At 28.7% G+C, this 72,089-nt stretch overlaps 1 protein-coding gene across 2 annotated transcripts; it reads right to left on the bottom strand.

Annotated features, from left to right (window-relative positions):
• Positions 1-41,832: 41,832 nt before the first annotated feature.
• LOC143256192 (stearoyl-CoA desaturase 5-like) lies at positions 41,833-70,024 on the bottom strand. 2 transcript variants are annotated; one of them, XM_076513061.1, is made up of 5 exons: positions 69,859-70,024; positions 52,120-52,303; positions 48,480-48,610; positions 44,907-45,112; positions 41,833-43,103 (listed from the first exon to the last, which is right to left on the bottom strand). In XM_076513061.1, exons 2-5 carry the CDS (start codon positions 52,298-52,300, stop codon positions 42,641-42,643), a joined length of 981 nt encoding a protein of 326 aa, XP_076369176.1. In that variant the 5' UTR covers positions 52,301-52,303; positions 69,859-70,024; the 3' UTR covers positions 41,833-42,640. The 2 variants fall into 2 exon arrangements, with proteins under 2 accessions (XP_076369176.1, XP_076369175.1); XM_076513060.1 differs by lacking the exon at positions 69,859-70,024 and adding an exon at positions 59,565-59,723.
• Positions 70,025-72,089: the final 2,065 nt, after the last annotated feature.

Here is a 72,089-nt window from a genome sequence, read left to right as displayed (position 1 = left end):
ACAGTAAGACCCGATCCATTCACATCCAGAAAAAAACACAACTCAGTGTAGAAGAAACAAAACAACACGAAGATATAAGTTCCGATTTGTAACTTACATGAACATGCGAAGATATGACGGTATTGTAGCGTGAATGTACCAGTAGGTTCAAACAAGAGACTAATATGAAAACAAGGATAAGTCACATAGAGTGAGCCATGTCGCTGTGAATTATACGTATATGTATATGTTATATATAGATAACTATACTAAAAGTTAAGTAAACCAATAGGATATACTGCATTAAAGAGAGCGAATCCAAACCTCTGACTAGTGTTAATCTGTTATAAACAAAACAAGTATATACAAAAATAAGAAACGCTGCCCTCATTATAAAGACCATAGGGTACAAGTGTTTGTATATGCTGCTTTTAAATTTGACAGTTTTTATATCAAATCTCAGTTTTCTAGAGAATGTAGAATACTTTGTATAGTATCATATTAGATAAGTATATCATTAATTAGAAATGGGACAGAAGTTCGCCTGGAGAGGTCACCTGTTTTAAATGCTCGCGCCACAATACAGTGGTATGCCGTCTGTTTGTCAGTCAATAGACACTAAATTAACAAAACATATGGGTCACTTAACGTAGCAGTATGTACTGTCATGACATCAGCGAATCGTGCACATGTACGTCCTTAGGCTACAACACATTATGAAATATGAAATTGGAAAAGAAAAATATTTGTTACTTTTAGTTTTGGTTTTATTTACTTTTGAAACAGAAAGCTTTCGCTGACGTTGCAAAAGTGCATCTGGTATAGTGGAAACACGAAGTAAACTTATACCTACATTCATTTCGTAAAGTTTGGTAAATTGGATACGACATGTATTTATAAATATATTTATATATTTATACCAGAAACAACTTAATACAATCGAAATTTAAAATTATGCTTACAATTATGACAAGGAATGATAACAATGGCATAATTATGAATTTCAACTTTATTATACTGTATCTGTTTATGTTAATTTAATTATTGTTTATGAGTGCTGATTTTAATTGCCTACGAACATTAAATATACTGCATAACATCAGTTATATTCACTTATATATAAAACATATTACTACTGATAGTCCTAGTTGTCACATTATGCCATAAAGGATCACGTCTGTGGTAACATACCTAAATACGTTTAAAATATCCTATCTACAGGATAATATCCAAACGCCGATGTTAAACTAGCTAGTTGTCAGTTAAGGACAGTGACCTAAATGCAACCACTCACAACTTCTCAACTCCTACTGCCTATCATTGTCTGCAGTCAGTTGGGGAAAGAGAGTTACCTTAAACTTGTTGAAGCAATCACAAAGTCCTCCCACATAAGGAACTATTCAAGGTTTGATAGACATTACTGACACAGTAAAACAAAAGACTGGATCCCTGAGGGACGTGGGGAGTTGATCTGAAAGCTGACCTCACTCGGCCAGCCTCCCCAAGGGTGACACGTGAAGCTTTAAAATCAATCGGTAGTGTAGACGTGAAAAACAATCCAACAGACGAAACTGCTTCATTATATATCAATGTATCTTAATTGTTTACTTTAACTGTTAACAGGTGACCGAATAAGTACCATAAAACAATAATGAATTGAATATCCAATCACCGTTATTGGACCAGGTTTCAATTCATTGTTATAACGGATACTGCCAAGAGCAACAGCCGCTAAATACGTTGAGGATATCCTATCTATCAGAAAAAATCAGAATAACACCATTATAGTAGTAAATAATCATCTTATACTGAATACATAGTAACACAGTTACAATAGTAAATAATTATCGGATACTTAACACATACTAACACCATTACAGGAGTAAATAATTGTTACATATTGAACACAGAATAACACCATTACAGTTGTAAATAATTATTACATATTGAACACAGAATAACAGCATTAGAATAGTAAATAATTGTTACATATTGAACACAGAATAACACCATTATAGTAGTAAATAATCATCTTATACTGAATACATAGTAACACAGTTACAGTAGTAAATAATTTTCGGATACTTAACACATACTAACACCATTACAGGAGTAAATAATTATTACATATTGAACACAGAATAACACCATTACAGTTGTAAATAATTATTACATATTGAACACAGAATAACAGCATTAGAATAGTAAATAATTGTTACATATTGAACACAGAATAACACCATTATAGTAGTAAATAATCATCTTATACTGAATACATAGTAACACAGTTACAATAGTAAATAATTATCGGATACTTAACACATACTAACACCATTACAGGAGTAGAGTAAATAATTATTACATATTGAACACAGAATAACACCATTACAGTTGTAAATAATTATTACATATTGAACACAGAATAACAGCATTAGAATAGTAAATAATTATTACATATTGAGCACATACTAACACCATTACAGGAGTAAATAATTATTACATATTGAACACAGAATAACACCATTACAGTTGTAAATAATTATTACATATTGAACACAGAATAACAGCATTAGAATAGTAAATAATTGTTACATATTGAGCACAAAATAACAACATTGTAACAATGATTTGTTACGCGTGGACAACGTTGTAATACTGATATTGTTACAAAATACTAAATTACGTTCGTTTTGGTTTCGACGTCTTTTGTTTTAAACTTTAAAGCGAACTTGTCCTACAATATTTAGATTCGTTCAAAATAAAATAAACCTACATATTATTTTTTAGGTTTTTTTTTTATTAATTTTAAAATAAGGTCTTAAAACCAGCAAATAGATAAGCCAAATTGAAGTTTTTCTGTGAGATGGAATTCTATGATCATCTATTTTGGCAACATGGGAATAGATCTCACTTCTTCATCAGAGAAGAAGAAAGAATGATACATTTAATCAAAGAAATAGTAACATAACAAACATCCACTAGTTTATTTAAGGTGCATAATATAGCTCGTTTCTTTTATGAATGAAAACCATAAACTCGGGAGAAATACATTTCTTTGGTTATTTGGAAAAAAAACCAAAACAAACTGTAATAACTTACTCGAAATCTACGCATCTCAAATATGATTTTCTTTGTAAGATATATATATTTTGAAAATCAAAGTTTTTCTGTTTCTTGCACTGTAAGTTTTGGTACCGAAGGATCCGATCTGTGTGAACTGTAAACAACATAGTAGTAAAGATGGGAACAAATAAAACTGTGTGAACTGTAAACAACATAGTAGTAAAGATGGGAACAAATAAAACTGTGTGAGCTGTAAACAACATAGTAGTAAACATGGGAACACATAAAAACTCTGTGGACTGTAAACAACGTAGGAGTAAACATGGAAACAAATAGAAAACTTTGTGAACTGTAAACAGCGTAGAAGTAAACATGAAAAGAAATAAAAAACTGTGAACTGTAAAAATGTAGAAGTAAATATGGGAACAAGTAAAAACTCTTTGAGCTATAAACAACATTGCAGTAAACATGGGAATAAATAAAAGTTTTGTGAGCTGTAAACAACGTTAAAGTAAATATCGGAACAAACAAAGCAAAGAACGTAGGAGAAAACATTGGAACTCTGTCAACAATAAACAACATACCTTTATCTATGTAAACAAAAACTAACAAATCAGAATTCTTTCAACAATAAACAAGATACTTTTATCCAAGGAAACAAAAATCAACAAATCAAAAATTTTGTCAACAGTAAACAACATGCCTTTATCCAAAAGAACAAAAACAAATAAATCAAGAATTCTGTAAACAGTAAACAACATACCTTTATCCAAGGAAACAAAAACTAACAAATCAGAATTTTTTCAACAATAAACAAGATACCTTTATCCAAGGAAACAAAAGCCAAGAAATCAATAATTCTGTCAAGAATAAAAAATATATATTTACCCAAGGGAACAAAAACCAACAAATTAAGAATTCTGTCAACAATAAACAACATACATTTATCCAGGGGAACAAAAGCCAACAAGTGAAGAATTCGATCAACAGTAAATAACATACCTTTATCTAAGAGAACAAAAACCAAAAATCAAGAATCCTGTCGAAATGATCTGTGTGAGTGAAACATTTGAGATCTGCGAGAGAAATTAAATAAAACAACAACAACGAGTAATATTCATGTAACAAAAAATATAGTATTATTCATGTAACGACAAATACAGTAATATTCATGTAACGACACATAGAGTAATATTCATGTAACACAAAATAGAGTAATATTCATGTAACGACAAATACAGTAATATTCATGTAACGACACATAGAGTAATATTCATGTAACAAAAAATACAGTAATATTCATGTAACGACACATAGAGTAATATTCATGTAACAAAAAATATATTAATATTCATGTAAAAAAAATACAGTAATATTCATATAACGACACATAGAGTAATATTCATGTAACAAAAAATACAGTAATATTCATGTAACGACACATAGAGTAATATTCATGTAACAAAAAATATAGTAATATTCATGTAACAAAAAATACAGTAATATTCATATAACGACAAATAGAGTAATATTCATGTAACGACAAATAGAGTAATATTCATGTAACGACAAATACAGTAATATTCATGTAACAAAAAATAGAGTAATATTCATGTAACAACAAATAGAATAATATTCATGTAACGACAAATACAGTAATATTCATGTAACAAAAAATATAGTAATATTCATGTAACGACAAATAGAGTAATATTCATGTAACGACAAATACAGTAATATTCATGTAACAAAAATATAGTAATATTTATGTAACGACAAATACAGTAATATTCATGTAACGACACATAGAGTAATATTCATGTAACGACAAATACAGTAATATTCATGTTACAAAAAATAGAGTAATATTCATGTAACAAAAAAATAGAATAATATTCATGTCACAAAAAATAGAGTAATATTCATGTAACGACAAATACAGTAATATTCATGTAACAACAAATAGTGTAATATTCATCTAACAACAAATATAATAATACTCATGTAACGACAAATACAGTAATATTCATGTAACAACAAATAGAGTAATATTCATGTAACGACAAATAGAGTAATATTCATGTAACGACAAATAGAGTAATATTCATGTAACGACAAATAGAGTAATATTCATGTAACGACAAATACAGTAATATTCATGTAACAAAAATATAGTAATATTTATGTAACGACAAATACAGTAATATTCATGTAACGACACATAGGGTAATATTCATGTACCAAAAAATAGAGTAATATTCATGTAACAACAAATAGTGTAATATTCATGTAACAACAAATATAGTAATACTCATGTAACGACAAATACAGTAATATTCATGTAACAAAAAATAGAGTAATATTCATGTAACGACAAATACAGTAATATTCATGTAACGACACATAGAGTAATATTCATGTAACAAAAAATAGAGTAATATTCATGCAACGACAAATACAGTAATATTCATGTAACGACAAATACAATAATATTCATGTAACGATAAATAGAATAATATTCATGTAACAAAAAATAGAGTAATATTCATGTAACGACAAATACAGTAATATTCATGTAACGACAAATAGAATAATATTCATGTAACAAAAAATAGAGTAATATTCATGTAACAAAAACTAGAGTAATATTCATGCAACAACAAATAGAGTAATATTCATGTAACAACAAATATAGTAATATTCATGTAACGAAAAATACAGTAATATTCATGTAACAAAAAATATAGTAATATTCATGTAACAAAAAATACAGTAATATTCATGTGACGACAAATACAGTAATATTCATGTAACGACACACAAAGTAATATTCATGTGACAAAAAATAGAGTAATATTCATGTAACAAAAAATAGAGTAATATTCATGTAACAACAAATAGAATAATATTCATGTAACGACAAATAGAGTAATATTCATGTAACAAAAAATATAGTAATATTCATGTAACGACAAATACAGTAATATTCATGTAACGACACATAGAGTAATATTCATGTAACAAAAATAGAGTAATATTCATGTAACAACAAATAGAGTAATATTCATGTAACGACAAATTCAGTAATATTCATGTAACGACAAATACAGTAATATTCATGTAACGATAAATAGAATAATATTCATGTAACGACACATAGAATAATATTCATGTAACAAAAAATAGAGTAATATTCATGTAACGACAAATACAGTAATATTCATGTAACGACACATAGAGTAATATTCATGTAACAAAAATAGAGTAATATTCATGTAACAACAAATAGAGTAATATTCATGTAACGACAAATAGAGTAATATTCATGTAACGACAAATAGGGTAATATTCATGTAACGACAAATAGAGTAATATTCATGTAAAAACACATAGAGTAATTATCATGTAACGACAAATAGAGTAATATTCATGTAACAACACATAGAGTAATATTCAAGTAACAAAAAATATAGTAGTATTCATGTAACGACAAATACAGTAATATTCATGTAACGACACATAGAGTAATATTCATGTAACAAAAAATATATTAATATTCATGTAAAAAAAATACAGTAATATTCATATAACGACACATAGAGTAATATTCATGTAACAAAAAATACAGTAATATTCATGTAACGACACAGAGAGTAATATTCATGTAACAAAAAATATAGTAATATTCATGTAACAAAAAATACAGTAATATTCATATAACGACAAATACAGTAATATTCATGTAACGACAAATAGAGTAATATTCATGTAACGACAAATACAGTAATATTCATGTAACAAAAAATAGAGTAATATTCATGTAACAAAAATAGAGTAATATTCATGTAACGACAAATACAGTAATATTCATGTAACAAAAAATATAGTAATATTCATGTAACGACAAATAGAGTAATATTCATGTAACGACAAATACAGTAATATTCATGTAACAAAAATATAGTAATATTTATGTAACGACAAATACAGTAATATTCATGTAACGACACATAGAGTAATATTCATGTAACGACAAATACAGTAATATTCATGTTACAAAAAATAGAGTAATATTCATGTAACAAAAAAATAGAATAATATTCATGTCACAAAAAATAGAGTAATATTCATGTAACGACAAATACAGTAATATTCATGTAACAACAAATAGTGTAATATTCATCTAACAACAAATATAATAATACTCATGTAACGACAAATACAGTAATATTCATGTAACAACAAATAGAGTAATATTCATGTAACGACAAATAGAGTAATATTCATGTAACGACAAATAGAGTAATATTCATGTAACGACAAATAGAGTAATATTCATGTAACGACAAATACAGTAATATTCATGTAACAAAAATATAGTAATATTTATGTAACGACAAATACAGTAATATTCATGTAACGACACATAAAGTAATATTCATGTAACAAAAAATAGAGTAATATTCATGCAACGACAAATACAGTAATATTCATGTAACGACAAATACAATAATATTCATGTAACGATAAATAGAATAATATTCATGTAACAAAAAATAGAGTAATATTCATGTAACGACAAATACAGTAATATTCATGTAACGACAAATAGAATAATATTCATGTAACAAAAAATAGAGTAATATTCATGTAACAACAAATAGAGTAATATTCAAGTAACAACAAATATAGTAATATTCATGTAACGAAAAATACAGTAATATTCATGTAACAAAAAATATAGTAATATTCATGTAACAAAAAATACAGTAATATTCATGTGACGACAAATACAGTAATATTCATGTAACGACACACAAAGTAATATTCATGTGACAAAAAATAGAGTAATATTCATGTAACAAAAAATAGAGTAATATTCATGTAACAACAAATAGAATAATATTCATGTAACGACAAATAGAGTAATATTCATGTAACAAAAAATATAGTAATATTCATGTAACGACAAATACAGTAATATTCATGTAACGACACATAGAGTAATATTCATGTAACAAAAATAGAGTAATATTCATGTAACAACAAATAGAGTAATATTCATGTAACGACAAATTCAGTAATATTCATGTAACGACAAATACAGTAATATTCATGTAACGATAAATAGAATAATATTCATGTAACGACACATAGAATAATATTCATGTAACAAAAAATAGAGTAATATTCATGTAACGACAAATACAGTAATATTCATGTAACGACACATAGAGTAATATTCATGTAACAAAAATAGAGTAATATTCATGTAACAACAAATAGAGTAATATTCATGTAACGACAAATAGAGTAATATTCATGTAACGACAAATAGGGTAATATTCATGTAACGACAAATAGAGTAATATTCATGTAAAACACATAGAGTAATTATCATGTAACGACAAATAGAGTAATATTCATGTAACAACACATAGAGTAATATTCAAGTAACAAAAAAAAATATAGTAGTATTCATGTAACGACAAATACAGTAATATTCATGTAACGACACATAGAGTAATATTCATGTAACAAAAAATATATTAATATTCATGTAAAAAAAATACAGTAATATTCATATAACGACACATAGAGTAATATTCATGTAACAAAAAATACAGTAATATTCATGTAACGACACATAGAGTAATATTCATGTAACAAAAAATATAGTAATATTCATGTAACAAAAAATACAGTAATATTCATATAACGACAAATAGAGTAATATTCATGTAACGACAAATAGAGTAATATTCATGTAACGACAAATACAGTAATATTCATGTAACAAAAAATAGAGTAATATTCATGTAACAACAAATAGAATAATATTCATGTAACGACAAATACAGTAATATTCATGTAACAAAAAATATAGTAATATTCATGTAACGACAAATAGAGTAATATTCATGTAACGACAAATACAGTAATATTCATGTAACAAAAATATAGTAATATTTATGTAACGACAAATACAGTAATATTCATGTAACGACACATAGAGTAATATTCATGTAACGACAAATACAGTAATATTCATGTTACAAAAAATAGAGTAATATTCATGTAACAAAAAAATAGAATAATATTCATGTCACAAAAAATAGAGTAATATTCATGTAACGACAAATACAGTAATATTCATGTAACAACAAATAGTGTAATATTCATCTAACAACAAATATAATAATACTCATGTAACGACAAATACAGTAATATTCATGTAACAACAAATAGAGTAATATTCATGTAACGACAAATAGAGTAATATTCATGTAACGACAAATAGAGTAATATTCATGTAACGACAAATAGAGTAATATTCATGTAACGACAAATACAGTAATATTCATGTAACAAAAATATAGTAATATTTATGTAACGACAAATACAGTAATATTCATGTAACGACACATAGGGTAATATTCATGTACCAAAAAATAGAGTAATATTCATGTAACAACAAATAGTGTAATATTCATGTAACAACAAATATAGTAATACTCATGTAACGACAAATACAGTAATATTCATGTAACAAAAAATAGAGTAATATTCATGTAACGACAAATACAGTAATATTCATGTAACGACACATAGAGTAATATTCATGGAACAAAAAATAGAGTAATATTCATGCAACGACAAATACAGTAATATTCATGTAACGACAAATACAATAATATTCATGTAACGATAAATAGAATAATATTCATGTAACAAAAAATAGAGTAATATTCATGTAACGACAAATACAGTAATATTCATGTAACGACAAATAGAATAATATTCATGTAACAAAAAATAGAGTAATATTCATGTAACAAAAACTAGAGTAATATTCATGCAACAACAAATAGAGTAATATTCATGTAACAACAAATAGAGTAATATTCAAGTAACAACAAATATAGTAATATTCATGTAACGAAAAATACAGTAATATTCATGTAACAAAAAATATAGTAATATTCATGTAACAAAAAATACAGTAATATTCATGTGACGACAAATACAGTAATATTCATGTAACGACACACAAAGTAATATTCATGTGACAAAAAATAGAGTAATATTCATGTAACAAAAAATAGAGTAATATTCATGTAACAACAAATAGAATAATATTCATGTAACGACACATAGAATAATATTCATGTAACAAAAAATAGAGTAATATTCATGTAACGACAAATACAGTAATATTCATGTAACGACACATAGAGTAATATTCATGTAACAAAAATAGAGTAATATTCATGTAACAACAAATAGAGTAATATTCATGTAACGACAAATAGAGTAATATTCATGTAACGACAAATAGGGTAATATTCATGTAACGACAAATAGAGTAATATTCATGTAAAAACACATAGAGTAATTATCATGTAACGACAAATAGAGTAATATTCATGTAACAACACATAGAGTAATATTCAAGTAACAAAAAATATAGTAGTATTCATGTAACGACAAATACAGTAATATTCATGTAACGACACATAGAGTAATATTCATGTAACAAAAATAGAGTAATATTCATGTAACAACAAATAGAGTAATATTCATGTAACGACAAATACAGTAATATTCATGTAACGACAAATACAGTAATATTCATGTAACGATAAATAGAATAATATTCATGTAACGACAAATACAGTAATATTCATGTAACGACACATAGAGTAATATTCATGTAACAAAAAATAGAGTAATATTCATGTAACAACAAATAGAGTAATATTCATGTAACAAAAAATATATTAATATTCATGTAAAAAAAATACAGTAATATTCATATAACGACACATAGAGTAATATTCATGTAACAAAAAATACAGTAATATTCATGTAACGACACATAGAGTAATATTCATGTAACAAAAAATATAGTAATATTCATGTAACAAAAAATACAGTAATATTCATATAACGACACATAGAGTAATATTCATGTAACAAAAAATACAGTAATATTCATGTAACGACAAATACAGTAATATTCATGTAACGACACACAAAGTAATATTCATGTAACAAAAAATAGAGTAATATTCATGTAACAACAAATAGAATAATATTCATGTAACGACAAATACAGTAATATTCATGTAACAAAAAATATAGTAATATTCATGTAACGACAAATAGAGTAATATTCATGTAACGACAAATACAGTAATATTCATGTAACAAAAAATATAGTAATATTTATGTAACGACAAATACAGTAATATTCATGTAACGACACATAGAGTAATATTCATGTAACAAAAAATAGAGTAATATTCATGTAACGACAAATACAGTAATATTCATGTAACAACAAATAGTGTAATATTCATGTAACAAAAAATATAGTAATACTCATGTAACGACAAATACAGTAATATTCATGTAACAACAAATAGAGTAATATTCATGTAACGACAAATAGAGTAATATTCATGTAACGACAAATAGAGTAATATTCATGTAACGACAAATACAGTAATATTCATGTAACAAAAAATAGAGTAATATTCATGTAACAACAAATAGAATAATATTCATGTAACGACAAATACAGTAATATTCATGTAACAAAAAATATAGTAATATTCATGTAACGACAAATAGAGTAATATTCATGTAACGACAAATACAGTAATATTCATGTAACGAAAATATAGTAATATTTATGTAACGACAAATACAGTAATATTCATGTAACGACACATAGAGTAATATTCATGTAACAAAAAAATAGAGTAATATTCATGTAACAAAAAAAATAGAATAATATTCATGTCACAAAAAATAGAGTAATATTGATGTAACGACAAATACAGTAATATTCATGTAACAACAAATAGTGTAATATTCATCTAACAACAAATATAATAATACTCATGTAACGACAAATACAGTAATATTCATGTAACAACAAATAGAGTAATATTCATGTAACGACAAATAGAGTAATATTCATGTAACGTCAAATAGAGTAATATTCATGTAACGACAAATAGAGTAATATTCATGTAACGACAAATACAGTAATATTCATGTAACAAAAAATATAGTAATATTTATGTAACGACAAATACAGTAATATTCATGTAACGACACATAGGGTAATATTCATGTAACAAAAAAAATAGAGTAATATTCATGTAACAACAAATAGTGTAATATTCATGTAACAACAAATATAGTAATACTCATGTAACGACAAATACAGTAATATTCATGTAACAAAAAATAGAGTAATATTCATGTAACGACAAATACAGTAATATTCATGTAACGACACATAGAGTAATATTCATGTAACAAAAAATAGAGTAATATTCATGCAACGACAAATACAGTAATATTCATGTAACGACAAATACAATAATATTCATGTAACGATAAATAAAATAATATTCATGTAACAAAAAATAGAGTAATATTCATGTAACGACAAATACAGTAATATTCATGTAACAACAAATAGAATAATATTCATGTAACAAAAAATAGAGTAATATTCATGTAAAAAAAACTAGAGTAATATTCATGTAACAACAAATAGAGTAATATTCATGTAACAACAAATAGAGTAATATTCATGTAACAACAAATAGAGTAATATTCAAGTAACAACAAATATAGTAATATTCATGTAACGAAAAATACAGTAATATTCATGTAACAAAAAATATAGTAATATTCATGTAACAAAAAATACAGTAATATTCATGTGACGACAAATACAGTAATATTCATGTAACGACACACAAAGTAATATTCATGTGACAAAAAATAGAGTAATATTCATGTAACAAAAAATAGAGTAATATTCATGTAACAACAAATAGAATAATATTCATGTAACGACAAATAGAGTAATATTCATGTAACAAAAAATATAGTAATATTCATGTAACGACAAATACAGTAATATTCATGTAACGACACATAGAGTAATATTCATGTAACAAAAATAGAGTAATATTCATGTAACAACAAATAGAATAATATTCATGTAACAAAAAATAGAGTAATATTCAAGTAACGACAAATACAGTAATATTCATGTAACGACACATAGAGTAATATTCATGTAACAAAAATAGAGTAATATTCATGTAACAACAAATAGAGTAATATTCATGTAACGACAAATAGAGTAATATTCATGTAACGTCAAATAGAGTAATATTCATGTAACGACAAATAGAGTAATATTCATGTAACGACAAATACAGTAATATTCATGTAACAAAAATATAGTAATATTTATGTAACGACAAATACAGTAATATTCATGTAACGACACATAGGGTAATATTCATGTAACAAAAAATAGAATAATATTCATGTAACAACAAATAGTGTAATATTCATGTAACAACAAATATAGTAATACTCATGTAACGACAAATACAGTAATATTCATGTAACAAAAAATAGAGTAATATTCATGTAACGACAAATACAGTAATATTCATATAACGACACATAGAGTAATATTCATGTAACAAAAAATACAGTAATATTCATGTAACGACAAATACAGTAATATTCATGTAACGACACACAAAGTAATATTCATGTAACAAAAAATAGAGTAATATTCATGTAACAACAAATAGAATAATATTCATGTAACGACAAATACAGTAATATTCATGTAACAAAAAATATAGTAATATTCATGTAACGACAAATAGAGTAATATTCATGTAACGACAAATACAGTAATATTCATGTAACAAAAAATATAGTAATATTTATGTAACGACAAATACAGTAATATTCATGTAACGACACATAGAGTAATATTCATGTAACAAAAAATAGAGTAATATTCATGTAACGACAAATACAGTAATATTCATGTAACAACAAATAGTGTAATATTCATGTAACAAAAAATATAGTAATACTCATGTAACGACAAATACAGTAATATTCATGTAACAACAAATAGAGTAATATTCATGAAACGACAAATAGAGTAATATTCATGTAACGACAAATAGAGTAATATTCATGTAACGACAAATACAGTAATATTCATGTAACAAAAAAAATAGAGTAATATTCATGTAACAACAAATAGAATAATATTCATGTAACGACAAATACAGTAATATTCATGTAACAAAAAATATAGTAATATTCATGTAACGACAAATAGAGTAATATTCATGTAACGACAAATACAGTAATATTCATGTAACGAAAATATAGTAATATTTATGTAACGACAAATACAGTAATATTCATGTAACGACACATAGAGTAATATTCATGTAACAAAAAAATAGAGTAATATTCATGTAACAAAAAAATAGAATAATATTCATGTCACAAAAAATAGAGTAATATTGATGTAACGACAAATACAGTAATATTCATGTAACAACAAATAGTGTAATATTCATCTAACAACAAATATAATAATACTCATGTAACGACAAATACAGTAATATTCATGTAACAACAAATAGAGTAATATTCATGTAACGACAAATAGAGTAATATTCATGTAACGTCAAATAGAGTAATATTCATGTAACGACAAATAGAGTAATATTCATGTAACGACAAATACAGTAATATTCATGTAACAAAAATATAGTAATATTTATGTAACGACAAATACAGTAATATTCATGTAACGACACATAGGGTAATATTCATGTAACAAAAAATAGAGTAATATTCATGTAACAACAAATAGTGTAATATTCATGTAACAACAAATATAGTAATACTCATGTAACGACAAATACAGTAATATTCATGTAACAAAAAAATAGAGTAATATTCATGTAACGACAAATACAGTAATATTCATGTAACGACACATAGAGTAATATTCATGTAACAAAAAATAGAGTAATATTCATGCAACGACAAATACAGTAATATTCATGTAACGACAAATACAATAATATTCATGTAACGATAAATAAAATAATATTCATGTAACAAAAAATAGAGTAATATTCATGTAACGACAAATACAGTAATATTCATGTAACAACAAATAGAATAATATTCATGTAACAAAAAATAGAGTAATATTCATGTAAAAAAAACTAGAGTAATATTCATGTAACAACAAATAGAGTAATATTCATGTAACAACAAATAGAGTAATATTCATGTAACAACAAATAGAGTAATATTCAAGTAACAACAAATATAGTAATATTCATGTAACGAAAAATACAGTAATATTCATGTAACAAAAAATATAGTAATATTCATGTAACAAAAATACAGTAATATTCATGTGACGACAAATACAGTAATATTCATGTAACGACACACAAAGTAATATTCATGTGACAAAAAATAGAGTAATATTCATGTAACAAAAAATAGAGTAATATTCATGTAACAACAAATAGAATAATATTCATGTAACGACAAATAGAGTAATATTCATGTAACAAAAAATATAGTAATATTCATGTAACGACAAATACAGTAATATTCATGTAACGACACATAGAGTAATATTCATGTAACAAAAATAGAGTAATATTCATGTAACAACAAATAGAATAATATTCATGTAACAAAAAATAGAGTAATATTCAAGTAACGACAAATACAGTAATATTCATGTAACGACACATAGAGTAATATTCATGTAACAAAAATAGAGTAATATTCATGTAACAACAAATAGAGTAATATTCATGTAACGACAAATAGAGTAATATTCATGTAACGTCAAATAGAGTAATATTCATGTAACGACAAATAGAGTAATATTCATGTAACGACAAATACAGTAATATTCATGTAACAAAAATATAGTAATATTTATGTAACGACAAATACAGTAATATTCATGTAACGACACATAGGGTAATATTCATGTAACAAAAAATAGAATAATATTCATGTAACAACAAATAGTGTAATATTCATGTAACAACAAATATAGTAATACTCATGTAACGACAAATACAGTAATATTCATGTAACAAAAAATAGAGTAATATTCATGTAACGACAAATACAGTAATATTCATATAACGACACATAGAGTAATATTCATGTAACAAAAAATACAGTAATATTCATGTAACGACAAATACAGTAATATTCATGTAACGACACACAAAGTAATATTCATGTAACAAAAAATAGAGTAATATTCATGTAACAACAAATAGAATAATATTCATGTAACGACAAATACAGTAATATTCATGTAACAAAAAAATATAGTAATATTCATGTAACGACAAATAGAGTAATATTCATGTAACGACAAATACAGTAATATTCATGTAACAAAAAAAATATAGTAATATTTATGTAACGACAAATACAGTAATATTCATGTAACGACACATAGAGTAATATTCATGTAACAAAAAATAGAGTAATATTCATGTAACGACAAATACAGTAATATTCATGTAACAACAAATAGTGTAATATTCATGTAACAAAAAATATAGTAATACTCATGTAACGACAAATACAGTAATATTCATGTAACAACAAATAGAGTAATATTCATGAAACGACAAATAGAGTAATATTCATGTAACGACAAATAGAGTAATATTCATGTAACGACAAATACAGTAATATTCATGTAACAAAAAATAGAGTAATATTCATGTAACAACAAATAGAATAATATTCATGTAACGACAAATACAGTAATATTCATGTAACAAAAAATATAGTAATATTCATGTAACGACAAATAGAGTAATATTCATGTAACGACAAATACAGTAATATTCATGTAACAAAAATATAGTAATATTTATGTAACGACAAATACAGTAATATTCATGTAACGACACATAGAGTAATATTCATGTAACAAAAAATAGAGTAATATTCATGTAACAAAAAAATAGAATAATATTCATGTCACAAAAAATAGAGTAATATTGATGTAACGACAAATACAGTAATATTCATGTAACAACAAATAGTGTAATATTCATCTAACAACAAATATAATAATACTCATGTAACGACAAATACAGTAATATTCATGTAACAACAAATAGAGTAATATTCATGTAACGACAAATAGAGTAATATTCATGTAACGTCAAATAGAGTAATATTCATGTAACGACAAATAGAGTAATATTCATGTAACGACAAATACAGTAATATTCATGTAACAAAAATATAGTAATATTTATGTAACGACAAATACAGTAATATTCATGTAACGACACATAGGGTAATATTCATGTAACAAAAAATAGAGTAATATTCATGTAACAACAAATAGTGTAATATTCATGTAACAACAAATATAGTAATACTCATGTAACGACAAATACAGTAATATTCATGTAACAAAAAATAGAGTAATATTCATGTAACGACAAATACAGTAATATTCATGTAACGACACATAGAGTAATATTCATGTAACAAAAAATAGAGTAATATTCATGCAACGACAAATACAGTAATATTCATGTAACGACAAATACAATAATATTCATGTAACGATAAATAAAATAATATTCATGTAACAAAAAATAGAGTAATATTCATGTAACGACAAATACAGTAATATTCATGTAACAACAAATAGAATAATATTCATGTAACAAAAAATAGAGTAATATTCATGTAACAAAAAACTAGAGTAATATTCATGTAACAACAAATAGAGTAATATTCATGTAACAACAAATAGAGTAATATTCATGTAACAACAAATAGAGTAATATTCAAGTAACAACAAATATAGTAATATTCATGTAACGAAAAATACAGTAATATTCATGTAACAAAAAAATATAGTAATATTCATGTAACAAAAAAATACAGTAATATTCATGTGACGACAAATACAGTAATATTCATGTAACGACACACAAAGTAATATTCATGTGACAAAAAATAGAGTAATATTCATGTAACAAAAAATAGAGTAATATTCATGTAACAACAAATAGAATAATATTCATGTAACGACAAATAGAGTAATATTCATGTAACAAAAAATATAGTAATATTCATGTAACGACAAATACAGTAATATTCATGTAACGACACATAGAGTAATATTCATGTAACAAAAATAGAGTAATATTCATGTAACAACAAATAGAATAATATTCATGTAACAAAAAATAGAGTAATATTCAAGTAACGACAAATACAGTAATATTCATGTAACGACACATAGAGTAATATTCATGTAACAACAAATAGAGTAATATTCATGTAACGACAAATAGAGTAATATTCATGTAACGTCAAATAGAGTAATATTCATGTAACGACAAATAGAGTAATATTCATGTAACGACAAATACAGTAATATTCATGTAACAAAAATATAGTAATATTTATGTAACGACAAATACAGTAATATTCATGTAACGACACATAGGGTAATATTCATGTAACAAAAAATAGAGTAATATTCATGTAACAACAAATAGTGTAATATTCATGTAACAACAAATATAGTAATACTCATGTAACGACAAATACAGTAATATTCATGTAACAAAAAATAGAGTAATATTCATGTAACGACAAATACAGTAATATTCATGTAACGACACATAGAGTAATATTCATGTAACAAAAAATAGAGTAATAATATTTATGTAACGACACATAGAGTAATATTCATGTAACAAAAATAGAGAAATATTCATGTAACAACAAATAGAGTAATATTCATGTAACGACAAATACAGTAATATTCATGTAACGACAAATACAGTAATATTCATGTAACGATAAATAGAATAATATTCATGTAACAAAAAATATAGTAATATTCATGTAACGACAAATACAGTAATATTCATTTAACGACACATAGAGTAATATTCATGTAACAAAAACTAGAGTAATATTCATGTAACAAAAACTAGAGTAATATTCATGTAACAACAAATAGAGTAATATTCATGTAACAACAAATACAGTAATATTCATGTAACGACAAATAGAGTGATATTCATGTAACGACAAATATAGTAATATTCATGTAACGACAAATACAGTAATATTCATGTAACAAAAAATAGAGTAATATTCATGTAACGACAAATACAGTAATATTCATGTAACAAAAAATAGAGTAATATTCATGTAACAACAAATAGAATAATATTCATGTAACAACAAATAGAGTAATATTCATGTAACGACAAATATAGTAATATTCATGTAACGACAAATACAGTAATATTCATGTAACAAAAAATAGAGTAATATTCATGTAACGACAAATACAGTAATATTCATGTAACAAAAAATAGAGTAATATTCATGTAACAACAAATAGAATAATATTCATGTAACAACAAATAGAGTAATATTCATGTAACGACAAATACAGTAATATTCATGTAACGACAAATACAGTAATATTTATGTTACGATAAATAGAATAATATTCATGTAACAAAAAAATAGAGTAATATTCATGTAACAAAAAATATAGTAATATTCATGTAACGACGACAAATACAGTAATATTCATGTAACGACACATAGAGTAATATTCATGTAACAAAAAATAGAGTAATATTCATGTAACGACAAATACAGTAATATTCATGTAACGACACATAGAGTAATATTCATGTAACAAAAAATAGAGTAATATTCATGTAACGACAAATACAGTAATATTCATGTAACAACAAATAGAATAATATTCATGTAACAAAAAATAGAGTAATATTCATGTAACAAAAACTAGAGTAATATTCATGTAACAACAAATAGAGTAATATTCATGTAACAACAAATAGAGTAATATTCATGTAACAACAAATAGAGTAATATTCAAGTAACAACAAATATAGTAATATTCATGTAACGAAAAATACAGTAATATTCATGTAACAAAAAATATAGTAATATTCATGTAACAAAAAATACAGTAATATTCATGTGACGACAAATACAGTAATATTCATGTAACGACACACAAAGTAATATTCATGTGACAAAAAATAGAGTAATATTCATGTAACAACAAATAGAATAATATTCATGTAACGACAAATAGAGTAATATTCATGTAACAAAAAATATAGTAATATTCATGTAACGACAAATACAGTAATATTCATGTAACGACACATAGAGTAATATTCATGTAACAAAAATAGAGTAATATTCATGTAACAACAAATAGAGTAATATTCATGTAACGACAAATTCAGTAATATTCATGTAACGACAAATACAGTAATATTCATGTAACGATAAATAGAATAATATTCATGTAACGACACATAGAATAATATTCATGTAACAAAAAATAGAGTAATATTCATGTAACGACAAATACAGTAATATTCATGTAACGACACATAGAGTAATATTCATGTAACAAAAATAGAGTAATATTCATGTAACAACACATAGAGTAATTATCATGTAACGACAAATACAGTAATATTCATGTAACGACACATAGAGTAATATTCATGTAACAAAAATAGAGTAATATTCATGTAACAACAAATAGAGTAATATTCATGTAACGACAAATACAGTAATATTCATGTAACGACAAATACAGTAATATTCATGTAACGATAAATAGAATAATATTCATGTAACGACAAATACAGTAATATTCATGTAACGACACATAGAGTAATATTCATGTAACAAAAATAGAGTAATATTCATGTAACAACAAATAGAGTAATATTCATGTAACGACAAATACAGTAATATTCATGTAACGACAAATACAGTAATATTCATGTAACGATAAATAGAATAATATTCATGTAACAAAAAATATAGTAATATTCATGTAACGACAAATACAGTAATATTCATTTAACGACACATAGAGTAATATTCATGTAACAAAAACTAGAGTAATATTCATGTAACAAAAACTAGAGTAATATTCATGTAACAACAAATAGAGTAATATTCATGTAACGACAAATACAGTAATATTCATGTAACAAAAAATAGAGTAATATTCATGTAACGACAAATACAGTAATATTCATGTAACAAAAAATAGAGTAATATTCATGTAACAACAAATAGAATAATATTCATGTAACAACAAATAGAGTAATATTCATGTAACGACAAATATAGTAATATTCATGTAACGACAAATACAGTAATAATCATGTAACAAAAAATAGAGTAATATTCATGTAACAAAAAATAGAGTAATATTCATGTAACAACAAATAGAATAATATTCATGTAACAACAAATAGAGTAATATTCATGTAACGACAAATACAGTAATATTCATGTAACGACAAATACAGTAATATTCATGTTACGATAAATAGAATAATATTCATGTAACAAAAAAATAGAGTAATATTCATGTAACAAAAAATATAGTAATATTCATGTAACGACGACAAATACAGTAATATTCATGTAACGACACATAGAGTAATATTCATGTAACGACAAATACAGTAATATTCATGTAACGACAAATACAATAATATTCATGTAACGATAAATAGAATAATATTCATGTAACAAAAAATAGAGTATTATTCATGTAACGACAAATACAGTAATATTCATGTAACAACAAATAGAATAATATTCATGTAACAAAAAAATAGAGTAATATTCATGTAACAAAAACTAGAGTAATATTCATGTAACAACAAATAGAGTAATATTCATGTAACAACAAATAGAGTAATATTCATGTAACAACAAATATAGTAATATTCATGTAACGAAAAATACAGTAATATTCATGTAACAAAAAATCTAGTAATATTCATGTAACAAAAAATACAGTAATATTCATATAACGACAAATAGAGTAATATTCTTGTAACAAAAAATACAGTAATATTCATGTGACGACAAATACAGTAATATTCATGTAACGACACACAAAGTAATATTCATGTGACAAAAAATAGAGTTATATTCATGTAACAAAAAATAGAGTAATATTCATGTAACAACAAATAGAATAATATTTATGTAACGACAAATAGAGTAATATTCATGTATCAAAAAATATAGTAATATTCATGTAACGACAAATACAGTAATATTCATGTAACGACACATAGAGTAATATTCATGTAACAAAAAATAGAGTAATATTCATGTAACAAAAATATAGTAATATTCATGTAACAAAAAATAGAATAATATTCATGTAACAAAAAATAGAGTAATATTCATGTAACGACAAATACAGTAATATTCATGTAACGACACATAGAGTAATATTCATGTAACAAAAATAGAGTAATATTCATGTAACAACAAATAGAGTAATATACATGTAACGACAAATACAGTAATATTCATGAAACGACAAATACAGTAATATTCATATAACGATAAATAGAATAATATTCATGTAACGACAAATACAGTAATATTCATTTAACGACACATAGACTAATATTCATGTAACAAAAATAGAGTAATATTCATGTAACAACAAATATAGTAATATTCATGTAACGACAAATACAGTAATATTCATGTAACGACAAATAGAGTAATATTCATGTAACGAAAATTACAGTAATATTCATGTAACGACAAATACAGTAATATTCATGTAACAAAAATAGAGTAATATTCATGTAACGACAAATACAGTAATATTCATGTAACAACAAATAGAATAATATTCATGTAACAACAAATAGAGTAATATTCATGTAACGACAAATACAGTAATATTCATGTAACGACAAATACAGTAATATTCATGTAACGATAAATAGAATAATATTCATGTAACAAAAAAATAGAGTAATATTCATGTAACAAAAAATATAGTAATATTCATGTAACGACAAATACAGTAATATTCATGTAACGACACATAGAGTAATATTCATGTAACAAAAACTAGAGTAATATTCATGTAACAACAAATATAGTAATATTCATGTAACGACAAATACAGTAATATTCATGTAACAACAAATATAGTAATATTCATGTAACGACAAATACAGTAATATTCATGTAAGAAAAAATAGAGTAATATTCATGTAACAAAAAAATAGAGTAATATTCATGTAACAAAAACTAGAGTAATATTCATGTAACAACAAATAGAGTAATATTCATGTAACAACAAATAGAGTAATATTCATGTAACAACAAATATAGTAATATTCATGTAACGAAAAATACAGTAATATTCATGTAACAAAAAATCTAGTAATATTCATGTAACAAAAAATACAGTAATATTCATATAACGACAAATAGAGTAATATTCATGTAACAAAAATACAGTAATATTCATGTGACGACAAATACAGTAATATTCATGTAACGACACACAAAGTAATATTCATGTGACAAAAAATAGAGTAATATTCATGTAACAAAAAATAGAGTAATATTCATGTAACAACAAATAGAATAATATTCATGTAACGACAAATAGAGTAATATTCATGTATCAAAAAATATAGTAATATTCATGTAACGACAAATACAGTAATATTCATGTAACGACACATAGAGTAATATTCATGTAACAAAAAATAGAGTAATATTCATGTAACAAAAATATAGTAATATTCATGTAACAAAAAATAGAATAATATTCATGTAACAAAAAATAGAGTAATATTCATGTAACGACAAATACAGTAATATTCATGTAACGACACATAGAGTAATATTCATGTAACAAAAATAGAGTAATATTCATGTAACAACAAATAGAGTAATATACATGTAACGACAAATACAGTAATATTCATGTAACGACAAATACAGTAATATTCATATAACGATAAATAGAATAATATTCATGTAACGACAAATACAGTAATATTCATGTAACGACACATAGAGTAATATTCATGTAACAAAAATAGAGTAATATTCATGTAACAACAAATATAGTAATATTCATGTAACGACAAATACAGTAATATTCATGTAACGACAAATAGAGTAATATTCATGTAACGAAAATTACAGTAATATTCATGTAACGACAAATACAGTAATATTCATGTAACAAAAAATAGAGTAATATTCATGTAACGACAAATACAGTAATATTCATGTAACAAAAAATAGAGTAATATTCATGTAACAACAAATAGAATAATATTCATGTAACAACAAATAGAGTAATATTCATGTAACGACAAATACAGTAATATTCATGTAACGACAAATACAGTAATATTCATGTAACGATAAATAGAATAATATTCATGTAACAAAAAAATAGAGTAATATTCATGTAACAAAAAATATAGTAATATTCATGTAACGACAAATACAGTAATATTCATGTAACGACACATAGAGTAATATTCATGTAACAAAAACTAGAGTAATATTCATGTAACAACAAATATAGTAATATTCATGTAACGACAAATACAGTAATATTCATGTAACAACAAATATAGTAATATTCATGTAACGACAAATACAGTAATATTCATGTAAGAAAAAATAGAGTAATATTCATGTAACAAAAATAGAGTAATATTCACGTAACAACAAATAGAATAATATTCATGTAACAACAAATAGAGTAATATTCATGTAACGACACATAGAGTAATATTCATGTAACAACAAATAGAGTAATATTCATGTAACAACAAATAGAGTAATATTCATGTAACGACACATGGAGTAATATTTGTGTAATAACACATAGAGTAATATTTATGTAATAACACATAGAGTAATATTTATGTAATAACACATAGAGTAATAATAAATAGAAAATGATAAAAAAATATATTTGTCTACAGAACATGATATAGATCACACTACAGTCAGCGATCTATATAAACAGCAAATAAGAAAGTCTCCTGTATAATAATAATACACATCCTAATTAACAAAAAAATATAAAAATTGAACTATTATGGATAAAAAATAACAATAGAAAATAACAAAGTGAAATTACAAAGAACAGGAAACACGAAGATAGATTTTCATGTATGAACGAAACTTACATAGAGAGATGAAGATGGACACAATAGGTACAAGAGGTCCTTTAAAATAACAATAATAAACAAAACACAACAATGTATTAAAATAAATACAAGTAATATACTAAGCTAATCACAAGTGGAGATTTCAATAAATAGAAAATAGGGAAGACAAATTCCACCAGGTGTGCGAATTACTTTATTAATTTTTAATTTTTTTACTTGATATCTAAAGTAAAATATATATATATATATTTTTAAAATATTCCAATACTATTTTCATTTATAATATAGTTTCTGTGTATTTATGTGTTTTTACGCTAAAGAAAATGACTATTTCTATTAACTACCATTGCCTATCACAGTAATACTTTTTAATATTTTCATTTTTTTAACAAATACAACTAAACCCTTACAAGTGCAGGAAGGGATAACAATGACGAACTGAGGTGGTGCCAACATTTAAAATGATTTCGACGCCAGATGGCAGAACCTCCAACAGTTCGAAACCCTATTATGTTGATATAAAACTAATATAAAAGTTATCATCTGTATTTTGTGTCACCTATCTCATTGCTTTGTTTTGTTAGCTGACAGTTAGATATTTGTCACAACGCACGTGACTGTTTCACTGTCTATACATTTCCAACCTTTCTATTGCTGGAAAAAATATTAATAAATTCTCTGTAACATTAACTTTTCAAACATCACTTAATTAGCACTAAAACAGCTATAATGTAGCAGTAGCCACAATATCTTTTAAGAGTTTGTGTGTCACAGCTTAAATAAATAAAGTTTCCAGAAGCAGGTTAGATTATTTCATACAGCTTTTTTATGTTATTATTTCGGGAGGGGAGTTAATAAGATTGACATGCAAGGAAATCCAAATTGAACATGTTATTTTATAAGCCCTTATTTATAAACTACAAAATGATACTACTTGAGCTCAGAAACAACAGTATGTGTGAAATATGGTGGTAGATAGTTGATGTGTGATTTAAAAAAAGAAACTACATATCTGAAGTGAGAAGATTCACAAATCGATGACGTAAGAAACGAACAGAAAATTCGTTCATTTAAATAGAGTCAGTATTTACAAATTACATAATTATATATACATAAATATAAATATATAATTATTAATACATAATTATATATACAAAAATATAAATATACTGTTATTAATACATAATTATAAATACATAAATATAAATATATAATTATTAATACATAATTATAAATGCAAAAATATAAATATATAATTATTAATACATAATTCTAAATGCAAAAATATAAATATATAATTATTAATACATAATTATAAATACATAAATATAAATATATAATTATTAATACATTATTATAAATACATGATTTTAAATACCTAATAATAAATACATAATTATAAATATCTGACAATAAACGCATAATTACAAATACATAATTATAAATACCTAACAATAAATACATAATTATAAATATCTGACAATAAATGCATAACCATAAATACATAATTATAAATACCTAACAATAAATACATTACCATAAATACATAATTATAAATACCTAACAATAAATACATAATTATAAATACCTAACAATAAATACATAATTACAAGTACATAAATATAAATACCTAACAATAAATACATAATTACAAGTACATAAATATAAATACCTAACAATAAATACATAATTATAAATACCTAACAATAAATACATAACCATAAATACATAATTATAAATACCTAACAATAAATACATAATTATAAATACCTAACAATAAATACATAATTACAAATACATAATTATAAATACCTAACAACAAATACATAATTATAAATACCCAACAATAAATACATAATTATAAATACCTAACAATAAATACATAATTATAAATACCTAACAATAAATACATAATTATAAATACCTAACAATAACTACATAACTGTAAATACATAATTATAAATACCTAACAATAAATACATAATTATAAATATCTAACAATAACTACATAACTATAAATACATAATTATAAATATCTAACAATAACTACATAACTATAAAGACATAATTATAAATACCTAACAATAACTACATAACTATAAATACATAATTATAAATATCTAACAATAACTACATAACTATAAAGACATAATTATAAATACCTAACAATAACTACATAACTATAAATACATAATTATAAATATCTAACAATAACTACATAACTATAAAGACATAATTATACATATCTAACAATAACTACATAACTATAAATACATAATTATAAATACCTAACAATAACTACATAACTGTAAATACATAATTATAAATATCTAACAATAAATACATAATTATAAATACCTAACAATAACTACGTAACTATAAATACATAATTATAAATATCTAACAATAACTACATAACTATAAAGACATAATTATAAATATCTAACAATAACTACATAACTATAAATACATAATTATAAATACCTAACAATAACTACATAACTGTAAATACATAATTATAAATACCTAACAATAACTACATAACTATAAATACATAATTATAAATACCTAAGAATAACTACATAATTACAAATACATAATTATAAATATCTAACAATAAATACATAATTATAAAGACATAATTATAAATATCTAACAATAACTACATAACTATAAATACATAATTATAAATACCTAACAATAACTACATAACTGTAAATACATAATTATAAATATCTAACAATAAATACATAATTATTAATACCTAACAACAACTACATAACTATAAATACATAATTATAAATACCTAAGAATAACTACATAACTATAAATACATAATTATAAATATCTAACAATAGCTACATAACTATAAATACATAATTATAAATATCTAACAATAACTACATAACTATAAATGCATAATTATAAATATCTAACAATAACTACATAACTATAAATACATAATTATAAATACCTAACAATAACTACATAATTATAAATGCATAATTATAAATACCTAACAATAACTACATAACTATAAATGCATAATTATAAATACCTAATAATAACTACATAACTATAAATACATAATTATAAATATTTAACAATAACTACATAACTTTAATACATATTTTCTATTTTTCCTGCATAACAGACAAAAATTATAAATAATTTATTTACAAACAGGAATAAAGAAAATAAATTACTTTTATTCAGGGTAAGAACCAAAGGTTGTAATAATAATTGACAACTATGTTTATAACAAGACCTTTCAGATAACTTGTATATTTTCCAATTTTATATTGTTTTTCAGGTTATGATAAGACCTAGATAACTCTGAAAATCAGATATGTGAAAAATATATGTAATTTCCTATAATAGAATGAAACATCAAAGAGCAGAATCACATTAGTGGATTAAATAACATATCTAGATTAAAATACTTTAAACTCTATTATAGGACATATTTCACTTCTCATTTCTATTGACGTTAAAATAATGTAAACATTTGTATCACATTTATACACAGAGAATAGGTCCAAGTACCTTACCACATAAAACTGTTTACATCAATAAGAATAAAATTGATCATTATATCAACTATTAAACTGTAAACATCAATAAAGATAAAACTAATCCTTTTATCAACTGTTAAACTGTAAACATCAATAAAGATAAAACTAATCCTTGTGTTAACTGTTAAACTGTAAACATCAATAAAGATAAAACTAATCCTTGTGTCAACTGTTAAACTCTAAACATCAATAAAGATAAAACTAATCATTGTATCAACTGTTAAACTCTAAACATCAATAAAGATGAAACTAATCCTTGTGTCAACTGTTAAACTGTAAATATCAATAAAGATAAAACTAATCCTTGTATCACTGTTAAACTGTAAACATCAATAAAGATAAAACTAATCCTTGTATCAATTATCAAAATGTAAACATCAATAAAGATAAAACTAATCCTTGTATTAACTGTTAAACTCTAAACATCAATAAAGATAAAACTAATCCTTGTGTCAACTGTTAAACTGTAAACATCAATGAAGACAAAACTAATCCTTGTGTCAACTGTTAAACTCTAAACATCAATAAAGATAAAACTAATCCTTGTATCAACTGTTAAACTCTAAACATTAATAAAGATAAAACTAATCCTTGTATCAATTATCAAAATGTAAACATCAATAAAGATAAAACTAATCCTTGTGTCAACTGTTAAACTGTAAACATCAATGAAGATAAAACTATCCCTTGTGTTATATGATACGTTCCACGTCCACACTTTTGTACTTTTTAATTTGAAACTTTAATTAGTTGATACTATAACTACGTTATCTTAAATACATATTGAAAATTTTTTTCTCAGTAAACCAATATCTTTCTTATTGCTTTCCAATGTTTCGTGATATGTAAGTGTACAGCTTCACATTTAACAATATGGAAACACTTTTGACGTAGTTACCCACATAATAAAACTATCACATTATTCTGAGGTACATACTTCACGGAAACAAACTTTTCAAATAATTTGTATCATTATTAAAATACACAATTAAAATCAAAGTCAAGAAAGGATGTCAGGATTACGTCAATAGCACCCTCTTTAGACCCTACAGTAGCGCCACCAATATGTTAATAAATTGTTTCATTAAACATAAAATATGACATGTTAAATGCGTAATACATCAGTTTAATATCCTTTCTTGTGTCAGAGGTACATTGACGAATTCAAAAGTAAGTTCTATTACTTAGCACACTGAAAAATTCGGATTTTGGTAGTTACGTTGGGCACAGCATAGATAGCCCATTGTGCAGCTCTGTGCTTATAGATAACAACAGATGGATCTTTTTAAAAAGTTGACACGTGGTTGATGAACTTATAATCATTTTCAAGTTTTGGTTTCTACATAATTAAAATGTCTTCAAATAAAATATCTTAAATTAATCTAAATATTCTTGCTTCTTAATTATTAATTAATTAAAAAAGCTATCTGAAAGTATCACTTCAGTCCTCAAAGTGACAAACATCTCTTGTTTCATTGTCATAATTTATAAATGTTATCACTTTAGAATAAAAAACACACTAATGTATATTACTTACTAAAAGATTTATTATCTTGAAATATAACATACATAATTAATAAACGATTAACATTGTCAAATATTTCAAAATAATCTTTTATTATTTTCTCAATCTTACTTTACTGTCACTAGATGTCGTTGTATAAGATTCTCATTATTCAAATATTGTAATTTAGTTACAGAACAGCGGCACAGAAAGTGTGTTCTTCTGAAACACTCTGCGCATATCTACATAAGCTCTTAGGTGACGTACTAAGGGAGAAGTACGCTAACCAACAGCATCCACATCCAACTCATAGAAAGCTTTATATGGTCGAATAATCGAATTAAATGTTACTTTATGATGCGGGAATTGTCCTGATTTGGGATCAATTTTTTTCGTAGCAGCGGACAGCAAATTATTGTCCCTCGGATACACAGCGTACAGTAACCTCAATGCCACATTGGACACATTTCCAAAGGAAATCAATGGTAACACATTACCTGACCAGTTTATATTTACTATTTTTGTTCCCTTGAAAACGGGATCAAAGGTCACATGTAGAAGCACCACTTATTTCCTGAGACTCAAGTTATAACCCATAATTAACAGTCTCTTATAGCGAGATATTAAAGATTGCACATCATAACTGGTTATACACATGTTTCGATCACGCTTGAAATTCTGCACACGAAAGAGACTATAATGATTTGGTCATGACCGCAATAACCATGAAGGAAACTGAATAAATAATATGTAGTTTATGATTGTAATTAGTCATTGTTATGGCGTACACCGTTTTTACATGCTGGCAAAATACGTTATCATTAATTATACTTGTCCTTTATCTAGTCCTCAGAGCATCCAATGAACTTATGGTGTAAGCATATGTATTAATACTTGAAACCCCTGGTCTAAGGAAAGGTTTTGTTTGGTATACAATGAAGTATCAATTGACATAACTTCCCTGTATAAATTGACGCTTATAATTTGATTTTCCTTTAGTTGTTAAAAATGCTGTTGCATTTTGTTTACCTTTTAGACGTTGGGTCGTATTTAGTCCATTGGACTACTTTACTATATATACATGTATGCGTTTAGACCCTCTTGACGGATTTTTTTTTTAAAAATAAATATTACTTTTATCTGAATTTCTTATAAACCAACCACTAGGATATTCGTCTGTACACAGTTAATAGGTGACTTCTTTCCGTCGTTAGGTGTTTGAAAAAAAGACAGGCCTAAAATATTAACACGACTGTTCACTGTAATAAGACCTATTAAGCATGTAACGGAGATATATATATGAAACCTGGTTCATGTTTTGAAGAAACTTTAAAGTTTACCAACTAATTCATAAATTGTAATGAATAATAATGTCTGCTGCTACGTGTCTCTACGACTACATGTCTCAACTACTTGGTGTATCTACTACTAGGCTGGTCTACTATATGTTTCTATTACTAGGTGTCTATACTTTTGTTTGTTTGTGTGTTTGTTTCGGAATTTCGTACAAAGCTACTCGAGGGCTATCTGTGCTAGCCGTCTCTAATTTAGCAGTGTAAGACTAGAGGGAAGGCAACTAGTCAACACCACCCACCGCCAACTCTTCGGCTACTCTTTTACCAACGAATAGTGGGATTGACCGTCACATTATAACGCCCTCACGGCTGAAAGGGCGAACATGTTTGGCGCGACTGGGATGCGAACCCGCGACCCTCGGATTACGAGTCGCACACCTTAACACGCTTGGCCATGTCGGGCCAGGTGTCTATACTACTACATGTCTCTACTACTAGGCTGGTGTATTATATGCCTCTATTACTAGATGTCTCTACTACTAGATGCATCTACTACTAGATATCTCTGCTATGACATGTCTCTTCTACAACATGTATCTACTAATACATGTTCCTACTACTAGGTGACTCCACTACTACATGTCTCTACTACTAGGTGTCTCTAGTACTAGATATCTCTACTATTACATGTTTCTACCTCTAGATATCTCCACTACTACATGTCTCTACTACTTGGTGTCTCCAGTATTAGATATCTCTACCATAGGTGTTTCTACTACTAGATGTCTCCACTATTACATGTCTCTACTACTTGGTGACTTTATTATTAGATATCTCTACCATAGGTGTTTCTACTACTAGATGTCTCCACTACTACATGTCTCTACTACTTGGTGTCTCCATTATTAGATATCTCTACCATAGGTGTTTCTACTACTAGATGTCTCCACTACTACATGTCTCTACTACTTGGTGTCTCCATTATTAGAAATCTCTACCGTAGGCGTTTCTACTATTAGATGTCTCCACTACTACATGTCTCTACTACTTGGTGTCTCCATTATTAGATATCTCTACCATAGGTGTTTCTACTACAAGATGTCTCTACTACTAGGTGTCTCTAGTACTAGATATCTTCACTATTACATGTTTCTACTTCTAGCTGTCTCCACTACCACGTGTCTCATGAAATAAAATCCTTTTATTTCAAGCACAATTAATTTATATTTACTTAGTACTATGAATGTGACCGAACTACATATGAACTGTCCTGCTATGGCCAGTTCAGAAAGTTCAATTCGTAATCTGAGTGTCGAAGGTAGAATTCACTATCAAATCAAACATGGTCGAAGGGGCGTTATAATGTAACTATCTATCCCATTATTTGTTGGTAAAAGTTGATTAAGTTAAAGGATAAATATCGTAAGCTGCTTTGGGTAAACGATCTACCATTTCCTATGATAAAATGGTTCTTTGAAACGTGGTGATCTTGAAGTTATTTACGAAGGTGTTTTACAATTCTGCCTTGAAGGGAGGTAATGTTATTGTACAGAATCGCTATGAGTATATGTTATATTTCACCCATGGAGGTAAATAAAAAATACCAGTGGTATTTTACATTGACACTAATCATTACTTCTTAATTATAATAACGTATCAACACTGTGAGCATTACTACAAACTCTTTTTATCATTTGTTAAAAAACAAACCAGTCAAACAACTTAACAACTCAAAGTTACGATACTCCAGAATAAAGAGATCCTCAATTGAAACTAATGTTTACCAGACTTTAAAGACAAAAATAATTTCTGAAAATGCTAAACTGTAACTTGCTTGAGTGAAGACGGTGTGACACATGAACACCCACACACCTCTGGTATACTTTATCTGTTCTTCAAATTGTCCAGTAATCCACACACAGAGATACGTTTCATTACAATATAATGTAACTTGTAAGGTGATTCAATTTAATTGTTTAGTAGATGAAAACAATACAGCATATATGTTAGGTATATTAAATTACCTTGAAAACTTTTACATGTTTATTCTACAAAGCTTTTTAACGCGATATTTATTATTGAAATTACAAACACTGATATTCCTTTAACAACCAAGTTATACATGACTAGGAGTTAGGACAGCAGTAAGTTTTCGGATTTACAGCAGATAGCACGATTTGGCTTTGCTATTATAAAACACACATCACTTGGTATACTCCACCAATTTGTTTTCTCAGAGCAACGACAATGAACAACCAAATCCTGTAGAATGAAACACAGGATATCAGTCGTTTGTTTGTATGAGTGCTCCACATCAAAGTTGTATAGAATTGTTGCTTGTTTTGTATTTTTGAATTTCGCGCAAAGCTACTCGAGGACTATCTACGCTAGCCGACCCTAATTTTGGAGTGAAAGACTAGAGCGAAGGCAGCCAGTCATCACCACCCACCGCCAACTCTTGGGCTACTCTTCCACCAACGAATAGTGGGATTGACCGTCACATTATAACGCCCCAAGGCTACAAGGGGCGAGCATGTTTGGTGCGACCGAGATTCGAACCCGCGACCCTCGGATTACGAGTCAAACGCCTTAACACACTTGGTCATGCCGGGCCCATTGTATAGAATTAAACCCTACTGTAGTCGAAGATATTTGTCTTCTTCGGAACGAAGACTGTCACATAATCAAGTCGTGAATAGTCAATAAGTATGGTTTCGTCACACAACCAGGCTGTATAGAATAAAGATTAAGAAACCTCTTAAGATTTTAATTTATAAAAACCTAACGTTTGGATGTAGTTTAATGTATCTGAGATCATTATAAAAAGTGTGTTCTTAACTGATTTCCCAAGTTACATAACATTGAAGCTCAAATATGCAGGATTTAAATTGCTGCTACTTCACATGCTTTTAACAAGGACTTAAGTTGCTGTTACTTCACATGCTTATAACAAGGACTTAAGTTGCTGTTACTTCACATGTTTATAACAAGGACTTAAGTTGCTGTTACTTCAAATGTTTATAACCAGGACTTAGGTTACTGTTACTTCACACGTTTATAATCAGGACTTAAGTTGCTGCTACTTCACATGTTTATAACAAGGACTTAAGTTGCTGCTACTTCACATGTTTATAACCAGGACTTAAGTTGCTGTTACTTCACATGTTTATAACAAGGACTTAAGTTGCTGTTACTTCACATGTTTATAACCAGGACTTAAGTTGCTGTTACTTCACATGTTTATAACAAGGACTTAAGTTGCTGCTGCTTCACATGCTTTTAACAAGGACTTAAGTTGCTGTTATTTCACATGTTTATAACCAGGACTTAAGTTACTGTTACTTCACACGTTTATAACCAGGACTTTATGGTGCTGTTACTTCATATGTTTATAACAAAGACTTATGTTGCTACTTCACATGTTTATAACAAAGACTTATGTTGCTTCTACAACATTTATAAAGAAGGACTTCAGCTGCTTGCAGAGTATATATTTCTAACAAAGACCTAAGTTGCTTTTACTAAAAGTTCACTTTTGGTATCTCAATGTTTACATTGTTTCTTAGGTAGCAGGTTATAAATTTAATTGTTTCTTCAACTAATAGATAGAGTTGGTTACAATATTATATATGGATATTAACAGTGCTTATAAATAAAAGTGTTAATACCCATACCAGCCGTTCTAAAATACATTTTTATTTGAAGCGGGTTTCTCGTCATCAAGATGTATTTATCTCCTAGTTTCAAGTTCATATTTCTTAATAATAATTTTTAAAAAGTTTTTCTATGTATATATATATATATTATATTCATGACACAACATCAGTCACTTTTCAAAGAAGTGAATTTTGTTCTTCAAATAATTAAAATTTTACATAGAAAGGGTAACAACGTTAGTCAATTACATTACATGAAACTATGTCCAGCAATGCTATTTAAAATAAATTACATTTTCTTAACAAATTATCATGTATCAAAAAATGGTAAATTACATAACTTTTCAACTTTACATAAAGAAAAAAAAACTTGTATATCAAAACTGGTTTTAACAATAATATTAACATACAAGACACTTTTAATGCACGTGGTATGAACTGTAGACAAACGAAAAACAATAATTATTGACAATGTTCCAGAATAAAAACTGTTGACGTCTGTTTTTAGACTGTTGTTTGACCTTACAATTTTAACCCTTTCGAAAAGGTTCTGTATAATATACACGGATTTGTCTACACATTTGTACACATTAAGTGTTTTAATTATAATTTTGATACAGCTTGTGTACCTTCACGAAATTTGCTAGACTTTTAGTAAAGATTACACGAATATTGTACACAAAAAATCAAGTTTTGTAATGAAATATTTTACTAAAGATTTGTTTGTGAAAATTGAACCTGTTTCGTTATTAGTCTGAATGCAAAGCCTGTTTCGTTATTAGCCTGAATACAGAGTGATTCCATTTTACGATTAAGAAAACTATTCTTTGTCCCAAAGTATCTGAGATATTATTTGCTTACTTTCTAAAACTTTCTAAATACATTTCACATGTCTGCTTTCAGTAAGACTTTATAATTTATGTTATTTTCTATACTCTAATTATATGGGGTCTGTAATTTGACCAACCTTGTAACCATCATAAAAAAAATCAGGAAATAAATATAAATTATGCTATTTTCGTGCTAAAATGACTACATATTATAACACAAAAATACAAATATTTAGTTTAAGTAGCATAAATCTCATAACGTTTCATATTTATTATTTCTATTATATTGACGTTCCAGTCATGTCTTGCTAAGATTGTAAAAAATGTATCTGAAGACGGTTGGTATAGATATTAAAACTTTTATTAAGATAAAGTGCAGAACAACGTTTCGAACTTCTTATGTCATCTTCGGGTTAACATCTTCAGGTTTTCCATATTCTGCTTGTTTCTCCAATATAACAAGTCGTAGCAGTTATTGCATTGCATTTTATAAATAATGTTGGTGTTGTGTTTGTCAGTGTAGTTTCTACATAGTATGGACTTTAGTTTTGTACTTGGGTTTTGAATGAATTTGATATAAGAAAGTTGAAAAGTTCTTATGTGTTTTATTTTAATAAAAGTTTTAATACCCGTACCAGTCGTCTTGGGATACATTTTTACTTCAAGTGGGTTTCTCGTCATCTCGAACTACCTAAGATTACATAACTTGTTGTGAAGTGGTGCACGTGCACTCAGATCACGTATCCCGTAATAAAAAACTGACCTTCAGTTTTCCCTGTCTTGGCTGTGTTTTAATGTACGAGTATTTTGTAATATTACAGTTTTGTAATAATTTCAATTATTATACATTATATACACGTATATAGATTATTACTATTTATAAATAAATTATTAAACTTATTTTTGTGACACAGATTGAATCTCCATTGATCAGATTACATACTGGTACAGGTATGTTGATGATACAATTGCTGGATTCACATCTACAGACACACACTTAGTTTTTCAACCACGTTAACTCGATACACCCCAGCATTAAGCTCACCTGTGAACACGAAAAACTAACCAAACAGCATTTTTTAATCTCAAGATCACTAGAACCGATACATAATTTGAAACAGAAATCCACCGAAAAATCACCCAAACTGGACTATACATTCCTTGGGACTCAGCACATGAAACAAAACAAAAACTCAACATACTAAGAAACCAAATAAACACAGCCATAAAACTATGTTCACCAGATAAAATTAACGATGAATTAGACAAAATAAAACAATACTTCATCAACATCAATAAGTTTCCTCCACAAACCGTAGAAAACATTATACGCACACACCTAGACAAAAAGCAAAATCAACCAACAAAAGTAAATATATCCCATGATTTAAAACATCACAAAACCATATACTGCTGCATACCATATATTCCCGACATCAGCAGAAAAATAACCAACATTGGGCAAAAACTAGTAAAACAATATGACATTCTAGTTAATACCAAATTTATTCAAAAACCAGGCACAAAACTGAGGTCTATACTATGTAAAACCTACACTGACAAACACCACAGCAACATTATTTATAAAATACAATGTGATAACTGCCACGACTTCTATATTAAAAAAACAAGTAGAAAAATGGAAACCAGATTCAAAGAACACCAAAAGTCACCTTCACAAGTTTTCGAACACTGCAAATCAAATAAACACAACATAACCAAAGAAAACACCGAAATACTAAGCAGGGAATCATGTATTAATAATAAAGGCAAATCAGTAACTAAAACCAAAATTAAACCAATACAAATTAACAATTTTATACCTATAGTAGTTAATAATCCAACATCTAGCTGCAACGCCCCCTACAATCCCGTAACCGTTTATACTCTCGTCCCTAAGACGTGTGTCCGGCAACGGTCAGTTGCAAACTCTTTCTTTGTTAGTCTGAAGTTGACTTAAGAAGGTCGAAACGTTGCTCTCTGCTTTATTTTAATAAAATTTTAATATTCTTGAGAATATTTACGTCGAAAAGAGTTTCTCGTCATCAAGAGTGAACTTATTTTTCTTAAAATAAAGAACAATGAATCAAGAAGTTAACCAAACAATTATCTCTTCTTGTAACGATCTGTTGCTGGACTTTGGATGCTAAGCCTTTTAAATTTTTGACCGTAAAGGATAAGAAACAAAATTATTTTTAGGTTTTATATATATATAGTTGAATAACCAAAAAATATATATAAATAACTATAGGGATACCATAGGATAACAATATCATTTATTAAGTAAGATTTATTCAGATTTTAAAAAATATAAAACTTTAAGCAGACTAAAGACATAAACTACCTCATTGAAAACTTCGATCGAAGACAACGTTAGAATTTTTGAAGATGAAACTAGCTGAGAAAACCACCCTAAAATATTCTAACCTGTTAATTGGTTATTCACGCGTTATATACTGTATTAAGGGACCGTTTCAGAATTGGAAAGGGTTGAACGGAGCCATTTGGTTGGATTCCGTGCCTAAATCATATCTCATGATTATAAAAAAAAAATATAAGGTTTTTATTTAATGTTCCTGCTTTTCAATATTGGTAGTTTTATTTCCTACTTTGTACAGAACTTATGACTTTGTATTTTAACATTACAAACATATAATTTTAACAGTGCTGCATTCAATATTCAACGTGACTCATATAATCTACATTTAATTGCGTTATTTTGATATTCACTATTAAATTAATAAATGACCTCATATATAATATTATATAATATTAAAGCTTAGATTATAATAAACAAGTTTATTCCATAGTTATTGACATAAATTAATAAAACAGTGGTAGTAGTTCAAAAAGGATATTGGATAACAGTTGAAACTGTTCTCTGAACTACATATATTGTTAACTTCATATTTCTTGAATCAGATATAATCGGGACAGTTGAAACTGATTTGTGCTTTGTTGCTGTTATTTGAACTGGACATTTTATTAATGTGATATTTCTTGAATCAGATATAATCTGAACAGTTGAAACTGTGCTTTGTGGCTGTTATAAGAACTCTATATTTTGTTAACGAGTTATTTCTTCAACCACGTACAATCTGAAAAGTTCATATTGTAGTTTGTGGATGCTATTTGAGCTACACATTTTATTAAAGTGATATTTATTGAAACAGATATAATCTAAACAGTGGGAAATGTTATTTGAACAAGATATATTGTTAACTTCATATTTCTTGAACTAGAAATATCTGCACAGTTAAAACTGTGACTTGTGGCTGCTATTTCAACTATACATTTTGTTAACGTGATATTTCCTGGACCAGATAAAATTTGAACAGACTATATTGTGCTTTGTGGCTTTTATTTGAACTAGAAATTTTGTTAACATGATATGTCTTAAACCGTATATAATCTGAACAGTATATACTGATCTGTGGATGTTATTTGAACATTACATTTTGTTAACGTAATGTTTAGTAAACCAGATGTAACCTGAACAGTTGAAACTGTGCTTTGTGGCTGTTGTTTGAATTCCACATTTTGTTAACGTGATATTTCTTGAACCATATGTCATCTGAACAGTCAAAACGGTGATTTGTGGCTGTTATAAGAACTAGACATTTTGTTAACGAGATATTTCTTGAACTATGTATAATCTGAATATTATATATTTAAAAATGGCTGGTATTGGTAGAGAAGGCATTAGTAGAAGAGTGAACAACGTTTCGACCTTCTTTGGTGATCGTCATATTCACAAAGAAAGAAAGGTTTACTGACCGTAGCTGACCACATGTTTGAAGGCGGTTGTGTGATTGAGTGTAGGTATGTAGATGGCGTTCTTAGATGTTGGATATATTTATTTATATAGGTATAAAGGCGTTCCTTTGTATTGGTTTATTTTGGGCTTGAGTTGTTGTATAAGTGAGGCTTCTTTAATTTTGCGTTCGTTTATATTTGTTTCTTTATTTAGTTTTTGTGTGTTTTATATGGTTACTTTGTGTTTATTTGATTTGCAGTGTTTAAAAACGTGTGAAGGTGATTTTTTTTTTGTTTTTTGAATCTAGTTTCCATTTTTCTACTTATTTCTCCAATATAGAAGTCGTGGCAGTTATCACATTATGTTTTATAAATAATGTTGGTGTGGTGTTTGTTAGTGTAGTTTTTACATAGTATAGACCTCAGTTTTGTGCCTGGTTTTTGAATAAATTTAGTATTAATTGGAATGTCATATTTTTTTACTAGTTTTTGCCCAATGTTGGTTATTTGTTTGCTGATGTCGGGAATATATGGTATGTAGCAGTATATGGTTTTGTGATGTTTTAAATCATGGGATATATTTACTTTTGTTGGTTGATTTTGCTTTTTGTCTAGGTGTGTACCTATGATGTTTTCTACGGTTTGTAGAGGAAACTTATTGATGTTGATGAAGTATTGTTTTATTTTGTCTAATTCATCGTTAATTTTATCTGGTGAACATAGTTTTATGGCTGTGTTTATTTGGTTTCTTAGTATGTTGGGTTTTTGTTTTGTTTCATGTGCTGAGTCCCAAGGAATGTATAGTCCAGTATGGGTGATTTTTCGGTGGATTTCTGTTTTGGATTGTGTGTCGGTTTTTGTAATTTTGAGGTTAAGAAATGATATTTGATTGCTTTTTTCCTGTTCACGTGTGAAGTTAATGTTAGGATGTATAGAGTTAATGTGATTGAAAAATTAAGTGTGTGTTCTGTAGATGTGAATCCCGCAACCGTGTCATCTACATATCTGCACCAGTATAGTGGTGGATGTAATGCTGTGTTAACTGCTTGTGTTTCAACTTGTGTCATAAAAATATTGGCTAGAACTGGTGATACTGGGTTGCCCATGCTTAGGCCATTTGTTTGTATATAGTTGTGGTTGTTGAATATGAAGTTTGTCTTCATTGTGGTGAATTCTATGAGGATTGCTAATTGGTTGCTGGGAATGTCTATTGATCTGTTAGGGTCTCGGATATGGAGTTCTAAGGCTATCTTGCAGGCTTCAGCGGTTGGAACTTCTGTAAAGAGGGATATAACATCGAAACTGGCCATTAAGGCTTTATGATTAAGTTGATTAAGGTTAGATTTGAAATTTAAAGTCTTTGATGAATGACCTGGCTGATGTTACATATTTGGAGAATGCCCATGCTATGTATTTACCAAGATTGTTATTAAACGATTCATATGTGGACATTATTTTCTCTACAAGTGGGGTTTCTCGTCATCACGGATTATAATCTGAACAGTTTGTACTGTAAATTGAGGCGTTTATTTGAGCTATACATTTTGTTAACGTGATATCTCTTAAATCATGTATAATCTGAACAGTTAAAACTGCGTTTTATGGCTGTTATTTGCACTATACATATTTTAACGCGATATTTCTTGATCCAGATGTATTATGAACGGTTGAAACCGTGGTTTGTGGCTGTAAGAAGAACTATACATTTTGTTAAGGTGATATTTCTTGAATCATATATAATCCGTACAGTTCATACTGTAACTTGTGAGTGTTATTTGAACCAGGTATTTTGTTAACGTGATATATCTTGAACCAGATATAATTTGAACAGGTGAAACTGTGATTTTTGATTGTTATAAGAACTGTACATTTTGTCAATGAGTTATTTCTTGAACCATTTATAATCTGAAGAGTTTATGCTGTAATTTGTGGCTGTTATTTGAACTAGACAACTTTTATCGCTTGAACTACATATTATCAGTTTATGCCGTGATCTGTGGCTGTTAATTAAACTATAGATTTTGTTAATATGCTATTTTCAGAACCAGAGGTAGTATCCAAAATAACTATAAATAGTTTTCAGATTAGAAATTTTGAAACTGAAAACAAGGAAGTAATTTTAGTTAACTATCAATTAATTGGGAACTTGTTTAAAGGAAAATATTTTATTTTTAAAACTTTGTACAAATTATTAAATAAGAGAAACACATTAAACTAGGAATGGTGAAATAAACACTATTTATTTGCAGCTGGTGTTTTACATCTATTTATTACTGAGGTTAAAGTGTAAATAAACTACGGAATTATTTTAGTTTGATCTTGAATCGAACAATTCTGCTTTTCACAATATAGACCTATTTAAATTAGGAATTAAAAAAAGATTCCTATGAAGTAATCATGATGCTTGCTGTAGAGCATGAACATTCCCAATGTTATAAATGATGTTGTAACTTTGTAAACAAGGATGAACGCATAGAGCGAAGACATTTATATTTCTGTATTCGTACTAAGGCACATGGCTAACACATCAAAAGTACAATAATCTAAATATGATGTATATAGGGCATAGAAATCAGTTTAATACTTAGTTTTACCTGAATGTTTTAGAATATAATGCCTACTTCGTTTGAAGTGTCAAGTTTATCTTTTATCTAAAATAATAAATCGTCATAATGTAGGATAATAATGACGTATTATTTATTTTAGCTGTGATTTAATAACAATGACATTTCATGGTCGTTAACTGCTTCTTTAAACAGCATCTCAGTAAATTATCTTCGCTCATAATTGTATAAGATAATAATCAACCATTAAACATTAATTTTATCCAACGTTGGTCCACAAGTGGTCGTTGGCATTAATCAGTATGAGAATATTAATACAATATATGTGATGCGAAATGCTTAACGTACACTTCACATACTTATGGGACCTCAAGTCAACTTTCTACTTAAATGTACACCTCATGAAACCTGATCAAAGAATAAATGTACACCTTTTAAATAACGAATGCATGTTAGGGTTAGTTACTAGCGTTTTTTCTCAAGTTTTTCTGCTGGTGGTCCGAAGGTCTTGCTTCCATCTCCTGTTTTCAGTCTCGTCTTTTCAATAACTTCATCTGGTACCGTTTTCAGATCATAAGCTTGGCCTAGTTTAGCCATATAATCGATGAACATTGTCGTAAAGTTATGTTTCCAGCCATACTCACTGGCGGCGTAATGGTTGGGAAAGCTGTGGTGAAAGTTGTGGAATCCTTCTCCTAGTGCCCACCAGGTTATCTTGGCGCTCTCTACAGCAGTCAGAAAGCGATTATATGGTTTGTTTCCTCGCCAGTGGGCGACGCTGTTAATGAGCCACGTCAGGTGTAGCGATACGACGTAGCGAGCGACGCCATTGGTTACAAAGGCGAACCATAACCTCTCGCCCCAACCAAGCACCGGTATCATGGTAGGTATTATAAAGCCACAGAGAAATGCGAGAGGTACGTAGAATCTGTTCGTGATAAAACAAGATATGAGAAATTCTAGTTCATTGACCCTCTTTGAATAGTCACGAAAACATCGTCATTGATTTAGAAATTAAAAGATGAAAACTTAAAGTTTTTATAAATTTTGATTTCTTTGTCACTGCTTTCCAACATTCTGTATATGTACTTTACGTTTCTGATATTATAATAGGCATTCAAACAGTGAGCTAGTTTTATGCTATGGTATTAAACATTAAAGTGCTGAGATAGTTTCATATCAGTAAGGATCCAAACAGTGAGTTAGTTTCATGTTATTAAGGATCCAAACAGTGAGTTAGTTTTATGTTATTAAGGATCTAAACAGTAAGTTAGTTTTATGTTATTAAGCATCTAAATAGTAAGTTAGTTTCATGTTATTAAGGATCCAAACAGTGAGTTAGTTTCATATTAGTAAGGATCCAAACAGTGAGTTAGTTTCATGTTATTAAGGATCCAAACAGTGAGTTAGTTTCATATTAGTAAGGATCCAAACAGTGAGTTAGTTTCATGTTATTAAGGATCCAAACAGTGAGTTAGTTTCATGTTATTAAGGATCCAAACAGTGAGTTAGTTTCATGTTATTAAGGATCCAAACAGTGAGTTAGTTATGTTATTAAGGATCCAAACAGTAAGTTAGTTTCATATTATTAAGGATCCAAACAGTGAGTTAGTTTTATGTTATTAAGGATCTAAACAGGTTAGTTTCATATTATTAAGGATCCAAACAGTGAGTTAGTTTTATGTTACTAAGGATCTAAATAGTAAGTTAGTTTCATGTTATTAAGGATCCAAACAGTGAGTTAGTTTCATATTAGTAAGGATCCAAACAGTGAGTTAGTTTCATGTTATTAAGGATCTAAACAGTAACTTAGTTTTATGTTATTAAGGGTCCAAATAGTAAGTTAGTTTCATATTATTAAGGATCTAAACAGTGAGTTAGTTTTATGTTATTAAGGATCCAAACAGTGAGTTAGTTTCATGTTATGGTATTAGGGATTTAAGAGGACGTGGCTAAAAAACAAACATTAAACTGTTTCCCCCTCGCCCAAACGAAAAACCAAAAACAACAGAGAATGGACCAAAGCTATTCCAAGGAAGCATTCTAATTCAGAATGTAACCAAAATTTTATTCCTACAACTTACCCATCAGTGGCTCAGCGGTATGTCTGTGAACTAAAAACCGGGTTTCGATACCCGTGGTGGGCAGAGCACATATAGCCCATTGCGTAGCTTTGTGCTTAATTCCAAACAACAATCCTCCAAATTATTTTAATCTCGATGATTAATCAGATAATTAAAGTATTATCCTTAATTCAGAGGATAAGCAACAAAGAAAAGACATTAATATATTAATAAATAAAAAAAACCTTTCTAGTCTGCAACAAATAGTAAAAGGAATAGATAAGTGAAACCACATGGATAAAACATTTCCTTATACTGCAGCGAACATCACTTTCTCTAGAAACAGTTTTACTCGTGTGTTACCAATATTAATGTACAAATATTAGAAAAATAAAATAATATAAGTACTAATATATTTAGGCCTAAAATTTGTGACAAGAATCACATTAACTGAAAGACTTCTCTTAATGTGGTCATGATTAAATTTTTGAAGGTTGATTAAGAAACGATTTCTAATGGCAACTTGTTATTACTAAACTATATGAAAAAAAAAATATATAATGATTCACTATCAAAGGATTCGTTTGTCCCTCATAAATTCCAAAGAATCTCCAGTAAATCTCCTGTTCGGAGAGTTTTGTATGCAGACAATTTGGTTTATATCTTACCGTCGTTGAAACCGTACCACAGGGTCTTCCAGGAGGTCACTGCAGTCGACAGTTTTACCCTTTAATATGACATTCGGGTGTTTCCTTCTCATCAGCCATCCCATGTGAGCGAAGAAAAGTCCTCGGTTGATATCGTGGGGATCAGCGTTCGTTTCGGAAAATTTGTGATGTACTCGGTGGTCACGTGACCACTCATAAATGTCGTTCTAACAAGAAAATGGAACAAATTTCATCTCACACTTTATGTACAACACTGTATATTTCTTTTATGTTATATTTTATACATAACAACAAGCATTGTAAATGCTGTATTTTTACAGTATGATACGTTTCTTATTTATTATGATGTATTTAGAAGAAAAACTTGTTATCTGTTACACTTTATAGAGCAGAAGAAACGTCATATATGTGACACTTTGTATAGCAGAAGAAACGTCATATATGTGACACTTTGTATAACAGAAGAAACGCCATATATGTCACACTTTATATAGCAGAAGAAACGTCATATATGTCACACATTATATAGCAGAAGAAACGTCATATATGTCACACATTATATAGCAGAAGAAACGCCATATATGTCACACTTTATATAGCAGAAGAAACGTCATATATGTCACACTTTATATAGCAGAAGAAACGTCTTATATGTCACACTTTATATAGCAGAAGAAATGTCTTATATGTCACACTTTATATAGCAGAAGAAACGTCTTATATGTCACACTTTGTATAGCAGAAGAAACGTCATATATGTGACACTTTGTATAACAGAAGAAACGCCATATATGTCACACTTTATATAGCGGAAGAAACGTCATATATGTCACACATTATATAGGAGAAGAAACGTCTTATATGTCACACTTTGTATGGCAGAAGAAACGTCATATATGTGACACTTTATATAACAGAAGAAACGTCATATATGTGACACTTTATATAACAGAAGAAACGTCATATATGTCACACATTATATAGCAGAAGAAACGTCATATGTGTCACACTTTATATAGCAGAAGAAACGTCTTATATGTCACACTTTATATAGCAGAAGAAACGTCATATACGTCACACTTTATAGAGCAGAAGAAACGTCTTATATGTCACACTTTATATAGCAAAACGAAACGTCATATATGTCACGCTTTATATAGCAGAAGAAACGTCATATATGTCACACATTATATAGCAGAAGAAACGTCATATGTGTCACACTTTATATAGCAGAAGAAACGTCATATATGTCACACTTTATATAGCAGAAGAAACGTCATATATGTCACACATTATATAGCAGAAGAAACGTCATATGTGTCACACTTTATATAGCAGAAGAAACGTCTTATATGTCACACTTTATATAGCAGAAGAAACGTCTTATATGTCACACTTTATATAGCAGAAGAAACGTCATATATGTGACACTTTATAAAGCAAAACGAAACGTCATATATGTCACACTTTATATAGCAGAAGAAACGTCATATATGTCACACATTATATAGCAGAAGAAACGTCATATGTGTCACACTTTATATAGCAATAAAAACGTCTTATATGTCACACTTTATATAGCAGAAGAAACGTCATATATGTGACACTTCATATAGCAAAACGAAACGTCATATATGTCACACTTTATATAGCAGAAGAAACGTCATATATGTCACACTTTATATAGCAGAAGAAACGCCATATATGTCACACTTTATATAGCAGAAGAAACGTCATATATGTCACACTTTATATAGCAGAAGAAACGTCATATAGGTCACACATTATATAGCAGAAGAAACGTCATATAGGTCACACATTATATAGCAGAAGAAACGCCTTATATGTCACACTTTATATAGCAGAAGAAACGTCATATATTTTATGTAGGAAAACAAACGTCTTATATCTTACACTATATATAAGACTTTGAAATGTAGTTAATTTTTTAAAATTTATTTCCTGTGAGACATTAATTAAAATATACGATGTTATCCATTAATTAAAATATACGATGTTATCCATTAATTAAAATATACGCTGTTATCCATTAATAATAATGTTAAACACTTGCAAATATAAATTAAGTTTATTCTAATAGAATTTGTTCGAGTTAACTACAGATCTACACCATGAACCATCAGTGTTTTTCAACAACGATACCGATGGCTTGTATCTACTGTTTTATGTCCACAGACAGTATTTTTCTATATTAATCCGCTCTCACAGAGAGATTACAAATATAAATATCATATTCTTAGAACAGAATTTGTTAATAACACAACATAAAAATAACATATGATAGTAATTATAATATTCATGTTATAATATGCAGACAGAATAACAGTGATGAAACATTTGTTAAATAACAATAACAAGACAGTAAACACTTGTATAACATATTACTGTAACTTATCACACAGTACGTATCACCGTAGACCCTCAGTTACCAAATAACAACACAGTAAACACTCATATAACATATTATTGTAACTTATCACGCAGTACGTATCACTTTAGACCCTCAGTTACCAAATAACAACACAGTAAACACTCATATAACATATTATTGTAACTTATCACGCAGTACGTATCACCGTAGACCCTCAGTTACCAAATTAATGGTGTATATAAAATACATAATACATGATGTATGTTCTACTGCAACATGTTTATGATACAACCTATAACCCAAACATCGTAGAAGTGTTCGAAGGAAAACACACATTGAACAATACAGATAAGAAGCTACTAGCAAAACCTCTCCCCATCTGAACCCAATAATATAAACTGAGTGATGGAAAACCACTGCCACCACCTCGCTATCCAATGCTGCATTACACATAAATAAAACGTCCACGACCATAACTTGTCCATACCTTGTTAACTAATTGAAAATGGCCATTAAAAAAAATTATGTCGGAAAAAAATTAAAGAATAACGTTATCTAATATATTTCAACGATTTTCTCAATTATCCAAGTATCTGAAAGTATGTAAGGTTTAACTTTAACTAGAAAAAGGTAAAATAACGTAACTGAATTAAAAGAAATTTAAATGTAAAACTTTGTTTGAATACAAAAGTGTAGAAGATTTATTTTAGGAAATAAACATTTATTTTTACGTTAGATGTAATTAATGTTATTAAACCAGGTGACTTTGTTAAGTAGTTGAATTTCTGTGCTAGCAATTCCTGGTTGAAAGGCGACTGGTTGACATCATCCACAGCCAGCACTTTGTTTTCTCTTTACTAAGAAGCGATGAGTTTGACAGTCATATTATAACTCTCTTTTCTCACTATTTAGAAAACGAAAATACTTGGTGACGGAATACGATTCCGTGACCCAAAGGTTGTGAGCCGAATGGTCAGATGAGTCAAAGGTCATGTGTGTTTAATGCTATTGTGTTATTATATTAGTAATTATTGATACAAATAATTAAATATATTTAATTTAAAAAACTAATTACTAGATTATTTCTTTTAATTTTTAAACGCAAATAGGAAAGAGAATTGTATCTTTCTAAGGAATAAAAATATGTTACTATGCAACCTTATAATCTCTGTATCACCTACCTGACCAGCCAAGGAGAACAAAAGCATTAAAAAAATTCTGAGGGGAAGCTTGGCCTTGTAAGCTTTGTGAGACCAGAGTCTGTGGGCACCAGCTGTTGTTCCAAGACAAGACAAGAAAACAGACACAACAGCTGAAAATGTAAATTGAAATTAACTGAATCAAATAATTTTGTTTTATTACTTAGTTATATAAATAAATGACATATATTCAATATCTTGTTATTTAACCTTCGTATGTGGTTATTAGTAAAATTAAAGTAGTTAGTAACACTAAATATATTAGCTGATTAAGATGTCAGACTTTAAGTAAACATTATATCTGCTGAAGACGGATGGTATCAAACTTTTAATTAAAATAAAATGTTTTGATCTTCTTAGGCCATATTCAGGTTAATAAAGAAATCTTTCTTCTGTTAATATAAACTGTGGTACCGATCTTTCTTCTGTTAATATAAACTGTGGTTCTCATCTTTCTTCTGTTAATATAACCTGTGGCACCGATCTTTCTTCTGTTAATATAAACTGTGGTACCGATCTTTCTTCTATTAATATAAACTGTGGTACCGATCTTTCTTATGTTAATATAAACTGTGGTTCTGATCTTTCTTCTGTTAATATAAACTGTGGTACCGATCTTTCTTCTGTTAATATAAACTGTGGTACCGATCTTTCTTCTGTTAATATAAACTGTGGTACCGATCTTTCTTCTATTAATATAAACTGTGGTACCGATCTTTCTTATGTTAATATAAACTGTGGTTCTGATCTTTCTTCTGTTAATATAAACTGTGGTACCGATCTTTCTTTTGTTAATATAAACTGTGGTACCGATCTTTCTTCTGTTAATATAAACTGTGGTACCGATCTTTCTTCTGTTAATATAAACTGTGGTACCGATCTTTCTTCTGTTAATATAAACTGTGGTACCGATCTTTCTTCTGTTAATATAAATTGTGGTTCTCATCTTTCTTCTGTTAATATAAACTGTGGTTCTGATCTTTCTTCTGTTAATATAAACTGTGGTACCGATCTTTCTTCTATTAATATAAACTGTGGTACCGATCTTTCTTATGTTAATATAAACTGTGGTACCGATCTTTCTTCTGTTAATATAAACTGTGGTACCGATCTTTCTTCTGTTAATATAAACTGTGGTACCGATCTTTCTTCTATTAATATAAACTGTGGTACCGATCTTTCTTCTGTTAATATAAACTGTGGTACCGATCTTTCTTCTGTTAATATAAACTGTGGTACTGATCTTTCTTCTGTTAATATAAACTGTGGTACCAATCTTTCTTTTGTTAATATAAACTGTGGTACCGATCTTTCTTCTGTGAGCCTTTCAGTTGCGAAAGATTTTAAGAATGTTATGTCTTCTTTCAGTCATATTCAGAAGTATTGTAATGAGGTATTATGTTAAAAGTATTGTAATGTGGCATTGTGTCAGAAGAATTTTAATGAGGTATTATGTTAAAAGTATTGTAATGTGGCATTGTGTCAGAAGAATTGTAATGTGGGATTATGTTATAAGTATTGTAATGTGGTATTATGTCAAAAGTATTGTAATGTGGTAATATGTCAATGTATTGTAATGTGGCATTATGTCAGCAGTATTGTAATGTGGTATTAAGTTTGAAGTATTGTAATGTGATACTACGTCGAACGTATTGTAATTTGGCGTTAAGTTAAAAGTATTGTAATATGGTATTATGTCAGAAGTATTGTAATGTGGTATTATGTCAAAAGTATAGTAAAGGGGTATTATGTCAGAAGTATTGTAACTTGGTATTAAGTTAGAAGTATTGTAGTGTGGCATTATTTCATAGGATTGTAATGTGGTATTAAGTTTGAAGTATTGTAATGCGGTAGAAGTATTGTAATGTGGTATTATGTCAGACGTATTGTAATGAGGTATTAAGTTAGAAGTATTGTAATATGGTAGAAGTATTGTAATGTGGTGTTTCGTCAGAGGTATTGTAATGAGGTATTAAGTTAGAAGTATTGTAATATGGTAGAAGTATTGTAATGTGGTGTTTCGTCAGAGGTATTGTAATGTTATAAAATTATCGTAATGTATATAAACATGCACGAAACTTTGAAATTTCGTAAACGTGATTAATGTCGGTAAGTATATGGCTAAAAACCTAAAACAAGAAGTGTAATGTCAGTCAGTATGTGTAATGTTTAAAACACTACTGTTACACTGCAACAAAATCTTATTACTTGGAAATGTTCAGAACTATGCTTACATTCTACCATGAAATGTTACTGTAATTTAATATAAGACGAGTAATGTATCCATTCATAAAGTACACAGAATGTATGAACTACACAATGTAAATGTTTAACAGAATAAATCTGCAGGTTGCTTTGAAACATTTCCGTTACAAACGAACAAGTCAACTATAATGAAACGCAGTTTTAACAGCAGTGTGTACAACCGTTTAAAATTCACTATTTTTTGCTGTTAGGTTATTTTTACCCTGGTGGTGATGTGAACATTTATCTTGACACGTGACGAAGGAAGTTCATGCTTGGGTAACTTTAACAGAAAATCAAGTCAGGTCTTTCAAGTGTGTAGAATAAATATTGAAATAAGAAAACTTTGGAGAATCTCCAATAAAGTTAAAAAAACGTTAATATTTGTTTGTGTATTATTTTGGACAGAACAAAGTATACGTGTAAAAGATTAAAGTAATTCAGTTTTGTTTCGTTTTCAGACATACTTGGTGGTAGTTAGGTGCATCAGAAGTGTGATTATTATTATATCTTTGGTATATAATATTTTCTATATCAAAGCAGAACCAGTTGAACCCAATCTAAAATGCACCAAGAAACAGTTTGTTCAACAAACCACGAACGATGATAAGAAACCAGGTTCATGTTGGCTCCAACACGAATATTACACTTCTCGAGAAAAATGAACGAAATATACCTATAGAATAACGGAATACCATTAGAATGAGAAAAAATATTTTATGAAATGTGAAACTGGAACATGGAATCACGAAGCATTCTATTTTAATCCATAAAAAACGATTCTGAGAGTTAAATCGTTAGAAAATCATGAAGGATTTTATCCTTGTTAGATAGTTACTAACAAAACAAATCGTTTAAAACTGATTAACTGGCAGGTTTGAACTTTATTCAAAGTCACTAAACAAGTTTCTGTATAAGTATTATATACTTATCTACTTATGTAATAATTATTGACTTTTTGCCAACTTATGAAACAATTATTCACGTTTTACCTATTTATGTAGTAATTATTGATGTTTTACCTCTTTATGTGGTAATTATTGATGTTTTACACTACTTATGTAATAATTATTGAAGTTTTACAATACTTATGTAATAATTATTGAAGTTTTACAATACTTATGTAATAATTATTGAAGTTTTACACTACTTATGTAATAATTATTGAAGTTTTACACTACTTATGTAATAATTATTGAAGTTTGACACTATTTATGTAATAATTATATTATATTCTTAACCAGCAGGATTTTCCGAGGCAGGCTACTCACGTTTATTTTAAGAAAGTCTGTACTGACACGTTATAAACAGATTTAATAACAGAAATCAGCGATATTTTAAACATAAATTTCGGTATAAATCACATGTCTCTACTTACCAAGTACCCAGCCTTGCCACGTTGGCTGAGTTATACCCAGGTATATTCCAAGAAATGTTGTTGCGTGTAGAAAGATGAAAATTGTCACGTTCGTCCATACTAGAGGTAATTCTTTATCTGGGACCTGTTCTGTTGACGACGTAACCTTGTTTGGCATTTCTTCTCCTGCTTTGGGAGTCATTTTCTGAAATTAGAGACAAGAAACAAACTCAGAAGAGAAAGGGTGTTTTTAGTTGTTTTTCTTTCGTCCATTGAATACGGCGCTAAGGTACTCGTAGACCATCTGCAATAGTCGTCTAGAATTTAGAAATGATTGATCAGAGGGAAGGAAGTTAGCCGACACCCAAACTAATGAACTAGAGGGAAGGCAGATATTCAACATTCAAGGTTATCTCTAGGGCTACTTTAAAAAAATAATGGAATGGACCCTTCTATTATAACCCCATCAGTTGAAAAGACAAACATGTTCTTAAGGTGATTCGAACCTACCACCTTCAAATTGTGAATCGATTTCCGTATCCATCAGTAAAGCTGAGAAAGGCCTGAAGTTTATTAGTTACAGTATTATGTATAATAAATTTCAAGAAGAAGAGATGTTACGTCACGTTAAAAGAAACAACAACACAATTTGCGGTAGTGTCAATTTCAATCAATAGTTTTCTTTCTTGTAACTCCCTCAGTGATTTAATTGTACGTTCTATTGCTCGTCACGTTGAAAAATCCGTATTTTGATAGTCACGTTGAACATAACACAGATAACCCATTGTGCAGCTCTGTGCTTATAGATAACAACAAAAAGATCTTGACACGTGGTTGATGAACTTATAATCATTTTCAAGTTTTGGTTTCTACATAATTAAAATATCTTCAAATAAAATATCATAAAATAATCTAAATATTCTTCCTTCTTAATTATTAATTAATTGAAAAGCTATCTGAAAGTATCACTTCGGTCCTTGGAGTTACCAACATCTCTTTCGTACAGCTGTGTGCAATGCCTTATGTCAGAGGGTGATACTAAATCAGAAAGGGGATATTTAGGTTTATGGCAGAATATAATAATATAATATAATATAATATAATGATATTATACAATATAATAATATAATACAATATAATGATATTATACAATATAATAATATAATACAATATAATGATATTATACAATATAATAATATAATACAATATAATGATATTATACAATATAATAATATAATACAATATAATATAATATCCGTAATTAACATAAGATTTGCTCTCACAAATAATATACAGTAAATTACTTTTTCATATCGTAAATCATACTTCACTGTCACTAGATGGCGGTGTCTAAGATTGTATGTTTGGTTGTTTTGAATTTCGCGCAAAGTTACTCGAGGGCTATCTGCGCTAGCCGTCCCTAATTTAGCAGTGTAAGACTAGAGGGAAGGCAGCTAGTCATCACCACTCACCGCCAGATCTTGGGCTACTCTTTTACCAACGAAAAGGGGGATTGACCGTTACATTATAACGCCTTCACGGCTGAAAACGAGAACATGTTTGGTGTGATGGGGATTCGAACCCTCGACCCTCGAATTACGAGTCAAACACCTTAACACGATTGGCCATGTCGGGTCACGTGTCTAAGATTCTCAATATTTAATTCTTTTGACTTGTTTGTTTTTGTTGGAGAATACCGACCCAGAAAGTCGCAAGTTTCACACAGATCTACGCATATTCTTACGTGACGGACTGCACGAGGAGCAGTCTAACCAACAAAATTCACCGCCAACTCTTATACTCCTGTTGTAAGGTCAAATAACAAGACAGGAATGTCACTTGATGAAGTTGTCCTAATTTTGTTGCAGTGAACTGGAAATTATGCTTTATGTGATTCACAGTCAGCGCACACTAGCCTTAAGGTCATATTAGACCCAAACCGAAAGGAATTCAATGGAAATATGTCAATCTGACGTTTAGACCTATTATTTCCCCAAAAGTTCGTCAGGGGGAGTCACATGTCTTATATGACAACTATATAGTATAGAAAATAAAATAACCTCACATAATGGACGCTTAACGTTGCAATTTGTACTGTTGTGACGTCACTGAAATGCGCGCATAGCATGAATCGCGAGAAGAATTATACGCTCTGTACACAAACATCACGTATGAAATTTTGATAAAAATATTTGTTACTCTTTATTTTGGTTTTGCCTGCTTTTGAAACAAAATATTTTTTTGAAATAAAAAGCTACTTATTTCTATCTGCATATTTATCATCAATATTAAACCTAATATTAATTTACGTGACTACAAACCGTGAACAGGAAACAAAACATTTACACATATAGTGAACTGTTGTTTCTAGGCCTTATCTTTCATGTGAAACAGTTCGATACCAGAATCAATCAACATTCTTTGAACTATACTTTATAATTAAATTTATACTAATATGAGTAGATTATGAATCAGTGTCGGCCACGAATGTTGTTTCAGTAATTACGAAAAGACTGGTTATACTTGAAGTATTTAAACCTAAGGGAGTTCAAAACTCTGAAAATAATTAATTACGTTAATAAATACGTGTTTAAGATTGCAAACAAACAATAACCTCTTTCATTAAACGCCATCATAAACTATACTAAAAATAATTGACAGAAGAACCCTAAACTACGCTATGTTTTATAGAAGAACAAACCTACGTTCCTTTTTCTCTATAGACTATGAATAAAATAACCCTAAACTACGTTATGTTTCATAGACCGAACAACCTTAAGTTTTTTACTCTCTATAGAGTACACATAAAACTAAACTAAACTACGTTATGTTTCATAGACCGAACAACCTTAAGTTTTTCACTCTCTATAGACTACACATAAAACTAAACTACGTTATGTTTCATAGACCGAACAACCTTAAGTTTTTTATTCTTTATAGAGTACACATAAAACTAAACTAAACTATAGTATGTTCTGTAGACAGAATAACTGCAAACAACGCTAGGCGCTACAAACTAAACACACGAAAGGCGGTTGTATAAACACGCAACGTTTTCGCTGGATGTTCTTGAAGTTGTAATAATATATATTGGTAAGTATGCTTTTATCTGTTTAGGAAAGTAATAGGAAGAGAGGTTTCCATTAGTATCTAGGTAGATAGAAATAACTTTTGTGAATTTCTTCCATTAGATACTAGTAACTTTAAACAATAAAAAGTACCCATCCAAGACACATGTTACAGAGAAATGTCACATTTTAGTCTTAGCTGAAAAGGGTCTGTCCCGGACTTTTATAAAAAATATCAAATGGCCTCTTAAATATTCTGTGTACTAATGACGACAGCTTCTATCATAAGCAGCTTTGTTGTCTCTAAAGAAGTTGTGTGATTAGAACTGGACGGCCTCATGTGTAATAAAGTTCTTTCTGTGACCTATTTCCGTGTAGAGATAAGATAAATCCAGGAAACGTTAGAACTAAGATTTAAATAATTATTGTTTCACTGAAATTAACATTTTTTACCATGTTTCTTACGTAAATGGCATACAAAACACACGAGTAACATTAGAATATTTTACCTGTTACCAAATGTAACCAGTGACACAATTTAATATCAAGCTATAATTCTACCTTCTTTTTTGTATAAGGTTCACAACTGACTCAGGGTAGGCCTAAAATATAATAAAGCTATTATTCTACCTTCTTTTTTGTATAAGGCTCACAACTGACTCAGGGTAAGCCTAAAATATAATAAAGCTATTATTGTACCTTCTTTTTTGTATAAGGCTCAAACTGACTCAGAGTAAGCCTAAAATATAATAAAGCTATTATTCTACCTTCTTTTTTGTATAAGGCTCACAACTGACTCAGGGTAAGCCTAAAATATAATAAAGCTATTATTCTATCTTTTTTGTATAAGGCTCAGAAATGACTCAGAGTACACCTAAAATTTAATAAAGTTCCTTGATGGGTAGAGTAAAAATTACTCATTGTGTAATCTTATGTCTACAACAACAACAAAACTCTTTAATGTAGGATATATATACAACTATTTGTGGAATGGCTAACCAGTTTACGTTTGCTTGCTTCAAGATAAGGACATAACTACACAATGGACTATCTGTGCAGTTCTCACCAAGGGTATCGAAACCTGGTTTCTAGCGTTATAAGCCCGTAGGCGTATCGCTATGTCATTTGGGGCAACCAGTTTATAAATCCTTCGTTTAAAGCCACAGTCTTTAGGCGTGGAAAAATTATGAACCATTGGACAACCTATTACAATAATCCAAAGTGCCATAGGTCAACTTTTTTACAACGATTGAAAGTACCACAAGACAACCTGTTTCAATGATCGATGGTTCTACAGGGCAACTTATTGCAACGATGCAATGCGTGATATGACAATGTTTTACGATAATCCAAAGTGCTACAAGACAACTTTATACAACGATCCAAAGTGCCATTGTATAACCTTTTACAACAAACTAATATACCACTAAACAACCTTTTACAACGATCCAAAGTGCCATTGTATAACCTTTTACAACAAACTAATATACCACTAAACAACCTTTTACAACGATCTTTAATGTAACAGAATAACATTTTACAACGATTCAATATACCACACGACAACCTTATACAACGATACAAAGTGTCACCTGTCAACAGTCGGTGACCCATTTCATTCACAAATACTAAACAGGATTTCTGTAACAGTTGAGAGATCCAGGCCAATTGCAAAGGAGTCCTTACATTACATTCCACTGTCTTGAAGGACTTCTAGTCCATCAGATTACCTCTTCTCAGTTTCACGATAAGTTCAGTTTTTCAAATCTTTCACAATAAATTTCAGTGTTTTAACAATTACCTAACTCAGTTTTCTTTACTTTCAGTAAAACACAACAACGACAAAAGAGAGATGCATTGAAGAAACTACTGCTAACAGATAAAACCAAAACTAACAAACTCCACTTCTGATGGCTATTACAAAGTAGTTTTTTATACTTTTAACAATGATTAGAGTATAGTAGTTATAGCAACTTTGATTAAAGTTTTACTTGAGTTTGGTTGCTGCTGTTCTCGGTATGTCCATATCTGTGTGTGTCATGTTTCTTAAAACTACAATGTGTTAGTGTTACGACCTTAATGGTTGTCCAGTGTACATTTACTTGGGAACTATTATAACAAAAATCATTTCGTGATGCTTAATTAAATAGTATCATTAAGTTGCTACCATGAAAGAAGGATACGAGAAATATTAAAGATGTATTGATGTTGCAAATTAGTATCAATAAAGGATACGTACCTAGATTCACGTATTTCTCTACTATTTATATCATCTACAGATTTATTAATGAAGGATACGTACCTAGATTCACGTATTTCTCTACTATTTATATTACCTACAGATTTATTAATGAAGGACACGTACCTAGATTCACGTATTTCTCTTCTATTTATATCACCTACAGATTTATTAATGATGGATACGTACCTAGATTCACGTATTTCTCTTCTATTTATATCACCTACAGGTTTATTAATAAAGGATACGTACCTAGATTTACGTATTTCTCTTCTATTTATATTACCTACAGATTTATTAATGTTGGATACGTACCTAGATTCACGTATTTCTCTTCTATTTATATCACCTACAGATTTATTAACAAAGGATACGTACCTAGATTTACGTATTTCTCTTCTATTTATATTACCTACAGATTTATTAATGAAGGACACGTTCCTAGATTCACGTATTTCTCTTCTATTTATATTACCTACAGATTTATTAATAAAGGATACGTACCTAGATTTACGTATTTCTCTTCTATTTATATTACCTACAGATTTATTAATGAAGGACACGTACCTAGATTCACGTATTTCTCTTCTATTTATATTACCTACAGATTTATTAATGAAGGACACGTACCTAGATTCACGTATTTCTCTTCTATTTATATTACCTACAGATTTATTAATGAAAGACACGTACCTAGATTCACGTATTTCTCTTCTATTTATATCATCTACAGATTTATTAATGAAGGACACGTACCTAGATTCACGTATTTCTCTTCTATTTATATTACCTACAGATTTATTAATGATGGATACGTACCTAGATTTACGTATTTCTCTTCTATTTATATTACCTACAGATTTATTAATGAAGGACACGTACCTAGATTCACGTATTTCTCTTCTATTTATATTACCTACAGATTTATTAATGAAAGACACGTACCTAGATTCACGTATTTCTCTTCTATTTATATCATCTACAGATTTATTAATGAAGGACACGTACCTAGATTCACGTATTTCTCTTCTATTTATATTACCTACAGATTTATTAATGATGGATACGTACCTAGATTCACGTATTTTTCTTCTATTTATATTACCTACAGATTTATTAATGAAGGACACGTACCTAGATTCACGTATTTCTCTTCTATTTATATTACCTACAGATTTATTAATGAAGGATACGTACCTAGATTCACGTATTTTTCTTCTATTTATATTACCTACAGATTTATTAATGAAAGACACGTACCTAGATTCACGTATTTCTCTTCTATTTATATCATCTACAGATTTATTAATGAAGGACACGTACCTAGATTCACGTATTTTTCTTCTATTTGTATCACCTACAGATTTATTAATGAAGGATACGTACCTAGATTCACGTATTTTTCTTCTATTTATATTACCTACAGATTTATTAATGAAGGATAGTACCTAGATTCACGTATTTCTCTACTATTTATATCACCTACAGATTTATTAATGAAGGATAGTACCTAGATTCACGTATTTCTCTACTATTTATATTACCTACAGATTTAATAATGATGGATACGTACCTAGATTCACGTATTTTTCTTCTATTTATATCACCTACAGATTTATTAATGAAGGATACGTACCTAGATTCACGTATTTCTCTTCTATTTATATTACCTACAGATTTATTAATGAAGGATAGTACCTAGATTCACGTATTTCTCTACTATTTATATCACCTACAGATTTATTAATGAAGGATACGTACCTAGATTCACGTATTTCTCTACTATTTATATTACCTACAGATTTAATAATGATGGATACGTACCTAGATTCACCTATTTTTCTTCTATTTATATTACCTACAAATTTATTTTGTTTATAAAGATATCTCCAACTACAAGTAGTTTATTTCCACGTTTAACTAATTATCTAAAATTAAGGAAACATGATTGTAAAATACCTCTAGTATTCATTATCTAAACAATTATATAAGAATTTTAACAAGTTTAATTGTTCATATTTAATTTGTTGTTTTACAAGAAACGTGGTTCGAAGTTGCAGATCAGATCGAATAACAATGCTTTGAATTTCGACAATTATTTAAGAATGACTATATTCACAGATAAACGTTTACGAAAGCTCAGATATTATTCGACGTACCTCAGTAAAGCTGGGATTTTTGTTCCAGTTTCTCACTGTTCTTGTTTACAGTTTGCTGGGTTTCCACTTTCTTGTTCTGCCGCGTTTCACAAGATCACAAACAGGAAAGTGAACAGCGTTTTTGATGCAATATCAACTTTTTAACTATAGAGGGCACTTTCAGTTCTTACCAGTAAGGATAAAATGTGCGAATAAAACTAGTCAAACAAGGAAAATCAGAATTCACTTCAAAAGTCCCAATGGAATTTTGAAGGACACAACCAGGAGAATATTTCTGTTTCTCGGACGTCCAAAAACTCCTTTATTCAACTTTGAAATAAATAAACTTTGCGTTTTTCATGAAGTTTCTACACAGTGTATTTACTTTTAAATAATATATTATGTTTAGTTGTCTTCCAAATAATTCTTAACATTGTTTATTTTCACTACTGAAGTAGCTTTAAAAAAAATTGAAAAACAATATGTTTCTTCTTGATACTGATTACTATTAAACAGTTATCGATTAATTTTAAAATTAGTTCGGAATCTCTAAGTCAAAAACCCTGATTTGTTCTATTTTTGTGAAGTAGTTTAGTGTGCTTAACTTCAGTTAAACCCATTTGCTACGAGACGTTAGGTAAAGATATTTGGCGGTAAACTCAAGGTTACCCAAATGTTGAGGTTAAACGTATCAAAGTAAAACTTTTGGACTCAACAAACCAGGTTCTTAACTAAAATGATGTGAGAGGTACAAACTAACACAAAGTTGTAGACGTGTAGACTTTGTGTTGAAGTAGCTACTTGTCTTATTGATTCCTGAACTCTGAGAAAAAAAATTCTATGGAAACTTCTGCGAAAGGATCTTCTGGTAGAGTTGCTATGGGCGTTGCATACATATTGCGTTGTTAATACAACTGCTCACCATTAAAACCCATGATGTTTGGTCTAGAGGTCTTACTGCACAAGTTTTTCCAATCTCATGCCATTGATTGACCGAATGTGAAGGCTGGAAACAAAATGGATTGGTGCACTATCTAGCTGGTACCGCATTCTAGATTGATGTTACCATATTCTAGTGTAAGGAGCTAAAAGGTAAGTCATCAACAAATTCAATCAATTCATCTTCGAAAGCCAGCAATCTCTCGTCGTAGAATAGCGATCATTGTAGATGTCACATCATACATTATTACACCATTGAATTTTATGTTAGTGTTGCGGCAACCAATGTAAATTGTCAGATGTCCAGTAGTCCATCACACCATACCATGAGATCTGTGGTATGATAAAAACTGTGTTTTTCATCCAGTAATATTACGATCCAACTACAAAAGACAATCATGACTTGTAGTTTTGCTCTCCAAGACCTTCATGACAATGGACAATGTAAGGATGAATCTTGGGTTGATATAGACAATTTCTGGTCTGTGAGGAATATTTCATACCTCTGTAGGAAAATCCTTTACATGAGAATAGCTACGGTGGGTCAAGTGGGTTTGAAAACTTGGATTAAATTTAAAAAGCAGAAAATAAATTGACAGGTGTTTAATTCCATAGATATCTATAGTTTTATAACGTATCTTGTATTAAGAGAAGAAGTTGTTGATTTAGAAAATTATGCAAATTTATGAAACATTCTCAGAGAAAACAACATTGTGATTTGCTGCTTTTGTACAGATATAAGGTACCTCAAATTGACAGTGGCAAAACTGACACTTCATTAGTATTTATTCGACTTTTATATTATGTCAGGTAATAAATGGTCCGGCCTAATTAGTAAGTTATACACTTTTAACATTCCACGCCTACTTCACAACAAGCAGAAACAATTGCCCTATCCTGAATGTATAAAAAATATTTTATTCCACTGATAAACTGCAACTGTTTCTGATGACTCTGGTTCTATGAAATAATGTTGGCAATTACGGATCATCTTTTGTGGTACATGTGTTTAAAATATTCTTGTAAATCGTAAAAATAACGTTTTGTTTAATAATTATTTATTATTGAAAATTGTATTTAAGAATGCGTAATCTAAATGCTTTGATAAATTTCTTTTATGTTCACAACATGAGTAACAGGAATCGACGTCTTAATGTTTCATTGTACAAAGAACAGCTTTCAGACCAACTTTAGATGAATAGATAAAAATTCTCCATTCTTGAGGACGACGTTCACTACCGACTTCTTTCATTTTTCCATCAAAATTTCTATACAAATATAAAATATTTTCTATGCAAGACTTTTATGGCTACTTTCGTCGATTGAAATTTGTTTCTGGGGCTATTAAAATTCATTGATGTAACAAAGAACCAACAAGTTCTCCATACAGCTTTGTTATAGAAAGGTCATGAATCAAATCATTTAGTTATTCCTGTGTAACAGGTCAGACGTCATGAATCAAATCATTTACATCTTCCTGTGTAACAGGTCAGACATCATGAATCAAATCATTTAGTTCTTCCTGTCTGACAGGACAGACATCATGAATCAAATCATTTAATTCTTCCTGTGTGACAGGTCAGACGTCATGAATCAAATCATTTAGTTCTTCCTGAGTGACAAGTCAGACGTCATGAATCAAATCATTTAGTTCTTGCTGTATAAAAAGTCAGACATCATGAATCAAATCATTTAGATCTTCCTGTGTAACAAGTCAGACGTCATGAATCAAATAATTTAGTTCTTCCTGTGTGACAGGTGAGACGTCATGAATCAAATCATTTAGTTCTTCCTGAGAGGCAGGTCAGACGTCATGAATCAAATCTATTAGTTCTTCCTGTGTGATAGGTCAGACGTCATGAATCAAATCATTTAGTTCATCCTGCGTGACAGGTCAGAAGTCATGAATCAAATCATTTAGTTCTTGATGTGTAACAGGTCAGACGTCATGAATCAAATCATTTAGTTCTCCCTGAGTGACAAGTCAGACGTCATGAATCAAATCATTTACATCTTCCTGTGTAACAGGTCAGACGTCATGAATCAAATCATTTAGTTCTTCCTGTCTGACAGGACACACATTATGAATCAAATCATTTAGTTCTTCCTGTATAACAGGCCAGACGTCATGAATCAAATCATTTAGTTCTTCCTGTGTGACAGGTCAGACGTCATGAATCAAATCATTTAGTTTTTCCTGAGTGACAAGTCAGACGTCATGAATCAAATCATTTAGTTCTTGCTGTATAAAAAGTCAGTCGTCATGAATCAAATCATTTAGTTCTTCCTGTGTGACAGGTCAGACGTCATGAATCAAATCATTTAGTTCTTCCTGTGTGACAGGTCAGACGTCATGAATCAAATCATTTAGTTCTTCCCGTGTGACAGGTGAGACGTCATGAATCAAATCATTTAGTTCTTGCTGTATAAAAAGTCAGTCGTCATGAATCAAATCATTTAGATCTTCCTGTGTGACAGAACAAATGTCATGAATCAAATCATTTAGTTCTTCCTGTGGGACAGGTCAGACTTCATGAATCAAATCATTTAGTTCATCCTGTGTAAAAGGGCAGACGTCATGAATAAAATCATTTAGTTCTTCCTGTGTGACAGGTCAGATGTCATAAATCAAATCATTTAGTTCATCCTGTGTGACAGGTGAGACGTCATGAATCAAATCACTTAGTTCTTCCTGTTTAACAGGTCAGACATCATGAATAAAATTATTTAGTTCTTCCTGTGTGACAGGTCAGACATTATGAATCAAATCATTTAGCTCTTGCTGTGTGACAGGTCAGACATCATGAATCAAATCATTTAGTTCTTCCTGTGTAACAGGTCAGACGTCATGAATCAAATCATTTAGTTCTTCCTGTGTGACAGGTGAGACGTCATGAATAAAATTATTTAGTTCTTCCTGTGTGACAGGTCAGACGTCATGAATCAAATCATTTAGTTCTTCCTGTGTGACAGGTCAGACATCATGAATCAAATCATTTAGTTCATCCTGTGCGACAGTTCAGACGTCATGAATCAAATCATTTAGTTCTTCCTGTGTGACAGGTCAGACGTCATGAATCAAATCATTTAGTTCTTCCTGTGTGACAGGTCAGACGTCATGAATCAAATCATTTAGTTCTTCCCGTGTGACAGGTGAGACGTCATGAATAAAATCATTTAGTTCTTGCTGTGTAACAGGTCAGACGTCATGAATCAAATCATTTAGTTCTTCCTCTGTGGCAGGTCAGACGTCATGAATCAAATCATTTAGTTTTTTTTGTGTGACAGGTCAGACGTCATGAATCAAATAATTTAGTTCTTCCTGTGTGACAGGTCAGACGTCATGAATCAAGTAATTTAGTTCTTCCTGTGTGATAGGTCAGACGTCATGAATCAAATCATTTAGTTCTTCCTGTGTGACAGGTCAGACGTCATGAATCAAATAATTTAGTTTTTCCTGTGTGATAGATCAGACGTCATGAATCAAATCATTCAGTTCTTCCTGTGTGACAGGTCAGACAAGACAGTTTGCGTTCAGGTGCCACAGGAATAGAATTATCAGATGAAAATGATTGATTGTTTTCTTTTCAAGATAATTTTCCTGTTTCACAGTTTTCTCTTGTATGTAGGACTGGAAGAACATCCCTATGAGGTACTGGTTTCATTACACATGTAATATCTGTATACTGAATGTATTGTTACGTTCTTCCAATATGAAATGTCAGTCATACATAACTAATGTATGATGATATTTAAGCTTGTATTAGAACTGTAGGTGACACACTTGCTCTCTTCTTTTCAGCCACCGTGTCAAGTCAGATGTACAAACTATACAACACGTATGAAACCCAAAGTTTTCTTGGTCCCCAATTTTAGTCCCGTATTAGTGGTAATAAACTACTTTTATCTTGTGTGTAATGTTTTTCTTCTTAAAACTGTAATAATATATTTTCATATAAGTAGCAGAATCTGCATAAGCGATTTTTGAACTGTACTTGAACTGGAAGCAGCAAAATTTGAAACCATTTTCTAAAAATTATAAAACAATTTACGTTTACAGAACTTGGGTTTAAAATGGTAAAAGGCACAACATTTTGCAGATTATATTGCGGTATCATACAAGAAAAAAGATTGGGCTTTGTTTTGCCTGTGCACGAAAAAGGCGAAGTGGCCAACTGGGTTGGTGAGAGGCAATTGAGACAAAGAGGAGACTGACTTCGCCCCTTTCATGCTCGGTCGAAGGAATTTTCGAATGTTTTAGTTAACTAAGTAAGTGATCCTCAGGCGTACCAGATGAGTGTTAAACAGAATAAATGATGGTGGAATTACTAGAAATATATTGAGAACAAACAACATATATTAACAATAATTTGAAATTTTACACCAATACAGTACAGCCAGTATTTGAAATTATGAAAACGTATGGCTTTCACCCATTAAACTACCAAAGTAAACTTCATTTCATAACATATATTTATTATTTTTATGTTGATAGCACGGTTTTGTTTTGTTCTCACATAGCGCAGATAAAATATTAAGATTTTACACTAGCTCAAAATCTGGAGGAGATGAACAAATATTAATTACATTTTTAAAACCAACACCATCGAATTACGCGAAGCGCTCAAAGTTTTTCCAGTAGAAAATGTTTTGTTGTCCAGTGTCATCAAGCTAAGTGAAAACCACATATGATATGATGTCTATCAGAACCATTAAAACTTGTAACATTTGCGAAAAATTTCTAACACTAATTTCTGGCGGAAAATACTCATATACTCAAATCATAAATACATGTTCAGATCAGCAAATTATAATTCTAAGGATGGGTACATCACCTTTTTAATATTACGAATACAATATAATATGCATCAAAATGGGGTATCAGGACCATCTAAAATGAGACCAACAACAAATGTTACGTCAGTAATGATAAAAAAAAGTTTAATACAGTGGAACCCCTCTAAGCGGCCATCCCTCAGATTCGGTCACCCTTTGAAAGTGATCATTCAATCACAGTCCCTTTTATTGTTTAAATAATCCCTAATTATACACAGTGAAACCCCTCTAATCAGGCCAGTTTGTCTCAGTCCCGAAGGTGACTGCTTTAAAGGGGTTCCACGGTAGTTGAGAATACACGAACACGGGATTTATAAGTGAATTAGCTCCATTTTCCTAATACGGCCGTACCCATCATGTCCAGGTGCGATATAATTTCTAGAAATGAGGCCAACGGGGCATTGGCTGATCGAAATAAAAACTTGCATTCAATAATTCGCATACCTCAAACATCTAGAAAATAAAACAAAGAGTCATGTAATTCCAAAAGGTTATGTTTCCGATACATTGATAATAGAATTACCCATCATAGGACTGTTAAATTGACAATAGGAAACCATCGTCTTCACACACTGGGCATAATATTGAAAGGTCACAAGAAAAGATGAGGATACTTAAATATTCTAAACATCCAAACTAGACACATCGTGATGTCATGAGTGAAAAGACATTTCATGCCAGGTGGGTTTATACGTAATTCTGCTAAATATGATAAATTTCCGTAAAATTACATCAGGTAACATCAGAGAAACTCAAGATGTATTTCTCAAACATGGTGTTCAAAGACATTGGCCGTGATTTGCAGGTGACTTGTTGTTTCACTTAGTTAAAACAGTATTAATAGAACGTACTTAATACAATGAGTTACTAACAGTTCATACCTTTCTGTAATAACATGTATAGTTACTAACAGTTCATACTTTCATGTAATAACATGTATAGTTACTAACACTTCATACTTTCATGTAATAACATGTATAGTTACTAACAGTTCATACTTTCATGTAATAACATGTATAGTTACTAACAGTTCATACTTTTCTGTAATAACATGTATAGTTACTAACAGCTCATACTTTCATGTAATAACATGTATAGTTACTAACAGTTCATACTTTCATGTAATAACATGTATAGTTACTAACAGTTCATACTTTTCTGTAATAACATGTATAGTTACTAACAGTTCATACTTTCATGTAATAACATGTATAGTTACTAACAGTTCATACTTTCATGTAATAACATGTATAGTTACTAACAGTTCATACCTTTCTGTAATAACATGTATAGTTACTAACAGTTCATACTTTCATGTAATAACATGTATAGTTACTAACAGCTCATACTTTCATGTAATAACATGTATAGTTACTAACAGTTCATACTTTCATGTAATAACATGTATAGTTACTAACAGTTCATACTTTCCTGTAATAACATGTAGAGTTACTAACAGTTCATACTTTCTCTGCTCACGGTGAATAGAGCATAAATAGCCAATTGTGAAAAAATACTGTATATCAACTTTATGTGATAATACTGTATATCAACTTTATGAAATAATACTGTATATCAACTTTATGTAATAATACTGTATATTAACTTTGTGTAATAATACTGTATATTAACTTTATGTAATAATACTGTATATCAACTTTATGTAATAATACTGCATATTAACTTTGTGTAATAATACTGTATATTAACTTTGTATAATAATACTGTACATTAACTTTGTGTAATAATACTGTATATTAACTTTGTGTAATAATACTGTATATTAACTTTGTGTAATAATACTGTATATCAACTTTATGTAATAATACTGTATATTAACTTTGTGTAATAATACTGTATATTAACTTTATGTAATAATACTGTATATTAACTTTGTGTAATAATACTGTATATCAACTTTGTGTAATAATACTGTATATTAACTTTGTGTAATAATACTGTATATTAACTTTAGGGAATAATACTGTATATTAACTTTGTGTAATAATACTGTATATTAACTTTGTGGAATAATACTGTATATTAACTTTGTGTAATAATACTGTATATTAACTTTGGGGAATAATACTGTATATTAACTTTGTGTAATAATACTGTATATTAACTTTGTGGTATAATACTGTATATTAACTTTGTGTAATAATACTGTATATTAACTTTGTGTAATAATACTGTATATTAACTTTGTGTAACAACACTATATACCAACTTTACGAATATACAAATTATTTTTAAAAATTGACATTTCTGAACCTGGGGAGAAATGTAGTTTATTTGTCTTGAACACATAACTTTGATGCTAAATTTGAGTTTAAATTATGTGTTAAAAAAGCTCCCATGTTATTAAATTTGCTTCCTTAACTTCAAGTTAATTGGGCAATCATACAACTAACAATTGGTGAAGTTTGAATAAAAAAGACGTAACCTCAGGAGTGAACAGCATTATCTGATAATTGACGACATGATCTAGTTTATTTTGAAATCAACTTTATCTGATTTATCAATATTTCATATACGCGTTATTTTACTCTTTTCCAAAGTTTTCGTCACGTTAAGAACGTGCTTCATCCAGTCGGAGTCACGTGTCAAACTACATTTAAGTGTGGGCATGAGCTCGTAGCTGTGATCACGTGAAAACGACCTAAATTTGAAACACGTGGTTAATGTTATTTTTTTTTACCACAACCAATTTGGTTTGTTAATAATTTTTTATTGTATGTTTCTTTTAAAGTACTTTCATTTTGAACTATGAAGTATTATGTGAATATTAATCATTAACTTACAGGAAAATATCACACTGAAACCATTATGTTCCTAAGTTAAGCAATCCATTTTTATTTGTCCTTGAGTTTTTTCGGCTAACAATTACAGATTCAATGAAAAGACAAGTTATTGTATACACGAAAAAAACGTCTCGCAACTTGTGTTGTTCAGACAGGTTTTAATAACGCCCTAAAGGACGTTCTTAGGATGACGTCATGTCATAAAAACATAAATTTCTGATCACCAACTTCTATTGGTTGAAATAAAGTTACACGGTCTAGTCGCACATATCAAATACAAACAATTTAGATACTAAGTATGGAAACAGAATTAAACGTTAGCATTTAAAATGTGGTTTCAAACCAAATTTATATTCAATAGACAACTTATAAATATAGTGTTAAAATAAACACTTTATTCACACTAAGTTTCCTTGAAACACAAAAATATATAAATCTGAGACAGAGCTACAAGGAAAGACGACTGTTATTTTGTTTTAACATATTTTACAAATGATTTATTACAGTACTTCAAACTCCACTAGAGGCACTGATTGCAATAATTGTTGAAACTGTACAGTCTACATTCAGTATTCATACAGCAGGTATCACTGTACAGCCTACATTCAGTATGTATACAGCAGGTATCACTGTACAGTCTACATTCAGTATGCATACAGCCAGCAGGTATCACTGTACAGCCTACATTCAGTATGTATATAGCAGGTATCGCTAACAGTCTACATTTAGTATGCATACAGCAGGTATCACTGTACAGCCTACATTCAGTATGCGTACAGCAGGTATCACTATACAGTCTACATTCAGTATGTATACAGCAGGTATCACTGTACAGTCTACATTCAGTATGCATACAGCAGGTATCACTGTGTAATCTACATTCAATACGTATAAAGCAGGTGTCACTGTACAGTCTACATTCAGTATGTATACAGCAGATATCACTGTACTGTTTACTTTCAATATGTATAGAGCAGTTATCGCTGTACAGTCTATAGTCCATATTCAATATGTATGCAGCATGTATCACTGTATAGTCTACTTTCAATATGTATACAGCATGTATCACTGTACAGTCTACTTTCAATAAGTATACAGCATGTATCACTGTACAGTCTACTTTCAATATGTATACAGCATGTATCACTGTATAGTCTACTATCCATATTTATACAGCATGTATCACCGTACAGTCTACTTTCAATAAGTATACAGCATGTATCACTGTACAGTCTACTTTCAATAAATTATACAGCATGTATCACTGTACAGTCTACTTTCAATAAGTATACAGCATGTATCACTGTACAGTCTACTTTCAATATGTATACAGCATGTATCACTGTATAGTCTACTATCCATATTTATACAGCATGTATCACCGTACAGTCTACTTTCAATAAGTATACAGCATGTATCACTGTACAGTCTACTTTCAATAAGTATACAGCATGTATCACTGTACAGTCTACTTTCAATAAGTATACAGCATGTATCACTGTACAGTCTATTTTCAATATGTATACAACATGTATCACTGTACAGTCTATTTTCAATATGTATACAGCATGTATCACAGTAGAGTCTACATTCACTGTATATAGGAACATGTTAATAAGGATCATAACTGAAACTTTTATACCAGAACGACAAAGCACCAACAATATAAATTAGTAAGGTTCGTCGTTATTTTTAGTAACAAAAACAAATCGTTTCGTATCAATAATCGCTCCTACCTTTTCTTGGTGCAAAGTCCACGTGTACAAATAAGTAAAATAACAGCAACTTTTTCCTTACAGTAAATTGTTAATAGTTTGGCAGAATTAGTTTTCTTGTCACCACATTATTCTAGTGTTGTAGACGCGCGTTGTACAACAACTGGTTGTACCTCGTGAGAAATGAACAAATTCATACACCTATCGTGGTTTAGAAGACGTGACCTATTTAAAAGCTGCTTTGTTAAAGAGAAAAATAAAGACCACAACTGTTGTAGGTCAACATATTTCTGGAAGGGAGTAACTCTTTTAACGGAACTTTTCAACTAAAATTAAAATATATTGAGTTCAAACCTGTTACGTTATAAGACATATCATAAGAAACGTTCATAATATAATAGCATTTGTCAGTGAATTATCTGTATATTTACTCAACTTACGCCATAATAGTATTGTTAAATTTATCATAAGATAATTAATTATATCACAAAATAAAAACACTTTCTCAATTTTACAGCTTTAGAGATTTACTAAAAATACAATATATTAAAAATTGTATTCATTCATTAACGCTAGAATTTTACTCAATAGACAGTATAACATCTTTACTTAGTAGACAGTATAACATCTTTACATAGTAGACAGTATAACATCTTTACTCAGTAGACAGTATAACATCTTTACATAGTAGACAGTATAACATCTTTACTTAGTAGACAGTATAACATCTTTACATAGTAGACAGTATAACATCTTTACTTAGTAGACAGTATAACATCTTTACTTAGTAGACATTATAACATCTTTACTTAATAAACAGTATAACATCTTTACTTAGTAGACAGTATAACATCTTTACTTAATAAACAGTATAACATCTGTACTTAGTAGACAGTATAACATCTTTACTTAATAAACAGTATAACATCTTTACTTAATAAACAGTATAACATCTTTACTTAATAAACAGTATAACATCTTTACTTAATAAACAGTATAACATCTTTATTTAATAATCAGTATAACATCTTTACTTAGTAGACAGTATAACATCTTTACTTAGTAGACAGTATAACGTCTTTACTTAGAAGACAGTATAACATCTTTACTTGGTAGACAGTATAACATCTTTACTTAGTAGACAGTATAACATCTTTACTTAGTAGACAGTATAACATCTTTACTTAATAAACAGTATAACATCTTTACTTAATAAACCGTATAACATCTTTATTTAGTAGACAGTATAACATCTTTACTTAATAAACAGTATAACATCTTTATTTAGTAGACAGTATAACATCTTTACTTAATAAACAGTATAACATCTTTACTTAGTAAACAGTATAACATCTTTACTTAGTAGACAGTATAACGTCTTTACTTAGAAGACAGTATAACATCTTTACTTGGTAGACAGTATAACATCTTTACTTAATAAACAGTATAACATCTTTACTTAGTAGACAGTATAACATCTTTACTTAATAAACAGTATAACATCTTTACTTAATAAACAGTATAACGTCTTTACTTAGTATACAGTATAACATCTTTACTTAATAAACAGTATAACATCTTTACTTAATAAACAGTATAACATCTTTACTTAATAAACAGTATAACATATTTACTTAGTAGACAGTATAACATCTTTACTTGGTAGACAGTATAACATTTTTACTTAGTAGACAGTATAACATCTTTACTTGGTAGACAGTATAACATCTTTACTCAATAAACAGTATAACATCTTTACTTAATAATCAGTATAACATCTTTACTTAGTAGAGAGTATAACGTCTTTACTTAGAAGGCAGTATAACACATTTACTTAATAAACAGTATAACATCTTTACTTAATAAACAGTATAACATCTTTACTTAATAAACAGTATAACATCTTTACTTAATAATCAGTATAACATCTTTACTTAGTAGACAGTATAACATCTTTACTTAGTAGACAGTATAACATCTTTACTTAGTAGACAGTATAACATCTTTACTTAATAAACAGTATAACATCTTTACTTAATAAACAGTATAACATCTTTACTTAGTAAACAGTATAACATCTTTACTTAATAAACAGTATAACATCTTTACTTAGTAGACAGTATAACATCTTTACTTAGTAGACAGTATAACATCTTTACTTAATAAACAGTATAACATCTTTACTTAGTAGACAGTATAACATCTTTACTTAGTAAAGACAGTATAACATCTTTACTTAATAAACAGTATAA

This window comes from Tachypleus tridentatus, chromosome 7 (assembly GCF_004210375.1).
Source record: "Tachypleus tridentatus isolate NWPU-2018 chromosome 7, ASM421037v1, whole genome shotgun sequence".
Taxonomy (NCBI): Eukaryota; Metazoa; Arthropoda; class Merostomata; order Xiphosura; family Limulidae; genus Tachypleus; species Tachypleus tridentatus.
Note: the sequence above shows the minus strand (reverse complement) of the source record. Positions and strands in the feature narration are given on the sequence as shown.

What these genes read in the sequence shown, in the direction of transcription:
- LOC143256192 (XM_076513061.1), bottom strand. Translation starts at nt 52,300, where the DNA reads ATGACTCCCAAAGCAGGAGAAGAAATGCCAAACAAGGTTACGTCGTCA. An exon ending in TGTTCTCCTTGGCTGGTCAG is followed by an intron (nt 45,113 to 48,479) that starts GTAGGTGATACA and finishes TTTTCTTGTTAG; the next exon opens with AACGACATTTATGAGTGGTC. An exon ending in GTGGTACGGTTTCAACGACG is followed by an intron (nt 43,104 to 44,906) that starts GTAAGATATAAA and finishes TATCACGAACAG; the next exon opens with ATTCTACGTACCTCTCGCAT.